General features: G+C 39.3%; 1 protein-coding gene across 1 annotated transcript; it reads right to left on the bottom strand.

The window, feature by feature from the left end:
- Positions 1 to 18,408: 18,408 nt before the first annotated feature.
- Positions 18,409 to 60,704, bottom strand: LOC114067869 (disrupted in schizophrenia 1 protein-like). Its single transcript, XM_027903577.1, has 5 exons — positions 60,646 to 60,704; positions 40,285 to 40,528; positions 34,099 to 34,143; positions 26,103 to 26,220; positions 18,409 to 19,224 (listed from the first exon to the last, which is right to left on the bottom strand). Exons 1-5 carry the CDS (start codon positions 60,672 to 60,674, stop codon positions 19,079 to 19,081), a joined length of 582 nt encoding a protein of 193 aa, XP_027759378.1. The 5' UTR covers positions 60,675 to 60,704; the 3' UTR covers positions 18,409 to 19,078.
- Positions 60,705 to 72,089: the final 11,385 nt, after the last annotated feature.

Genomic DNA, 72,089 nt, shown 5'->3' with positions numbered 1-72,089 from the left:
TACTTGTGATGTACCTTTTGGTCTTGTTGGTTTTGCCTTTTTTTTTTTTGTTTTGGTTTTATGTGTTTATTCTTGCTCACCATGAGCTGCTCTGCAGTCATAAGAACACAAACATCTGCCCAGTGTGATCTCTTGGCCTGCTGGTTCTGTCAAAGGGGGATAAAGCCTCTCTCCTCCTTACCTAGCAGAGTTTTCTACTATGCTGCACCATGAAGTGAGAAGGGTGAGAAGGAAACCCCAAGTTATGCAAGGCCAGGAAGGCCAAGTGTGTGGAGGAAGCATTTAGATAGAAGAGGGGCTTTTAACTGTAGGAGCTGAGACTCTGCATGTGCTAAAGGAGCAGTATGGTTCTCAGGCTTTTCGAGAAAAAGCCATGATAGATTTCCCAGATCCTTAGCTTAATGTTTGGGATTTCCTGTCCAGGCTTCTTCATTTATTTCAGGCTTAAGCAAATGAAAATACCATAAGCCCTACTGGGGTCTTGTAACCACAACCTTGAACAAATTGCGATGCTCTAGAGCATGAACTCCTATTGGTAAAAACTGAACCTGCAGACAGAAGTGGAGGGGTGTGCCACCAGAAGGTGGTATGCCGAACTCTGGCATAAACCCAGCTGAGGCACAGGACCACAACAAGGGTGTCCTAATAAGTGGGTTATCAAGGTGAGCTGGTGTGAGGCCAAGTTTTGGAGGCAACGCTTTCTGCCCATGGCTTTGGAGTCAGAGCCCTGGTCTCCAGAAGGTTGCATGCCGCCAGGGTCTTTCAGCAAGTGAACACTCTGGTTTCAATTTTTTGCCTCTCTTCTCCTGTTCTTCACTAGATCCCTTCCTGCCTTCAAGGCACCTCCCAGTGATGACGGCACATTGATGCACAGAACAGTGTCCCCTTGCCCCTTCTCAAAAGGGAAATCTTATCCATCTGGCTCGCAGTGCCGGATGAGTTAATTCCTTGCTGGAGCATGTTTGTAGGGTGTGCTTGGGTGTTCCTCTGAGCTGGTGGCAAAGGAAACCAAACAGGAGGTGCTAACAAAGGAGGAAGGGCCTGTCTGCAGAAGGAAACTTTGAGAAGTAGGAATTTAAGGGATGAAAAGTCGTCTGTGGTTGACATGCTGTAGCTCACGTCAGTCTCTGGCAGTTCTGGGTTTATATATCTTGCATCCTCTTCCTGTTTACATCAGATTCCTCTGAGCTATGCACCTTGTGCGTGAAAGAATTCAAAAGTGAACACTAAGGATGAAATTCATGCTTTAGACTACTACTTCTTTTAAGAGAAAAATCTTTACACAACTCTGCTTTTGATGGGTTTCCAGTGTGCAATTTCAAGACCATGCTCCTTCATAACTTATGGGTGATGCTCTGCAGTAGTAAAAATGTGTAGTACACTGAAATCATTTACATCCTACCTTGGGTTTGAAATGGTACAGAAAAGTATGTTCAAAATAACATCATTCCTCAGTAGAGACTTAATCATTTGATCTCCTTAGGAAGATGTAATGCTCTGGCTTTTGAAGGGACGTGGGTCCTTTGAAGTTTTGTACCTAGCTTTTCTTGTCGGAAGAGCCAGGTTCAATTTCTCATCTGGACAGTGTATGGAATTTAGCATATAGGTCTTGCCTCAACTTTAGGTTTGAGGATCCATCTTGTACACAGTTATGAAAGACTTTGAAAGTCTGCAGTCATAGGCACTGAGATGATTGGCTGAAAGCATGCCATGAACTTGTAAGGAAAGGCAGCAGATGCTGACCACACAGTCTGTGTGCAGCCAAGGGGGCTGCAGCACACCAAGGGAAATTAAGTTGTTGCAGATGCTCTGTCTGTGACTGAGCCAATGAAGGAGGGGGAAGAGGGTCATATTACCTCTGACCTGCCCCCCTCACCAGCTGCATTTTGTATGTTTGGGACAGATTACAGCTCTGACTTGAAACCTACTACAATTCTGTATGGTAAAGAATTGGGCATCCCCTTTGTCCTTTCAGCTCTGTCTGCCCCTGATATCTGTCTATCTAAAACAGACTACTCAGTGTTTGAGAGCTGAATATAACAGCTGAATGAGGAAGAAGCTTTCTGGAGTCCTTAAGGCTGTATAGCAAGCACCTACTTTGCTAATCTTATATGTCAGCATTTCTGACATCTTTTGATGCCAGCATTTCAAAAAAAAGCTCCAAAGTATCCTTTTCACTGTAACTAGAATAAAAGAGAAAATACAGGAGATGACTCTTGAGCTGACTTTGGAGATGGAACAAAAGCCTGCAATTGAAGTTCTTCTCCAGGTGCCACAAGCAAGTGCAACAATACCTGGGAAATCAATCTGAAAGGTCTCAAAGTCAGATTAAACAGTTGAAGCTTATGGTCTTAAGCTCTGCCGGGGGAGGTTTAGGTTGGATATTAGGAGGATGTTTTTTTACAGAGAAAGTAATAAGACATTGGAATGGGCTGCCCAGAGAGGTAGCAGATTCACCATCCCTGGAGGATTTTAAGATGAGCCTGGATGTGGCACTTAGTGCCATAGTCTAGTAACTATGGCAGTGTTGGATCAAGGGTTGGACTTGATGATCTTGAAAGTATTTCCCAGCCTGGTTAATTCTATGACTGTAAGACACTTGCAGGATTTTGCCATCACTAATTCATTGAGTGTCGTCTGTGAAATAGTTCTTGAAAATAGAGATGTTTCCTGTGTGACGCTGAATGGTCAAAAACAGAACCTTGCACTCCACTTGACTCTGCTTGTTGCCAGCCCTTCTGGGGAATGGCCTTCCTCTGCTCTGTAGTCATTCTCTTCAACCCTTCACCACTGACCTCCTGAGCCCCGATCCAGGCTTATGTTAAATTGAACAAACTTGACTCAAAGTATGTATGTAAGCACCTGACCTGAAGGATTCCCATCTTCACAGGTCATAGCACCTGCAGCTTCCTCAGAAATGGGTGAGAAGCTTCAGCACTCCTCTCCTTGAAAAACCAGCAGAGCCTCTTTGGCTCTTGGAAGACAAACAGAAGGAGACACTAGAGGAGAAATCCACCTATTGTATTCCTCTTGGGATAGAATCTCAGATGATAGTGAAATGTAGCTGAGAAAATACAATCACAGATGTTCACCTCTGTTTGGAAGGGGAGCAGTGTTTTTTCTTTCTCTGTTATTTTATCTGCAGAGTCCAACTTCCACAAATGGAAGATAAGCAAGGGTCTTTACTCCAGCCCCCAGGTCATGCTGTTACATTTGGCAGCCAGGGGTGAAGACAGTAAGGAGCTGCCATGGAGGACAAGGACAGTCCTGCTTTTTCCCATGAAATGCTATTATCTGAGCGAGTTTTTGTATGTGGATTTCTGTTTTTGTCCAGGCACAATGTGGGAGGTGGTAGCAGCCCAGAGTATCAATGTACACACTGAGTCTATAAATGTTACCTGCTGCACTGTGCTATCAGGCAGAAGTGTTAAGCTCATCATCATGGGAAAAACTACACCATTATGGCCTAATACTGAAATGCCAACCTAGCTACCTGGAAAACTGGCATTCAAGACCTGCGTTTCGAAACAGTAAAGTGCTGTCTCCAAGGGGTAAGCAAACATTTTTCTGGTGTTGGAAGACAGAGAATGCAGGTGAGCCCTGAACTTAGAAACGAGCAGCTCTTCAGAGACTATGAATGATTTCTATTTGGTTTGCTCTGAATGGCCAGAGGACAGGTAACTAATAAGCCAGTATTCAGATGTGATCCTTGAAGATAATGCAACATCAGCTGTTTTGGGACCTGGCTGCTCAGTGAAGACAGGCAGGCTGTCTGGTTTCTGTCCCAAATGCAAGTGTTCACATTAGGAATCAAAATCGGAACTGATACTAACTGGCACAGCAGCGGCCACCTGCGTGTGAGGGGAGGGGGAGCAGGCCCTGAGCACATGGGCTGGGAGAGGACTGGCCCCAAGCAGGGGATGCTCTCTGCTGCTGACTGTGCCGAAAGCAGAGAAGTCAGGCTGGCACTGAATTTAATGGTCTTTTAGGCTTGCTGGAGATATGATTCATCGTGTGATAAGTGAAGCTGTGACTCCAGACTGGGGTGGCTAGTAGAGACTGGGAAGGGATAAACTCTCACCAGCTCAGAGCATATCATAGAATCATTACATGTCCTGAATTGGAAGGGACCTACAAGTCCAGCTAGTGGCCCTGCACAGGACAACCATAATATGGTTTGTTGAAGCTAAGAACTTTCTGCCTGTAGAAGAAGTCAGTGGTTCAGAAAAATTTTTTTCCCTGCCGAGTATGCTATGATCCCTGTTCTCAGCTGAGATTTTAGGGCTACTGGCACTTCTGCAGCAGGGCTGCAGCTCTGGTTCAGATGCCAGGGCAGCTCCCCCACATTCGAGCTGTAAGTCTGTGCTAAAGGAACCCTCTGCATTAGATATCCTGACAGGGGATAAGGTCAGTTATTGCTGGCTACCTACTTGTTTTTCAGGTGAAGCACACTGCAAACAAGGTTTCCATTAGCTGGAGGGGAAGGTGGGAATGCTATCTATGTTTATGGATGCAAGAATCCATATGGAGCAGAGGCTTTACAGCTGAGCAAGTAACATTTGTGGTTTACCTATTACCAGTGCATGCATGGCATTTCTACCATATGTGCAACTCTGCCTCTTCTCCTAAAATCCACCTGGGAAAATAAATTAATCATTTCTCATCAGGCTACAGGAATTTTGAAACTCCTCTGAGGGTTCCTTCGACACTCTTCTGAGTATGTCTTAATTTCCTGTAACAGTCCTAATCTGCTTCCCATAGGTACCCATGGGAGCCTTGTTATCGACCTCAACTGGAAAAAGGATTGTTTCTCTCCCTCATTATAACTGCTATTAACTGGCATAGTTCTTGTCTGTCTCCATCACAGGGGCCATTAATGTAATAGGTCAGAGGAATTGAGTTCTGCTGGTGTCCCTACAGCGTAGGGATGGAGCATGTTGGCTGTGCGAGAGAGAGCAGGTCTAGCTCCCCATCTGCTCTGGGAATGCCGAAAGCTGGGGCCGTCAGAAAGGGCATCCATTGCAGCATTTACACCCCCACATGACGTCTGGGAGAGTGATACAGGTGACAGGCTGGAAACTTCCTCTGGCGGCTGCTTTTTAATTGCCTGTTCCTGAAGCAGCCTCTGGGCTGAACTGACACTCAATAACTTGTTACCTGTGTGGCCTCCATAGGATTCCTGAAAGCTGTTGGGCAAGATGCAGAATTGGCCTTGGAGCTTGCCTTCCTCCTCTGCCTTCCCAGAGTAACTAGGCACCAGAGCTGGGGTGAGCTGCCAATTTAATATGCTCTCCCTCTTGCAGTGTCCCAGAGCAGTGATCTTCCTCTCTAGCACTGGGAATACCCAAATATTAGGTCTCAAGTGGAGGAAATGGAAGCAGATTTGGCGGAGAAAATATAAGGGTAGTGTAGTCTCACATGTATTCTAGGAGCAGGTCACAGGTCTGCAGTTAAAATCTGACTGGTGTTACAAGCATCATTGCCTGATGTCTGTCCTGAATGTTTTCTTTTGGTCATACAGACTAAAAGGAATGTGGAGGAACAGATAAAAGTAAGCTTCTGTGATGGGCAACATACAGTCTTCAGTCCTCAGAGGTCAAAAGCATCAGACTTCAGTCTGGGAAAAGGAGGACTTGGTGATGTGCTTTTGGGGAGGAAAAAAAAAGAATCAGAAAATGAGATTAGAGAAGTACTCATAAGTTCTGCACATGGCCGGTATGCAGAGCTTGCTAAGAGCCATAGAGATCTGTAATTACATTTGTATGGATTACAGTAATCCATGAATTTGTAGCCCATGGGACCTGGCCATGTTGGGTCAGAGAAACATAGAATTATCAGGTAGTGCTTTGTGATGTGCTAGTAAATGTCTTGTGGCTTTTTTTTTTTTTTTCTGGACCTCAGTAGGACCTTTCTAGTAAGATGCTGCTGCCCTTCCCCAATCTGGGTTCTGGTTGACAGTGATAATTTGTCTTTTTCAGAGTGTAGCCTCAATTGTACATTTAGGAGGCGACAAAACCTTACCACCCTTTGCACTTGCCTTAAGGGATAGCATAATCAGGGATTTATTTAAAAATAATCCAGGAATTTACTTGAGTGCTCTTATTTTTGTACTGTAGTGTTGGTTATGCAGATGCAAGCAACCTTAAAATTACAGACCACAGTTTACATTGCTCACCTTTGAGATTAATCTCACCCCAGCTTCATCTGTTTGACTTCTAACATTCCTCATTCTCTGGCTTAATGCTGCAGTTTCAGGGTCCCAGTCCCCACAGGGGATGGCTCAACTCAGGTTGCTCACTGGCATTTCACTGTTTGAATCTGAGCTCTCCCTCTCGGGTAATCCCTCTTGGTAATTGTTCGGATATCCCTGACAGTACCCACTTACTTGAGAAAAAAAATTAACTTGCTAATGTCTCTGCTGAGACAGAGGGAACACTTTTATGTGCTCATCCAAGAGTAATATTCTTTAAAGAGGCTGTTGAGGTGTGTGACCACTCAAATATCCACCTGAAACTTGTACTCAAAGGAGGTTGTGTACAAGTTGGAACACCTTACATGTTATTGAATTTAACTGAAAGATAAATTTTAAAATCATCAGCATTAAGGGATCAGGGCATGCGTTAAAGTAACTGACCTCTTCACTAAGCTTTTGAGCATCCTCCATGCCTCCTGAAACTGAGGATGCTGGAGGGGCTAGTGAAGTGAACATCTAACACATCTACTATTGAACAGTTTAATCTTAATGGGGAACAGCAATGGGATAACACTACCAGCTCAATATTTGACTGGACTATGTTTTGTGTTACAGAGTTTGCAATACTAATGTTTTCTGAAGCCAACCTAGTGGAGGTCACGTTCCTGTGGGTGCTGCAACCATAACTTGTTGGACCTTGAATCTATTCAAAGTGTTTTCTTTAAAGATATAAAAAACCAGGCAAGGCAGATGGGTTGTGCTGGGTAATAACCCTGCAGAATCTTTCTGAATAGTCATGTGTTTGTAGGGATCCATACTGGGGGGAAAAAACCACATAAAATGCATCTTCCATCTACTGGGGGCATGAACATAGCAATACAGTGATGGAGGGGCAGCAGGGCTCACAAGTGCCATTTGGGAAGTGTTGGGACAGCAGCAAATTAATTTCTGAACTTCAGTGTCCTTGTGAACTGCTAACCTGTTGTGACTACTTCCTAGCACATAAAGTGCTTTAAAAAAATGTTTCAGCATGTGATGCTGCCATCTGCTATGAGATGGTGGCATCTTCATAGTGGCCTATAGCAGGATTTCTCTCAGCAAACTTCATGTGTTCCTCTGTAAATATGGATGGGCTCTCAGTTCCCTATCCAGGCTCTTTTGTTAAATCAAAAGCCAGGAGCTGATCCAGGGCATGGCCAGCCTTTGTCCCAGACAAAGTGGATGTCTGGGTTGTAAATTGCCATTGATTTTGGTGGCACTGGGATTCAATACCTCTAGTGAGGTGTACGGGAGGAGGGAAGAGACAGATGTACCTATACTGGCTCACATGCCAGACACTCAGCACAGGGGTTCAGACAGATAGCCCCGTCATTTTCAACTTAACCATGTCTGGACCTAATTCAGACTATGTGGACTGATGCATGTTAGAGAAGGATAGCCACTTTTTGGTCCTGGCTTGCTCCAAGATAGTTAGTATTCCCTACTGTAAAACAAAGCCTAGAAGTTGCAGGGGTTTGAAGTTGATAACTCACTTGTCTATCATTGGTTCCTGTGTCACCATAGTTATTATATTGTCTCCTTGTATTGGCTATCTAAATGGCCAGTCCCCTCTTTTCCCCACCAGCCCTTATAAGCTGGGGGACATTTGAATAAACTCTCTTGGTTGCTGGACTCCCTGTGTGCTGCGGGGTGTCTGTCTCCTGGCATAGATGCCTCCGCTGCCTGTCCCTGCCACGAGGGACGGGCAGCGGGGGGTGGGAGTGATCTCAGCCCTGGAAACCTTCACAGAGCGGCCGGGAGAGACCCTCGAGAAACCACACAAACTGCTACAAGAAGTACCTTCCCAAAATAAAATGTTCCCTCTCTCTTAGTCACATAGTGCATCTGCTCTGGGCAGAAGGCAGTGCGTGTTCCTCAATACTATTTTATCATGGGGCAATGTTTATGGTACCAAGCCTTCTAGAGTCTGATGGGCTTCATCTATCTAGCAAGGGCAAAAGAACCCTAGCATGTAAGTTGGCAGGGCTGCTCAAGAGGGCTCTAAGCTAGGTTGAAGGGGGAAGGGGTTGAAACCATGCTCTCCAGAGACGAGCAGCCTAAGGGTGGAAAGCCAGGGTTAGGAGTGATATCAGCAATGCAGCTGGAGTGCATGTACACTGATGTACGCAGTTTGGGAAAAATGCAAGAGGAACTGGAGGTCATCTTGCAGTAGGAAACTAATACTCCATATAACGCAAGGAATGGGGCATACACTGCCTTCTGCACGGTCTTGCTGGTAGCATAGTGATGCTTGGGACTCAGTCTGTGGACTGTTCTGGGAAAGGCATCATATAGGAATACTGCCTCTGTCATGATAGGGCTGCTGAGAAGATGGGTCTGTGACCCTTTGTGACTGTCAATATTTATTAAAGAAATAGCTGAAGACAGATCCTGTTTTGGAAAAATAAATACCTTGCTCTTCCCAGATGATCTGTAGCATTGCTGACTTATTTTTTTATTTCCTTGTTGTAGCTAAAAATGAGGACTGCATCTTTCCGTTTCCTTTTTAAAACTGTTGTAAAGCATCATTACATTAGAAAGACTATCATGCCCTTTATAAAAGGGAATTTGTTTCAGCAAGGGATAAAATGTTCACAAGATGTTTTGGATGAATGGGGAAATAAAAAAAATCTAAAGTAGGATTTTCCTTAATGAATCCAATGATGTCATGGCTGCTATCCTGAAATGCATGAAGGACTCTGAGGTCCTGCAAGCCCTCACTTAAAGGGATCCAGGAAATGAGCTATGCTAAGTTGTGCCCTTTAAAGAAACCTACCTCACATCTCCTGCTTCACTGGATGAAAAGTATCACTCATGGGTAGCCTGTAGAAATTCTGCAGTGTCTGGCCTGAATCTGTTTTCTGTCTTTTGCAAGAAAGTAAATTTCTATCACCCTCTGAAAGCTTCACATCTGTCCATGAGATGAAGGAGCCAGGTTTGTCCTTTACTGCTGCAATGCCTACCTTTTGGTGCAAAGCTTTTGTGTCAAATGTCATCATTCCTGTTATTTTATGAGCACAAAAGAGAGGAACTAAGAGAAGGCTGTCTTATACCAGTTTCAAAGAAGAAAGACACATGAGGAGCCTAAGCAGAGTTCAGATGCTGCAGTGATGTTGTTGCAGATGTCAGAGGTCTTTATCTTGTTACCTTAGGTCAAGCTTTCCTTTAGCAGCTCAGCTGTTACTCCAAAAGGGGCTGTAAACTGTTGTTTGTGCTTAAGTTTTACATCTGGGTCAGTGCTTCTTGTAAAGACGCAATTTGAAAACGAAATGCACTTACTGGTTGCCATTACAAGAATCCTCTGTCAATATCTGTCTAATCTCAGGTTTCTCCAGCATTTTAAGAGCAGAACTTTGGAGCCGTATCAGTGGTGTGCCTCTTGGCTGCATTTTTTTCCTGGTATCACTTTGTGACTCTCCTTGGAGAACTCTACATGATCCTGCACACTTTAATGCTCCCTCCAGCAAAACCTCTTAAAGGATTACTTTGACTTATGATTAAAAGTGGCAGGGAACACTTGGCAGATCTGAAATTCAACTAAGTAGTGCTGTTTACTTTCTGAGCTTTTTTTCCTTCTTATCACAGAATGATTGGATTTGGAAGGGACCTCTGAAGATCTTCGAGTTCCCTCCCCCTGCTAAAGCAAATGCAACTATTGCATATCTTTTAAAGTTGTCAGAATGCATATGACACCTGGAAGGGCAGGTGGGATTTGGTTCAAGACTGTGTTTCTCCTCGGAGACAGTGGGGTGGGAATGTGTATATTAAAGTGCAGGAGAAGCTCTTCTTTCAATGGCTGTTGATATAAATTCTTATGCTCTGTCCTCTGCTAGAGAGGGTGCATCTATGCAAGGGGAAAGCTGAAGAAGCAGGCAAAGTCTCCAGAGGGCATCAGAAGGTGGAAAGAGCAGCTGAAAATTGGTATCAGGGGAGTAGCTGAGGCTGGAGGAAGTAGAGCTGCTCACTGGACTCATCCACATGAGCGGTGCCTGCTGAAACTCATTGCCTCCCAGATGCAGAGCAACATAGTTCCTCCACGTGAGCAGTAGTAAAAGTTGTCGAGCCCTTCTTTTAGCCCCAAATAGCATGGGAGAAGTTGTTCTACCTCTTGATGAGTCTTGATGTGAGCACTGTAACTTCTTGGCCAGTGGCTGGGAGTTGAAGTACCAGGTTCCTGCTGGGGCATCTTGTTCAATCTAGGTGAGAACTATGCTGCATTCAGTGACACACTGAGATTTTCAACAGCATATGATTGAAATCTTGTCACCAAGTTGCAAGGAAAAACATGACCTCTAGTGGGTGCTGTCTTTTGCAGTCCATGTAGTTAAGCAAAGTCTGCCTTTTCCTATGCCACATCCTTCATGGAGGTTGTCTTACAAACTTTATTTCTTCTGCGTGGATTCAAGGTTACGCAAAGCCATGATTAACTGCAGAGGACCATGATATCTTTTCAATTACCCCAAGCCTCACTGAAGCACTGTAGGTGTTTTCAAAATCAAGCTAGTGTTCAAAGTCACGGACTTACATGGAAAAAAGGGTCTGAACATCCTCTGCAAGATGCGCAGTGCAACCTTGCATGGGGGTTCCCACAGACTGGCCAGGAGACCTGGCTGGTGAGTGTTAGGTTCACCAAGAAAAGAGAGGTGTGTGGATTCCAGCCTAGGTTGACTAGAAAGCTCAGCTTGGACAGCCTTGACAGTATGCCATATTTTTATTGTAAGGTTGTTGGTAAAATTTACTGGGGACTCAGGTTTGCATTCTCAAAATCACTGATGTGCTCAAAAGCCCTGAGTAACGGGGACCTCTACCCTTTCATCTGCCTTCAGTGAGCACTGCTAATTATTTGGGCATAGTTTGGAGTTGCCTATAAGGCATGAGAGATTCAACTTTCCTGTTTCTCTAAAGTCTTCCACAACCAATAACTGAGCTGCACAGTAACCAGCCAGGACTGATACGTTAACTCTAGCTGAGACTGGTACAGTGAGGTGCTGAAAGCCCACGCTCACACAGCCCAGCTTTGTTAGGGTCAGACAGAGATCCAGGCTATTCTTGACTCTTGAATTTGCTTTTGCTGCATCTCCAGGCAGATGAGTTTGCTTTGCCCTTGCAAAAATGGGAAAGAAGGTGTGTGAAGGTACCACTGCAGCTGATAACCCACCATGAGAGCCTGGGCCTGTCGTGCCAACTGAGTCCTGTAGCTCTCCCTGTGATTCCGTGATGAGATTTGCTCTTCTGGGAGAACTGCTGGGGCAAGCCTCTGCCTGCCCAAAATGTACCTTTTGCCTCCTACTTCAACCAGTAGAACTAAACTTTCTTGCCTATCTGGTGTTGTTCTGTCAGTGTTTTTGCAAGGATAGGGAGAAGTTTAGTATACAATTTGGATGTGAGGTTAGAGACAAATGGCTCTGCTCTCTGCTTGGCTAGCTTCAACCTCTGAAGAGGCAGATGTGTGCAAGACTTGGCTGAAAAGAGCTTTCTCTGACCTGAGCTCTGGGGATCCTCAATCCTTGATGAGCATGCCTGCCTCCCCTGAGCATCAGGCTTTCAGTAGGCTTTGACCCAAAATCAGGGTAAAGCATCTGGACTCTGTTAATTCCCTCGGATGGATCGTGCGTGCGAGGAGGGGTGCGCGTGCCCACACACATTTGCAGAGTGCAGGGGTGAGGACTGCCACAACCACCCGTGTCTCAGAGCTGATGTGCCAGCCCATGGCAGAGGCAGGATACCGTGCAGGGAGATCAAAGAGGAGAGCTGAAATGAAAAGATGACTAGCAGCAGTGGGGAAAGATTCTTGAATTCCAGTATGAAGTTTCCCCCTTTCTTTCAAATTGGTGCACCATTTAGGACATGCATAAGCCACATGTTAAAGGTGTTAGAGGGATGAATGTGGAACACATGTGTCTGCCTGAGCCTTTACCTCAGGGGTGGACTGACTAGAGGGAAGGATAAGCACTCTGGGATCTCCTGACCACAAGACATCAGATGCTTTGCCTAGGTTTCTCTAGTGGACTGTCCATACACAAGAGTTTGGATTATTTTCTTCTATTGATTCAACTCCTTGAGCTAAATACCACCTTCCATAACAAATGACTGTTAACACCTGGAAGCAAAACAATATCTTTTGCACAAGATAAGCAGACTCTGTTACCAATTTCTGGGGAAAGTGAATAAAGAAATCCCTGAATGATTGTTCTGCTGACCTCAATTATATCTTCTGAGAAGAACTTCCTAAAGCCAAAGAACTAAGGCTACAGAAGAGAAGATATTAACCAGGCTGGTGATTTAGTTCTCTTTAGGGAGACAATATTGCTGGTTGATTTTTTTAGGTTTTGTTGTGGCTTTTTTTTCCCCTGCTCCTCTATAGTAGACCCAATCAATATTACATTTCCAATTCAGAATAAAAAGAAATTCGCACAGCAGAAAGAAGGAAATAATGCTGGTGATGCCTTACTATTCCCATGTTACAACCAAGGGAGTATTACTGTACTAGAAGAGCTGTTCTGTGTTGCAGCCTTGTGTTCACAATGCTAGGGAGAAGTTTTGTGGACAGCTGGGGGTTTGGTACACCTGTAGTGTACTGATTCAAAGAATTAGGGGTACTTGATGAGAAGACAAAGAAGAAACACTTCCCACCAGGATTAATGGAGAGAGACTGGCTTCATTTGCTACAGCTCATTACAGAAAATTAGCAATGACAAATCATGTATGGCTGTGAGGGGCAGGGTGTTCTTTTCACCTCTTTTTTTCTCATTTAACAAAATCAAGTGGCACAACGCTGATCAAATGACAGCACTGCGAGCCAAGACAAGCAGTGCCCGATAGCTGGTGCTGGTTGGGTTTCTTCAGGTTTTCCTTTCTGCAGAGGAGGATGCTCAGCACTGTAAGTAGATGTGCCACTTTTCATGCTGGAGCACAGTCCAAGTGCTGTGGTGCTGCCTCTGCTCCCCAACCACCAAATCTGGTGCCAGGATCACCCTGTTCTGCCTGGTACTACATCATGAAACACGTCCCTAGCCCATTTAAGCTGCCTGCACCTGGGAGGGAAGAAATTTGTCTCATAAGCCTAAGCTCCTCCCTAGTCAGGCTGTGAACCGTTTTGTAATAGCTTCAGTCTTTGTTTCACAGGAAAGATTTACAATAAGGCCTTTCTTAGCATTTGGTTTCACTTGCCCTTTTGAGCTAAGGTCGAGATCACAGAGTAGGTAAATGGGCTTTCCCAACTTGCAGATATCCAGCTGTTCTGTCCTCCAACTCCATCTCTGCAGCTAAACAACAGTTTATAAAAGCATTTCTTCTTTCTTTGCCATTTTTTTTAAGCCATTAAGGAAAATACATATATTTAAGGTAAAGCACTGTGACTATTACTCAGTGCCATACGTATCATGCAGGCTGTACAAACTTGGATTGTGTTGTTTTCTGAATCAAGTGCATTACATCTGGGATGCAGAAGGGCTTTATTCACAATTTCTGGGGAAACAAAAAAAAATGCCATGGTTCCTTTAACTTTGAAAGACAGTTTCCAATGGACAATTACTCTCCATGATAATTTTTTTTTTTTTTTCTCTCTGGTGGAGTTCTGTTAGATGAAAAAGCAATAGGCATTGGAAATCTTTCTCCATGTAAATACTAAAGGACAAGAGCAGGTCACTTTTTGGCCTTTAGTTACCAAGTTATCTGTACTGAACTTTGCTGGTATTCTGTTGTAAGGAAGTTAATTTGTCCTAATCTCCAAGAGGTTATTGTCCCTCTTCTCCTGAAACTTTGCCTGCTTTTATTTTGGGGGGCACAGCAGAGTTGGCAGTGCTCATAGACTTGTCAGTGCTTTGTGCAGATGGCAATGCCATGTTCCTGATCTTCAATGTTGCCAACCTAAGTGAGGGAAATAGCCTGGTCAACTCGTCAGCTGCTGCTCCAGGAACTTATGTTATTGAAATTAGAGGAATAAACTGTGATCCAAGGTCATCAGACAATAGCTAAGAACAAATAGATCTCACTGCTTGACCTTGCTGTATTTGAGTCAGGACAAATAAAACAATCCCGGTACCTCTAAATTTCAGGTTATGGAGGATGCATAAGGAACTTTCTGAAAGCCCACTTTAAAGCAAAAACAATAGGAAAAAAAATTAAGCTAGAAGAGTACAGAAATAGTAAGGCAGATGTATCAGTATAACCCCTCCCAAGCCCCAAGGAGTGGAATGGGTTGGCTCTGGTACCTCTCAGTCCCTCCGACATTGACTCCCAGAACAGTCGTGAAGAAGCTCCTACATGCAGAGCTGTGTCTGGCTCTCAGCTGCTGCCCCTGAGCCTTGCCCTGGGACTGCTGCTTAAAGGAAGCCTGAGAGTGAGCACAAAGCTCTGGGTTTTGGGACTGAGCTGGTAGACTTAAAATCTTGAGTCTACTTGACAAGAAAACACAGTGGTCCTTCCTTTGGTGTTTCAAAGTCTCATTGTCAGAGAAGTAGAGGTTTTCTTCTTATAAACTGGACTGTTACTGTGGAAAGGTCTCCTAATTTTCCATTTCTCCAGTGAGATCTATCATGCATCTCCTAGCTGTGACTGACTAGTTTAATATTCTCTTTCTTTTGCCACTTATTATTCCTGTACAGCTGCTTATTATTACAAACTATTTGTTCAACTTTGCAGGCGATTATAAGAACAAATAGCCTAGTGATGTATTGACATTGTGTATGTCTTTGACAATACCCCAACACCCCCTTCCCAAAGACACTGCTCTTCCAGACGAGAAAACAAGGACAGTGTGACTAACTGACATGTATTTGCAGAACTCAAACATTTCCTTACTCACTCAGCCCCAGATGTTCTTTTCCCAGGCCTCATATTCAAAACTTCATTAGAAATTTGAAAGAAATGCTTTACTGTGGCTGCTGGCTTGGCTGCTTTTCAGGTTTAGGCAGAATTTCTTATATTCACAGGCCCTTTTTCCTTTGATTTTTTTTTTCTTTTTTTTTTTTTTTTTTTTTTTTTTTTTTTTTTTTTTTTTTTTTTTTTTTTTTTTTTTTTTTTTTTTTTTTTTTTTTTGTATACTTCTCCAGAAACTTGTATTATCATCTTTAGCAGTGCAGGAAAATATCCACATGAGCATAATATTTTAGAGCTTCTTTGTAGCGTGTTAATCTCTGAGACTAACTAAAAAAAAAACCTCTTGGTCCCAGTCTCATTTTTAATAGGATAGTAAACTAAGAGGATACATGAGGATTATTCTAATCTCACCCTCGAGCTCTCTCCAGCACTACTGCCTATCTGGGACCCATTATTGAACTGCCTTTTCCAGTGCTCTAGAAAAGAGGCACTTATCTTGATTTAACAAGTAATGATAGCAAAAGCCTGAGCTGTCATGCTTTAGAAAGAATGGATTAGCTAATTGATTGTGAAGAAAAGAAACATTAGGTTGGAGCTAAACACCCTTTGGGGTGCTGTCCTTTCCTTGCTTTCTTCTTTAGTCCCTTGAGAATATGTTTCTACACTGGGGAGGGGGGAGGAGGCGGTTTGTGTGTGTGTATTCAACACAAACAACTCTTACAAAGCACATGCAAGACACTGCTAACCATGAGTTGTTTCGTCATTTTGCAGCTTTCCTGGAGCAGTCCATTCTATGTGCTTTGGAAGAGCAATGGAGCTGGTAAAGGGGCTGGAGCACAAGTCTTACCAGAAGTAGCTGAGGGAACTGTGTTTGTTTAGTCTGGAGAAAAGGAGGCTCAGGGGGTAGCTATCACTTGTGTTACAACTACCTGAAAGGACATTGTAGGAAGTTGGGAGTCAGTCTCTTCTCCCATGTAATAAGTATGTGTGTGAGGGCATGACTTTGACCTCGGATATCGCTGTAGCCAATGCAGAGTCGTACGTCCCTTCCCTCAACCCTTAACCATGGATAAGGAACTGAGGGAGGGCAGACAGGATTCAGTTGCACAGCAAGACAGAGTAAAGCTGAGACTCAAGTGCAGGTCTTATCTGTATGTATAGTTTACTGCCTGATATTTCCTTCTCCCTCTCATACTGAAAACAGCTACATTTTTGCAGTCAGACTCTAGTGTTGAATGTCTTTAGACTATTTCCAAAAGGCATTACAGACTCCCCCAAGCAGATAAATTACTGCTGTCAACAGCATAATAATAGTCACACACATGGTTTCTTTCTCCTTTCCTCTCCTCCACTCCCCATGATAAAATTTCTAAAATATTGTACACTGGACAGAAGGTGAACAGACACTGGGTTAGTTAAAAACATACTTCTCTTTATTTGAAAGTTTTCTATCCACATATAAAAGGCAGTTGATACATTGCATAGTATACTTTTTTTTTAAGTATGCTTATTATCAAATGTGTCTGAGAAAAGGGATGGTTACCGGCTCTAACTTCCCACAACAAACAGTGAAGTTAATGGAATAATAAATTAAAGTAGTAGTAGTCAACATTACATATAAAACAAATGTTAACAGATACAAATATAACACGAATGATGACTGATCCAGTTTCCCTTCTCAGGAGTTCAGTGTCTTATTAGAGTGGTTATACCTAAGCGGAGTTTTTATTAAAATGCAGTGGTGCTCTGAAGCTTCAAAACACAAAAGCCACACGGGTTTTTTTAATTGAATGGGAATGTCTTCAAGAAACCTTGCTAGTGGGAATGAGGGTGCTGTTTTCCTACCCCTGTGATTGTTGTTTAACATCCCTGTTGCTGAGCCCTTGCTCCTGCAAGGAGGCAGACTTCACGCTCCAGCTGTGGCTGATCCTGGCTCTAAGGCACTTCTAGGGCCTACCACCTATTTACATTGTAGGCACTAAATTAGTCAAAGGACAAAACTCCGCATACTCTGCAGTGTGTGAGGGAGGAGTGTCATGGAATCTTAGTGTACTGGCCATCATCTCTGGGACTGTCCTCATTGTCCTATATAAATGCTCATTGCTGGAAACTCAGTACCTGTGCCTTCTGTGGTATTAACCCACAAGGAACTTCTGTGGGTCTTAAAGAAACAGTTTTAAGAGCTCTGTCTTGTCAGTGTGCTCTCTTTCCTGTTAGCTGAACTCATGTGGGTTTCCATGAGTGCTTTCTGGCAGCTGGGGTTTCCCACTGAGCTGGTCCTGTGCACGGGCTGATTGTCAGGGTGCTGCAGGCTGCCACCCGTGCTTGTTGGGCTGCCTTGAGCTGGAGACAAACACCTTGCTCGTCTGTTCAGGGTTGCTTCAGAAAGTGTCAAAGCTACTAGGGGGAGGTAGGTGTTGAACAGGGACTTAGAGGAAGAAACGTGTCAGGGCAGCAGCAGAGCAGCAAGAGACCTCCATTTGAAACAGGAGGGGAACCCAGTAGCAGAGTCCACGCAAGCTGAAGATCCAAGAGTCTTTACAGCAACGTGGATGCTGGCCCATTTACTACACAAGAAGTCAGGTCTGAATTACAGGGTTGTAATTAGACCCAGAGGATCCTATGACCAGAGAAACCACCCGAGCTCTGCTCCCCTGGTTTGACAACTGTATGCTCCTGCAGGCAATTATAATCCTGTTGTATGTCTCAGCTGCCTGGCACTTTTTTTCTTCATTCCTTATGTACGTAACATTGAGGTAGAAGTTTCAACTAATATTTAAGCACACACAAGAATGCACACAATCTTACTGGGCAAGTAGTACAGTGACCTTCGGAATCCGCTAAAAACCTTCACAATGTGACTATAAAATGAGTAATTGAAGTAGCAGAGAAAAGGAATTCTAAACGTGTCAGAAAAACAGTATCAAAAAAAGTACAGCACTAAGTTGCAAGACATTTTCTTCATCTATTGGATTTAAAACAATTCATTGGTGGTTTTTTTTTTTTTTTAAATTTTCCCTCTGGAACGAAGGACAGAAACAGAATTTTTTATGACACTGAAATATACTGGTATCAAAGTAAGGGTATACAATGAATTTTTTAAGGCATTAACTATTTTGAACAATGATCTAAATAGAGGTAATTTATAATGGTTGGCTTCAGTTGAGCATTGCTTTTATTTCCTATAAAAATACACGTTTAAAAATGTATATATAGAAGTGTCTTGCAAAAAAATCTCCATTCCTTCTTACATTTATAAGGAAGATCAAAGTAATAGTAGTAACCTTTACAAGGAGACTTAAATGTCTTATTGTTAATATAATATTTAAATGTAAGGAACACATATCAACATAGGCTTTTTTTTTTGCTTTACAACCCCTGTTAATACTAAAGCAAGTTTATACCTAAATAAAACTAGTTAAACTACTGCTATAGGGGCTGCTGTTAGTTACCTCCACTGTACTTAATACCACAGAGTAAATGAGATCCAAATTTCAGTTGAAAGAACTTGGTTAGCTTGAATTTCATCCTATTGATTTAATTATTGGCAGGAATGTGAAAATACATTCAGTGTAAGAAAGCTGTTTAAAGCCAAAGAGAAAAAAAAGTTCTTATTATTCTTACAGCTATTTTCCAAGAAATACTAGCTGTTCCAGCTTTAATGCTGCATTTTTAAATCAGGAAAAAAAAATCCATGGGAGAGATACTGTTTATGAGTCTTCAAGGAGAACATTTCACTGACATTAAAGGCAACTTTGCAGACTCACTTGAAATGTATCAATTTGTAATCTACACATTTACAGGAGCTGCTCTGCTCTGAAAGCTGTTTCCCAATCTGTGCCAAAACATGTGAGGCTGCCTAGCGTACTTCTGATGATAGACCTTCAGGCTCTATTTCTCCATAATTGATTTAGTTATTAGTTATGCAGAGGAGAGAAGAGATCCCTGAGGCTTAGTAAAACAGTATTCAGTTACTAAAAGCAGCCCTTTGTGAATTAATGTTATCCTACCAGCACTTTCTGCTCATTATTCCTTCAAGTCTTGTTTTCCTGGACACCAGCTGTCACAGAGGAAGTCTCCAGCCTTTTCTTCTGCCTCCTTGGCTGACTGAAGTTGCACAAGCACGGTCTGGAGTGTCTCCTTCACTACCTGGATCTCCCTCTGCAGAGACTGTGCAAGCTTTATTAAGGAATAATCTATAGGTGATTGGCAGTCCCTGTTCTCTTTCCAAGTTATTAAGTAAATTCTTGTTCTGCTGCTCTCGACAGATGGCCATGGCTATCTAATTGTAGCTTCAGCTTCTTCCAAATTGTTTGGATTAAACATTAATACATTTCTCACACTTGCTTTCAAAAGAAAAATCCAGGCAAGCTCAAGTTCTCAAATAGCATTATTTAGCACTTTAAAAAAGGGAGGGGATGGGGGATACTGTTTTCATGGGAAGGAAGGAGATAAAGAAATTTTACCATGGAGACAGCAGCACAAGCTGTGAGCTCGATGAGCTGTGAGCTGGGTGATTTTTAAGACAGAGACACAGACCTGGGTGGATCAGACCCCAGGTGAAGGTAACAGGGCAGTGGGAACAGTCTGAAACGTAAGCCAAGTGACTGCAGCTTGTGTGGCATTAGTGAGCTTAGCAGCGTGTGCTATGCGAGGCAGGGTGGGAATCTAGGTAAGAAGCAAAATGAGCTTATAGCAGAGAAAGTGTTTCTGCTCCACTTACTTACCTCCAGAAACCTTTAATGTTAACTCAATTATCAATATAATTGTGGTGCAGAACACACAAATATAAAGCTATATGAGATTCCACAGGCAATCCTTTGAACAAGTTGAAAAGCAGAGAGGGCAGTACCAAACTTGTACTGTTGTGCATTAGAAGGAAGAAGGCCACTTGAAAAGTATGAAATAATACAGTATAAAATGCTTAATTTGGTTAAGAAAGAGCTTTCTACATTTTATTTGCCTCTGTCTAGTTCAGGTTTCCTGTAATGCATTCAGGAAGAAACTGATGGCTAATGGCTCAATCTCTGAAAAATACCTTCTACTTCTCTCTTTCCCAGCTCCGCAATGACAGAGGGAAGATGTCAGGTGCTGGCAACTAGAATACAAGGGGTACATCCGTGAACAGACTGGCAGATGACACGAATGGAGATAGTAGCAACTGCTGACATGCACAAGCGTTTAAGTGGCTGGGCTTCCTAAGCAGCACAGGTTTTGTTCTATGACTAGCCTCTCCTGGGAACAAGCAGTTTGTATTATCAATATATTGGCCTTTCTGCTGATAATCTTACATCATCAAGGCTATTCATTGTTGAGAGTGCAAGGACTGGGTGTAGCTCAATGAGACGAGCCTTATTATCTCTTCCATAGCTTACACCATGTGGAGAGGGAAGCAAGCAGAGGCAAATTAGAGCCTACTGAAATGCTAAACCAATGACCAAGTCTCTGTGAACAAGGCCTAGAGTCCATCCTTACCACACTGAGGCCTTCTGTACAGGTATGGCTAAAGGGCAAGGACTCCAAAAGACTGAAATAATTTCATGGCACACTGCTGGAAAGGAAACTATTTCAGAACCTCACTTCAAGGGAAGTGAAACAGGATGACTGAAACAACTCGGTTTCAAAAATACAATGCACAGAAAAGATAATGCACAAGGACAGTCTTTATCCTTTACAGAGCTCATACACTATGAAATGTTGTTTTACTTGACCCTTGATGTCAATACAGTGTCAAGAAAAAAAGACAGCCTCAGGTTATGAGACTGTAAAAAGTAAGACACTCCTTTTGAAAAATTGCAACTAGAGTAGACTGGGGTAAAGTTACAAAAATCACTTCTATTTCAGGAAGTCATTACTATGCCTTTAAAAAGTGTTTTGGCTACTTTTGATTCTTTTACCAATTCCTCAAAATTTTATCTTTGTGCATTTACATGCATTTACTATGATGTTTTGCTCTTACTATTTGTGCATACCTCTAATTTCTAGGTAGTTCTGCTAATCTAAAGGTTTTCTGTCTCTGATTACAAATAACAGCAGTACACACAAAGCTTCTCCCATCCAAGAATCTCAAAGCAGCATACAAGGACAAATTAATTATGTGTTGCATCTTCTCTGAAGTAAGAGTTATTATCCTCTTATAAGTGGTCCTGGACTCTCCACCTCTCTGCAACTTAATCATGAGGCTCTGCTGAAAATCTAACTGGGAAAACAGAAATTCTTCAGCTTAAGAACACCGTGAAGTCTCTGAAGTTTAATTACTTCTAATGTGTAGCCTCTGACTACATGCTGATACTTGTAATATCCCAAGCAATTAAAAAATTCTTTTCAGGTTGAGAGAAAAAGCAAAATTGAAATGTTTCACTGTCAGTGGATGAAAATCTTGAAGGATGGAAAAAAACGATGAAGACAAGGAAAGAAACTCCTAACCAACAGAAGCTGGAGCAATAAAAAAGATGACTGGATACTGGATAACTACAGCAAGAACCAATAACCTCATAAATAATACCACAATTATCTGTAGACAAGTAACTGTCAAACAAGCCTTTATGGCTATGCAAAATACATGGCATATGGCTAAGCATGGAATCTCCATCCATATACAAAGTTTATATCTGGATAAACAGCTTCCCCCATTTTAAAACTTCAAATAACAGTTTTGCATGGGTCCATATGCAAAGGTGTTCTTAAAGCTTAAATCCTCTGCCCAGTGCTGCAATTATTGAGCCAATATCCAAGGAAGGAGTAAAACCAAGTTTCAACTAGGAATATATTCTGGTTCTGCTGTCTTCTTGTGAAAAACTGACAAAATCTCTCCCCTTTCTCATAAGCAGTAAATTAAAGTACTTGGGTACAACTTCACACAGACACAACCCATTTCAACAACACTGCAGCTCTAAACATTGTCTTCCACTAAGCTTTTCACCTACTTGACTTCTTCTCTTTGAAAAACTTGAGCACCATGAGAGAATCCATGATTTACAAGGAGATAAAAAGCAGATCTAAATACTTTAGAGACTTAATTTTTTGAAAAAATGGGCTCATCAAGGCAGCTCCTGCTCTCTCAGCACAGATGTGTAGAGAGACAAAAGGTAGATATTATGAATCAATTGCATTCCTATAGGAAAGATTAGCACCTAAGAGTATATGTTGTAAGACAAAAGACCTTAGAAGGATAATCAAGGACTACTGCTGAGATGAGGTAAGGGCCTATGGGATTTTGGAGAAAAACAGCAATTTTTGGACATCTGAAGAAGAAATTGTCTTGAAGAACAGAAATAACTGAGGAGGTTTTGTGGATTTTTAAAATTGGTTAATTGGTTTTGTTTCCAACAGCTAAAAGTTTCAGTGTCTGGAGACAGAAACTCTGCTAGATGTACCAGCACCTAACTGCACGTGTCTTTTCTAACCCCAGGCACCACTACATATGAAGTGGCCAGCCAGCTGGAAAGTTGCTCTGCAGAAAAGGACCTTAAGATCATGGGGGACAGAGCCTCCCAGGCTGGATTAAGAAAATGCTGCCAGCAGGTGTAGGGAGCTGATACTTTCACTATACTCAGCACCAGTGAGGTCCCACCTGGATGCTGTGGGCTCCCCAGTAAAAGACTGAGATGGATTCTCAATGTGACTCACCATGGGAAGGGCTCACCCTTTTGTCATCTAAAATAAGATCAAAGAGGGTATCATTGCCACCTCTCAGTCTTGTGGGATACCAAAATCTCTTACAAGTTCACCTAGGTTGAGATTCCTCAGTGAGGTACAGACAAGGCTAAATTCTACACTCCCGATTCTGTTGAAAACCTACTCTCTGGTGTAAAACAAGGCTTGTTATGAGTGCCTGCCATATGACACAGGTGAAAGGTTAGCAGAGTGACCTGCAGTGCTTAACGAACATTTAGGCACAAAATTCCATTTTCAAAACAGCCGATTAAAATGTCTGTTTTAGGGCAAGGAATGAAGATTGGTTTTATAATAATACTCCAGTCAGGTTTTCTTCCAATGAAGCCTTTTCCCGAGGACAAACTATTACATGCATTCAAATTGTCTATCAAAATGTAACTGCTAATTAAGAAGAAAAATGACTGTGAAATTGCAATATAGGCTCCATTTAATTTTAGTGGGAATTCCAGGCCTTTACTGTCAGTAGAGTAACACCTCTAATCAGCTCTGCAGACACCAGAATAAGTCACCTCTCATCCTTTGGTTTTTCCAATTAATGATGCGGACTGTTTTCATACACTCACTAATGATTAACCATAATTGAATGTTTTGTGGGTTTATTTGGTTATACTAAGTAGAATTTAGCAGATCTGTCATAGTGCTGCAGAGATCTCCAACAACCCTCCCCCCTGCCATTGTTTGATGCTTTTTATACAAAAGCACAGTTTAATGTTTGCTGTGAACAATTTCAATAATAAATTAGAATCGCCAGTGGGTCTGTGCCTATACTCAGGACCAAGAAATATCACTAGATTTCTTCTTTGTTCAGTTCATGTTGGCAATTATGACAAGCAGCATGGTTGATTTACGTGTGCTATGCCATCAAAACACGGAATGAAAAACAATGACATCTGGGTTTTTTCTTCTAATACAAACTTAATAATTAATCAAAGCTATGACACACACTAAACATGGGCAAATGGCTCAAGAGTATCATGAATTTATTTTTCTCAGTGGAGTCTCTGAAAGTCTTTTAATAATCAGACCACAGGACTAATTTACATCTGTGCAGCCCACAGATAGATTTTTGACCTAATAGTTTGCTACATTCATGTGTAAGGAAGTCTTTTGGGGGGATGATGGGGAGGGTGAAAATAACCAGTGAACAAGAGTTTGAAAAACTTATCCTGCTTTCGTTACAGTTTCAGATATTTAAGCTCGTGCTCTCAGAGTTCTACAGATTTTTAATGAAGACTGCATCATTTTCCACTACTGTGATAGGAAATTATTTAAAACCAAATAAACTACCATGCAAACAACAGATGTATCTATTAAGCATCCATATTTTATTGAGGCTAATTGTTTTATCTTATCTCAGTACTAGGTCCTGAAATATATTCAAGTTACCAATGAGTGAAAGTTTATTTTATAGGCACTGAGCAGTTTTTATTTAAATAACCCCACAACAATCTACAGGTCTATAGCACTGTGGTAGCTATTTTTCTCTTTCCTTTTTGAAGGATAGCACAGTGGTTACATGTACCAGATGGTAACATTTTATGCACATTGATCTGGGCTACTTCTGAAATAGCAACTGAATGTTAATGAGGGGTAGCTGAATCGCTAAACTGCTTCTTTGTATGTCCCTATGTATTAAACATGGTTTCTTATTTTGTGACTGATGGTCATACTAGGACCAGGATATCACACAGTGTGCATTTCTGTATTTAGATAACGTGAGCTGAATTTCACTGATAGAGGAAATCAGATCTCTATCAGACAACCATGGCTTAAAACAAGACTAATCTATAACACTTCCGAAAATTCCAATGATTAATTTTTAACTATTGCAGTTTGAACAGCTATGAAGAAATAGGCATACTACATAAAAAGTACAAATACTACTATTTTACCTACTTGCAGTGTATTATCTTCTGGAAGCAAAAATGCAGTTTTCCAGCTTATTTTACCTTACCTAGTAAACTATACCTATGATCAGACCTGGCTTTTCAGAAGGTTATTAATTTAAATCCCCTGCAAAGAACTCGTAACTCCAACCCTTAATACTGTTCTTCTATTAGGGCCAATAAGAAAAGCTCATTTAAGAGTAAATATACATAAGGGAAGAGGGAATTAGATGCTGTACACACAACCAAGCATGTGCACTGTAAATATAATTAAAAGAATGTCGAATCTTTCTATATATTGTCTGTATATTGAAATGCTTAGAAAAGAAAGATTTGAAGGAGTAACAAATTACTGACTGGATTTTGTCCCCTCTGATGCAACTTTGCCCCAGCTCCATTCTCCCCTCCACATGCCCCTAAAGTTTATCCTTCTGATATCTTTAAACAAATCAAGCTTTTAACGTAGGAATTTTGCAATGACTTGCCAAATTACTTAAAACACAGTGGTATTTCCACACACTATTCTTTCTCCTTTCTTTAAACTATCCCCACCTTAGCTTAGTAGGAGCTGAATCCTTTCTAGTACCATCATCACCTTAACTCACCTTCAGGTTTCTGCAAGGGCTCCTTTGCTAATCTCTCCAACCTGAATTTATTAATCTTTCATCATTATTCCCTTGACTGACACCTTTCCTTCACAAAAAAACTTACCAGTTAAGTATTCTCATCTTTTCTGGCCACACTGGTTCTTATTCTCTTTACCCTTTCTCAGAAGAACAAGGTCTCTTTCATGATACGTTTTTCCTATGAAAGTTACAAATTAAATAAAAAAAAAAAATCCCTGCTCTTAAATTTTGAAATTTTAAAAAATTCCCAATGAATGCCTCATAAAGGTTAACAATCTTAAAAAAAAATACTGAGAGATGAAGCACAGAGAGAGATAAGGGTGCATAAGACAACATCTCATCTGGTTATTTCCACTGCAGTATTAGAGGCAGATTAAATTGTGTAGGATGCCACACGATACATCTGTTACCCACTTTTTTAAAAATTAAAAACCCCCAAACTATATGTGACAACATATACAATTTGAGTCAATAATGTAATATTTAATTTAGTTAAATCATGTCAGGAAATGCAGGTGCATGAACACTTGTATCCATGCAGCCTTTGGCACATCATGTTTTTACTTATATGAGCATTACAAACAAAAGGATTTTAACAGTAAAATAAAGGCTTTTCATTGCCTAATCTCAATTTACAAAGAACTAATTTCTATTTCAGTCAATTAAAGATGGCTCAGACCACAGTGAAAATGCACTGTAGGAAACAAAAATGCCCATTTCAGCAAAACAATTAATTCTTCTGTTCTTAATGTATCAAATCCACAATAAGAACTAGCATTCCATATGAATCTGAAAGGCAAGTATTTCATGTACATACTTACATAGATTGATACATATCTATAGCTATAGCAAAAAGGATATGAATAACTCCTTCATCAACTCTGCAGGTGGAACTTTGCAATTGATCTTCCAGATGCACCAATTTCTCACTTATTGCTTCACATTTTTCTCCCAGCTCTGCAGAAAATATGAAGAACTCCTACAGAAAGTTGAAAAAGAAAAAAAAAAAAAAAAGGCATGTTTGCTGGTTGCACTTTTCTACATCAAATTTGCATCAAATAAAGAGAAAATACAATATTAGTGTGGGGATATGATGCTTTGCCTAACATTACCTAAAAGCAAATTCCCATTAAAGAGACAAAAAGCTGTTACTTTATAATAAATTGGTGATTTATATGAAATGGAATGAGTTTGTGGTCTCAGTCTACTTCCCAGCAAAAACAAGTCATGATCTCACTTTCAGTAGATGATTAAAGGGGTATAAAGACCAAACTGCTCTCCATCTTCCCCTGTTGACTCACCACAGCAGAGGAGGTCTCATGCTGACCGCACCATTTATGTTTCCAAATTTCAAGTTGTTCGTGTAAATATGATTTACACTTTTAGGTCACTTAAATATTTCAAGCAGCATCACTTTTTGTATCCCTTATAAACACAAAATGTACTTACATTTTTGAAGAAAAATTTGGCTAGAATACTTAGGGACTTTGTTCAACTGATCAAAGAAAATGCATCGAAGTCTTGGAGATTACAAGATGAAACCATGTTTTTTTACTGATTTATCATCAAATAAAATTTTCAAAAATAATGGTTCTCTATTTAGAATTTATATGGACAAATACTTCTTCCATTTTACACCAGTTTCAAAGTCCTTCCCTTAAGTTTTTTTCAGATACACTGCACAAGAATAATTTCTTTTACATTTTTCAGTTAATAATACTTTGAGAAATGACCTGAGTAAGCAGCAAATATGAAGAGGGGAAAAAAAATTAAATCAATCTGTGCAGCTCTGAGACAAGCCTTTCCTTTCCCTCCCATACCACCATAGTGCTGCCTTACAGTGAATGACAGGGGTTATTTGTAAGCAAAAGATTATGGTGCCAAAATGGAGTTCTGCTGGAGCCATGTTGAAAAAAAAATTGAGTAATTTATCAGCTGGAATCCAGAAAACTCGATTTTCTCTGAACCCAGTCCATGCACTCATCCATATGAGTGCATATATGACCATGGGGCCATATACAATTTACAGAAAGTTTTTCCTCTGCTAAAGAAAAAAAAGAAAATGTACTTGGGGTCCTTTGCAATGATTTGTTGCTGTAAGAGCAACCACCAGTGGTTGTTTAAGAAAAATCAAGTCTTCAGTTAAAGGGCTTCCAAATAAATAGTACCAATACTTGTTGGAACGCTGCCCATTGTGAAACAATCTGAGTTTTGGTAAACACGTTTACCAGACCTCATTTCTGTGCTATCCTTTTGCTTCGCATCACACAGTGCACAGGAGGAGTCAAATGTGAGAAGAGTTGTGCTTGCTGGGGCATCCTCTGTTACGGCACAGAGCTTTGACCCTCCTGCTTCCTGAGGGCCTCTGCCAGACATGGCTATCCAGCACATCGTACAGGTATGCAACCACCTGCAGCTCAAACCCTGGACGGGTGTGCTTGTTAGGAGAGGTGATGTTGCAAACACCAGCAGTTTGGACACAGAAGAGCACAACGCCCAAGTCCCTGTCTCTCTGCACAAGACCTGACATCTCCAGAAACATTACCAAATGTGAGAATCTACAGCAGCACTTCATAGAACTTACAGATGTGAAAACGGCCCACTGTTTTTAAAATGAGAACAGGGGAGGAGAAAGAAAACATTCTCCTTGCATATACAAGGAATGTCCTTATCTCACGATCAGGGACAGAAGATGAGGATAAATTTTCCATCCAGCAGCTACATTATTACTCAGTATACCAGCAGGACTCCATGTGCTGTTATGGAGCGAGATAACCCAGGGAATTTCTATCAACAGAAAGCTCTTAGTGAATCATTCTGTGACATGGACACAAGAATAGATGACAGTTGTCTAAAAGACCTTAGGTCTTAGGCTAAAAATGCCAGTAAACTGAAAAAAACTGAGTACTTTGAAACCACATCTAAAACTATGACCATGGATAGAGAATGATCCACCTTTGAAGACTGATTTTTCTCTAACAGTAATTACATGTAAGAAAATCAGGTCTTCACATAACTGCCATTTCTAACAGCAGCCTAATTTCTCTTTAACACAGCCATAATAGTGTAGGGATAAACTACTTCTGCATCTACATAACCCAGCAGCCTTTTTAGCTGAAATGAAAAGTTCCTCCAGTACTTTAGACCAGCATCACCTCACAGGAACTTAGTCGCACATGTTATGTGAAAAATGCAGGAGAATCATCACATAAATTACGATTTTCCAGAACTTAGAAATCTATATGAAAATGGAAAAAATATACACTGCTCTCAAAAATACACAATAATAATTCTAAGTATTCAAACAAGTCCACAGTTTCTGCCCCCAAGACTTTGTTTGAAAAAAGTTTGATAACCCAGAGAAGTAGATAGAAAAGATTTCTCTTAGTGCCTTTTATGCCTGGTAGCATCACTGGTAACATTATTATTTGACATTTGTCTGTGTAGGCAGGGAAACCACAGTCAGTGACATACAACTATTCAGAACAGCTCCCGGTTGGAAAGTGGCACTTTACACTGATCAACAATATCTCTGAGAGGGGAGTGGACTCTGCCTCAAGCTGAACATATTAATAAAATACAACTCATCCAGGCTTGTAGGTTATGTCAGTGCTACAAGCTTCTGTAGGTCTTAAGATTTCTTTGGTTATTTTTGCACTAGCAGCACTTTTAGGAAGCAGCTAGGAGAGATTGCAGGAGTCAGGAAAGAGCTGAGATGCAATATTGCTTTATGGATTTTTCTGTAAACAGGGAATGTAGCTGGTTGGGATTTTTTTTCCTCTAAATCCTCAAGCAAGTGAAAACAGCACAAATACAGATGTGAATTATTTTTTTAAGGTGAAATTCTTCTGCCTTTTCACACAAAGTAGAAATTCCCATGCTTTCCCAGAGATGTGAGAGTCTGATGCAAAAACCAGTAAGAACAGACAATGTTCCAGATGATGCATGGCTGGAACATCAGCATATTGCCTTAAGAGCAGAGGGAATGGCTTCTGGTTTAGTCTTCTGCATTTCATTTTACTCTTTTACAAGTTGTTTTAGTCACCTATGAGCAACAGCTCCTCAACAGCATTACTCAAGGAGAATGTTTGATCAGCTTTTCCAGTGCAAATACCTTCTGTGCTCTTGAATCTACTTCAGTTTTATACAGGAGAATCAGTATTGTAGTAGCTAGATTAATCTAATTCTATTATGGATTAGAGTCTATATTAGAATCTTGGGTCGTTGTGCTGAAAAGCAGGATTCACAGATAGATCCTTTAAATTCATTCTTCCTACAGAGGAACTTCTGTAAAAAGGCGTTGCCTTACTTCCAAGTAGCAATTCCAATAAGATACAAGCCTTAGGAGACCTGCAGAGTCAATGCCAGATTTATTTCACCTGCACTAAATTTTCTCTCCTATAACAGTTAAAATAATTCAAAATAACACAAATAACAACTACAAAATTTGCCCTTGCAGACAAATACTTCTCATTATGGCACAAGGTTTAGAACAGTGACCTACTGTTGGCAGAAGTGCTGCATGTTTACCCTTGGCCCTTGCAGAAGTTAATGGCAATTGTCAGCACTTGAAACTCCAAAACATCAGGCCAGGGTATCTCTTAAATAATTTCTAGAAACAAAACACAACCATCCATGTGTTTGCCCTGCTTGACCAGATGCTTCAGTCACATGTAGGCTAAGTGCACATGCCCCCAGATAAGGAGCTACACAGTCATGAGGTGTCCAAAGTGCAGGTGGAGGACGCATTCGTTCCTGCTCTGCATCCCAGATTTCCTGCCCCATATGCATTGTTCTGGGCAGAACAATTGCAGATGTGGAAGGCAACGTGGCCTCGGAGAAGAGGTCTAATCTCTGAGTTTGAAAATAATGCATGTTACTTATGACCAACATCATCATGGTAAGGTTGACCAGGAAGCAACCAGGGAACAATAAAGCCCGTTCTGTGACTTGCAGTGTGACCGAGCCTACTGTGACTGTCCTCAGCTGGTGTCTGTATACATGGCTCTTAGCAGCTGACAAGGAATTTTGTAGTTCTGGTGGCAGGGTACTGGCTCCAGGGCTAAACTGCCCTTGCCATGAGCAAGTCTTCCTCCTGAAAACTACTCTTGCTACAAACCAAGATGGTTACATTTCCTTTTACCCTTAAAAAGCACACACCGATAACTACTAGTTGTCCTATTTATCATTATGATTTATGTGGTTGAAGATTTTGCCTTTCAACCAGATTAGGATTTCTAAAACTTTTATTTCTCTTCCTTTCCTTCTTTTCTTCACTGTGTTCCTGCCTTCTACAGAGTGAGGTGTCCAAACCAGTGCCACAGTCCTCTCGAGGCTTTGGCATTCTCAGCTAAGCACAGTAATTATTTCTGTCTTACAACTGACATTCCCATTAATGAGGCTGCAAGTGACATTTGCCCTTTCTTCCAGCTCAATGAAGGTAATGAATCCCACTATATTTGCAGTCCACTATAACCCCAGATTCTTCTTCTGCAGTATTGTCACCTTAGCAGCTATTTACCATCGGTATACATAAATCAGACTCTTTTTCTCCGTCTTGTGTAATTTGCACCTGTCTTTTAACATATCCCTTTTTATTGATTTCAGGCTATTCTTTCAATCTATCAAGAGCATTTGGAATTCTAATCCTAATTGAAATTATGTTGACTGGCACATAAACTCCTGGCCTACCTCCTTTCTAAAGGCAAATACCACATCTGCCTTTTACCGATCCCCTGGGACTTCAAGCTTCCTCTAGGAGTTTTCAAAGAAGCTTGTTAATGGTTTGGAGATTGTTTTTCTTGGCTCCTATGCACTCAGAAAAAATTTCATCAGTCTAGCCTGACTTGAGTACATCTCATTTGCCTTAGGATCCTTTACTGTGTTTGCCTCTTGATACCTGGCAGCAAATACCAAGAGCACTACATATTTGGACATAGTTTATCATTTTTAGAAAGACCAAAAGTAATAAAAAAATAAAGAAGAAAAATTAATTCTGATCTCATTTCTTTTCTCATTCACCCTTCTTATTAGAAGACACACATGCTTTTTTTCACCTATCTCTTACACACAACCTAAACTCCTTGACATTTCACATCTTCTATTTACAGTAACTTAGTGTGCTTAGTGGTCTTGCTGCCTTCACTCTTACATGCTAAGTACTCTTTTAGAGTCATTCTTAGGAACATTTTTGTCCTTCCTTTTCAACACTCATTTGAGCTGCTGAAAAGCTGCTCACATAGATATGTAGTCTGTGACTCTGCTTGCTCTTTTTTACACCAAAATAAGATGGTGCTGTACTGTAAACCGGATGTCTTCAGGACAGTACCAAAGAAAATCTGCTGATTCCTCCTTCTACAGAGCTTGTCCCATGTAAACTAACTTGTTGCTTCTTCCCTGATTTTGTTTAGGTGAGTTTTTCTTTCATGGAGGTAGCTATCCACCTTTTCTTAGAAAAGGGATCAAGGTTGTTTCCCAGTTACTCTTGCTCTTGTCACCTTCCACTTACAGACCGCCAGCTCATTCCATCAGCCTGTTTATGTATATTTAGGAGACTTCAGCACTACAACACACTCCTCACTATCTCATATGCAACAATTCAGGCATAAAGCTTTCCAGACAGCTGTTTTGCAACTGTGGCCTACCTCCCTCCCACAATCACACACTTTTCCCACATTTCCTCTGCTCGCACTGATCCCCTTCCCTCTGCCACAGGGATACAACAACATATGGTAGTGTGAAATGACTCATCAGAATTACAGTGCAATACTGGCAATTGTTCCCTTCATTTATCTTCCATTACAGCTATGGAGGAGTGTCCTTGGAAAAGCATCTATGCAGGAATAGCGTTTTTCACTGCCTTCCAGCATCCTGCTGTAGGCTGACAGCAGTCTTCCCATTCTCATCCCTAGTAGACTGAAGATCTTCCCCAACTGCAGATTTCCTAAAACGAGAGCACACTACTGCACTGGCTTATTTAATTAAACTGGGACAATTCCAGTTCCTGCTGTGGGAGGATAAGGCTATTTAATGACTTACCAATAAAAATTCACAGTGGGTCAGGACTTCGAAAAAGAAACAAAAGCACCAAACTGTTTTCCAGTATCAACACCCTGCTGTGCAAGGAGTCAGCACAGCTGGGGATCATTTAGAGGTGGTTCCTAGTATACACTCCCATCTCTGCTCCTGAGTCACTAGGATGAAACAATCTGGAATGACTAACTGGGTGCTCTCCTGCAGACAGTGGGGAGACTGACAAGAAAGGATTAGGGGAACAGAGGATCAAAGGAACATTTAGGCAAAGCCTTGACATAGTACAGGATGCTGACAATTTCACAGAGCTTTTATAGAGCTGTCTACGAGTCAACATCAATCTATCTCTGGCAGCGTGGTAGAGCCTTTCTAGCATATTTCCACTTCCTTTATTTGTATCATTGCTTTCTATTATCTTTATACACTATCTTCCCCCCTCAAAACTTCAAAAGAGCAAAGTTACTCCACTTCTGAGGACTCTAAGATATTAAGCTCTTGGAGAATACTTCCACAGTGGCAGCCCTGTGAGCTCTGGTGCCCTCAGTATTTTGCCCTGATGGAAGTAAGGCTTTTTGCTACCTTTATCCTGTGGAACCGCCTCCCCTATTTCATGTCATCTGTGGACACAAGCACCTGAACAGTTTTGCTTTAATTCATAGCAAAGTTCATTGATCAGAAAGGCCATTTGCATTTTCTGCAAAGTTCACCTTCCTTCGCAAGGCTTCCTTGTTTTCATTTATGCTGAACTCACACACAGCCAAACAGTCTGTCCTAGGCGTGCTCTGATGTCACATTCTCCCCGAACACAAGGTCAACAATCTGAATTTGGTCTTGCAATATCTTGTATCTTTCCTACAGAATTCCAGTCGAACTAGTCTTTGGACTCACTGGTGGGAATCTAAAGAAATGCCTCATCTGAATAGTTATCCTAAACTGCAGTATTTGTGTATTTAATATTTGCTTGGCTGATCACTTGTCACTTGTATTTGACAGGTGGCATGTATGCTATTATGGAAGGTGAACTGGGGGTTACTTGTTCGTGTTATTTATTTGCTGGTTGGACACAATGCTTGGATATTAAATTTCCTTTTTAAGTAAGTTGCAACCCAAGGTATACTGACGTAAAAATGGGCCAAACTAAAACAGTACAGCTATTAGAACCAGTATAACTCTTCTTACATATATATTACCGAAACTCTTAGTTTGTAAGTAGGTGGATTTTTGTATGTAAGCAGATTTTTCTCATAGGAAATGCATCTCATGCTACTTAATTATCCTAGCCTTCTTAAAGACATGGACTAGGATGTGACATATTTTTGTTTATAAAAATAATGTAAAATTACAAACATCCAGTATTTTTATTTAGATGAAATTCCTATTACCCTGTATTCTGCCACAGTCTGTATGCTTTTATACTTCAAAAGTAAATTGAAAGGTATTTTTAAATGGTACACAAGAAAACAGGCTAAGCATTAAGACAGTGCTACAGTAAGGCTGGCTAAATATTATTGATCCTACTTTTCCCAAACATATTCTGTTTGTTGGTATGTGTTAAAAATATTAGTACAGGATTTAACTAAAAACTCCCTGAAATACTCAGAAACTTTGCTGAGAAACTTGGCTGTTATTTTCAATGGGGAAAAAAAAAAAAAAAAAAGGAATGGGACCACTCTCGTTGTGATTGTGTTGCTTTCCTACGTGTTCACACACTCTCTAGCAATTTTTACCCCAAGGTAACTCTATAAAACAAGTGTCATTAATTCTAATTGAGACAAAGGAAAGTCTGTACAATCCCACCACTTTATATTGCCTAGGAAACACTTACCTCAGATAAATGACCCTCTGTTCCAAATGAAAAGTCTTCCATAACCTATTAGAGATAAATTATTAAGTATGTAGTAGATACATGCTATATAAACAGTACAATTTCAATATAACTTATAAAAACCATATAGCACAATAAAATTTATATAAGCTGAACAACTGGATCGATTTGCTCCACATGCATGAAAGATTTAAACTGCATTTGTAATGGAGCAGTGGCAGACACCCAATCTTTAAAACTGTATTTGAATACATTTTATTAAAGTCTGTCTTTGGCTTCTCAGTTAAAATGCGCATGGAATACTGCCTCTAAAACAGAAGAACTAACTATAGACTGAAACAAACTTTTCTGTGAAGCTTTTGAAGATCTGTATACCATTCAAGAGTCTACAGAAGTATTTCTGGCATAAACCCTGTACATGATTTTGCTCAGGAGAAATGAGAGACTCCAGTGATGTTTTCTATTGGTAACATGTGCTAACTATAGTCAGTTCCTCTTTTATTTCATCTGTGAAGTCTGTAAGAAATCAGCCATTGGTTGGCCGAGGAACGAAGAAATTTGATGTTAACATTACTGGAAAATCATTAAAACTTATCACATATTACAGTATTGATAATCTTTATATAAACTGAGATAAGTGTATTGCTTTGGTAGGGCGGTACTTGGTATCAGAGGTAGGTATACAAATACATTAAAAAGTGCAAAATCATTAATCTGCCATAAATTCATCATTGTTACTGGATACTATTTTCAGTAATCAATCTGAAAAAAAGGTAGCTCAGATTTCTTTTACCTGTAATATTAATCTTCTGATTATATTTTTACTGCAAAATACACGTAAGCTTTAAGCCTACTGCAATGCTACAACCCCCTAGCTAAAGAGGTTTTCACTACACCACAGTATCAGATGCAGCTGAGGGGCATCGTGCTGCACAACTACGCACGTGAGTGTACAACGATGATCTGACCGCTGTGTACAAGCCAGCTGCCTGCTGTTACTGAAATCCTTTCCAGCTTGGATCAATACAAAAAACACAGAAATGCTGACTTTCAGTAATGCTTAATGCTGACATTTAAAACTAAGATTAAATTTTAAGTTTCCAAGCTATTTTCAAAGCTTCACAAATACAGAATTTAATTAAAACTCAAATGAATGCACAGTTTGTTTAGTTTTTGAAAGGCTTTGTCCTTTACGTATTGCACATTTACCTCCTGGACCACAAGCTATCTCAGTGCATAGCAATGAGTTACAGCCTGCTCACAAAGGCTTTCTTGACGCTTGCTATCACTAAATTCCGAAAAACGTTGTATTATGTCCCGTGATAGCTTCTTTTTAATGAGAAACACCACAGTAAATATTATTATTTTTTCATAGTTTTTCAAGGTATCACTTAGAACACTTAGTACATTTTAAAAAGTCAATTACATGAAGGCTTTACAATTATAGAACATCTTTCCAACACCAGCGTGATCTTCAAAAGACCCCAAAGCATCATCCCAGATGTCAAAAATTAAGTATGCAGAGATGAAGAAAAGATAGCAGCCCTCACCCTTATCCCTGTTCTCTACTCTTTTATGATGAAAAAGGGAGAAGCAATCTACAAAGAATTCTCTGGGGAAACTACCAAAAATGCTGACTTACAAAAGGTAAAACTACTAAATTTTGGATTTTACCTTGTAACTTTAATCACCTCAATTTTCTTGAAATCTAGTAGGTGTTTCTTTCCTTCATAGTGATTAAGAGGGAGCACTGCACAGCATGCCAGAGAGCAGAAGAAGAAGAAAAAAGGATAGGTCAGGAACTCAAGCCTGCAGGTGCACACATACCCATGTTCATCAAGTTACTTGCTGTTAGGAAGGTCCCAGCACACACTCATCTCTCAGTTTATTAGTTATCATTGGAGTTTCTGCTGTTATAAAAAGCTTTTGCTTACATGTACGTTATCAACAAGCAAAAAATAAAGCAAGTTATCATAAGGAGAGGAACAAGCAGGCATTGTTTGAAGAAAAATGAAATGTTACTGTATATTTTAGAAATCGCAGAGATATGTATCTATGTAGTAATGATCATAGCAATTTCTACCTCACTCACATATCACCCAGGCAAAATAATTTGCAGTTTAGAAGTATGGAACATTTCTGGGATGAACACTTGAACCTATCTTTAATTCCTCAGAGACTTAGGAGAAAAAATAGTCACAAAAAGACAAACTACAACTGCAATGATAGGGTACCTAATTTCATCAATATAGCTACCAGCTGGAAAGTATATTCTTATATGAAAATTCAATAATCTGTATCAAATAAATTAGACAAGCTGACTTTCGCATGACTGAGGGTAGTAATATTGTCTACAACTTTACTTCAGAATTTTTTTAATACTATAGTCTAATGAGTGGTCTGTAACTGAGAGAAATACATCTTATTTTTTAAGTAACTCAGGGTGTTTCACAGGATGATTTTTGCTGACCCCACTTTATTTAGTTCTGACCGAGACATTAGTAATGATGCTTCAACAAGCTGAGCTGTAAAAGCATGTGATTGTCTTCCCTGGTTAACAGTCAGTGTTATAAAGGAACCCTAATTTACGGAATTATTTTGGGATGCCAGTCTACCACATAAAAACTGGGAAAAAAACCCCAGCAGTCTTAGAAAACACAGTTATGAAAACTATAAAATAACTGTTGACAGTTAATAAACCTGTGCTCATATGACAGTAAAATATGTAACTCTCAAAGAATTTATACGTTACATATTTTTAAACCAGAACATGTAATATTTTCTGATCTAGTGGGGATATTTAATTAAAAATGATACATGGCCCTTCTGCAAAGCAGTGTCTGAGGATCTAAGGACAGGGTTCTTTCGATTCATCTATCTTGCTTTTCTTATAATTGTTATGTCCCTTACTTGGTTTTTTGCTTTCTAATGAAACATATACAGTAAGATAGAGTTATATGCAAGAACACTGTTTATAGTACACATTAACAAAACCAATATCCACCCAACACTAATGTTTAGCTAGATATGACACAGTAAATAACTGGAGAGCTTCATTTATAGCATTTCACTGTAAAGTATATCAATCACTTGGGAATGAAATGTGCCTTCCAAGGCATATATGTATGTATGCTATCACTATAGCCTTTCCTATGGTGTTTTGAAATAGGAAATTCAGTACCCTTTAAATACAAAGAACACCACTTTTTCCTTCTACTTCAGTGACCAACGGTGCTCTCTCGAAATTCCCCAATGGGGAACAGAGGTTGTGACACAGCTGAAGAGATTAGTCATTTCTCCTAGTTTTGGCCAGGACAGGGTTAATTTTTTACAGTGGCCAGGAAGAGAGCATGATCAGACCCTAATTACTGGTCATCCAACACCATCTCAGGGCTGGAGTAAGGGACTTGCTCTCTCGTTTTCTGGGGGAGGGGAAGACAGGTGTGGTGCGGAAGAGCGAGTTGGCATTTTGTTGTTTTTAACGTATAAATTGTTTCTTTGTCTTATACCTTTTGTTATTGATATTGTTGCTGTTACTGTTCCTTATCTCAACCTCTAATTTTCACCTTTTTGGACCTCCAATTCTCAACCTCACCCCCAGAACAGGAAGGGTGAGGAGTTAGGGGGGAAAGGAGCTAGTGAGCAGCTTCCAGTTTGAGGGAGTCTCATTTGGGGCGGGGCACTAAAGTGGGGAGTGCCACTCCTAAACCATGACATTATTCTAGAAACATGGCAACCAAAGCAAGCTGCTCCTCTCACAGAGACACCAGAGGCTTGTTAAATAATATCAAACCAAGTATTTTGACAAATTCAAGCTTCTCTATTAGATATTCTCACTTGCTTATAAATGGCTATAAAAAGGTTCCCTACTAATGGACAATGGTAAGATTTTCCATAAAATTCCTACGTAATGGCTAATTTTAGAGAATAAGCACCACACCACTGTTTTTTGTGAGTTTTTTTGGCCACAAATACTAAATTGATTTTTAAATAAAATAATACACTATCACATAATGGAGCACTCAAATGTTTCAGAAGTGGTTTGTTTTTCAACTAAGTCCATTTACAAATCAAGGCATATTCTCTTTTGTACTTCAACACAATCAAAACTGTAAGTTAGAATGATTTGTGTCAGAGTTTTTTGTTTGCTTTTATATTCTGCCTTGTGATGAACTAATAAGAGACGTTAGGGATGTTATTCTGCTATAGCTCTTCTCTAAATGTTTAGATGCTGCCTGTCAATCCTACTGACATCCAATCAGTTTTACAACCTAAAGCATTCTTTTATGGGTAAAACTTCAATGCCCCACAACAAAGAAAAAAATCTGAGCTTCTAAAAGTATAACAGCAGGCAGCCCAGACCTAATTCCAGAGCCAGAATACAGTCGGTATGTTGGAGGGGTTTATGGTTGCAATGGGTTGCAGTCATTACTGATGCATAACTTTGCCTCAATGGTCAAAGCTGCAGGCAGCACCAAACCTGTAGAAAGCTGACTAAGTCATGATAAAACAGAGCTCTGTTGCTCAACTCCATCTAAAAGCTGGACAGCACATGACCAGTCTCATATCAGCAAAACTGCTTCATTTTTTTTCTTTCATCAGCCATAGGAGTGCTGTGGAAACAGATGAAGGAGTACCTCCACAAAGCCTTCCCTGAAGGACATTTTTACACATCAGCTTCTGAATGATTTTGGCACATTCTCAAAATGGAGTTTATTCAGGATACTGTGATAGGCCAGATCCCAGGCAAAGACATTTATACCACAAAGTTTAAGCAGTTAGATGAAGAGCTGAAGTTAGTCTGTAGTCTTCCTAAGTTCCCTCCGTGGCTGATAGAGGCGGGGAGGAAAAAAGAGAAAGGCAAGTTCAAAAGGAGGAGTTTACTGGAAACATACACTTTCCTCTTCCATTTGAGATGTGGGGAACCTGTGCCTTGACTCCTGCACATCTCTCCAGAACCAGAGGTCACCTAACTTCAGCCACCCAGATGTCTCTCTAGGACAGCAAGGTTGATTTTCAGGGAAAGGATCTGGACTTGCAGGGGTGAAACAGGTGATAATCTACAGTACAGATCTCAAGAGGGCTACAGAAACAGTCACAATTCCCTAAACCCTCCAGACCTTCTAAGGTGCACTTTTGAAAAGAGAGTGCAATATTCCATAACCAACAGAACTCCTCATATTACGTCAGCAGACTCATCAGAAATATGATAAGGGAGGGGTACAGGTGGAATCAAAGCCACAGCTGACCATTTCTAATAAAAACATTGTCTATGTGGAGTCAGTCAGTAAACCATTTTCCTTGGGAAAAGACTGAAAGAACTACTGAAGCCCAATATAAAAACAGAATTTTACTAACAAGAGGAGATTTTACAGTAAGGTAAGCATCTGCTTTCCACTAAGTCTCAGCCAGGATGAACGCAAAATTAGGCATCACATTTCAAAGCAACGCATAGTTCAATGGCTCTTAACATCAAATGCAATTAGGCACACTTTAGATTTTTGTCAACTAAATTCCATGGTAATAAAACTAACGGCTCCTGTCGGGGGGTCTTTTTGTCACAGTGGTGCTGTTGGGTTGATGAAGCTTTTTTAACAGCTTGTTTACCTTGGCAATAAGTTAAAGGACTATTAGACAGTTGTACATTTTTCAGGCAGGGATGGCATTCCACATCAGAACATGAAAACTTAAAAGAAATTTGTCAAACCTTTTAAGCTCATGATTTTTTTCCTCCTTTTAGTATTTGTTGGATGCTGTAAGCCTATTAGCATCTGAGCTCTGAAGCCTTTGACCATTTCACTAAGGGAGGAAAAAATTTACTCTCTCCTCCAGATCCAAGCTAAGAAGTCAGCAGAACCAACTCCAAGTGAAACTTGTCAGTGATACGAGGAATACTGGATAATTTCAGTTAAATACTTAATAGTTTTTCCTTTATATCCTGATGTACATTCTATATTTATTGCCTGAATAATTTCTACAGTTTAAAAAGACTGATGGTAAAAGGAAAAAGGGTTGAAGGGTTTCTGAGAAGCTAATAAGCTATTTTATTTATGTCTCAGATAGGAGGCCAGATGTTAAGTTCATACTTAACCTGCCCTGCTGACCCGTCACCAAAATTCAACTCTTCCTCTCAAAAGGAAAACCAGTAGTATCACTTGAAATGCAGTGGTAAACTATTTCAGATACCTTTTTCAGCTCACTGTGTCTGTGGCAGGAAACAGTACCCCACTCTGCGCCCTTTAGAAAGTGACCTTCCTTTCTTTTTTCAGAGTCAGGTGGGCCATCAGCAGTTATCTCCATCTCCTGCATTTGGTTCTCTTCTTCCTCAAAAACACAGCAACTGGTTTCTTTCAGCTGAAACCCTTGGATCAACAGCTGACATGCCTCCAAGTCAGCTTCCCACACTCTTTGGAGCAGCTGGCTCCCGCAGCTGAAATGAAAGCCAAAAGAAAATAAAACTGCAGTTCAGGGAAAATAGTTGCTATTTCAAGTAACATTTGGGCTAACTGCTTATTATTAGACAGAAAAATAAAAACAAAAACAAACAAACAAAAAACCCAACAGTGCCTCAAATACCCCCACACGGATAACGAATGCTATATAAAACTGAAAAGCAGTAAAATTATTGCCTTATTACAAAGCCAATGACATAAAACCACCTTTGTGCTAAGATGTTGTTTCCAACAGTATGGCATACACTGGTTCCATGTGACTTTCTCCTGTTTGGGCACAGGTCCAGGAGTCTTGTGATCATAACCTGAGCTTCCTTCATGCTACCAGATATATTTTCAATCCATTATCATCTCTCAGACATGTCAGTGTACATTACAAATACTGCTCCAAGAGTTATATTCACCTGAAGTAAATGGGAATTCTACGCATAGATAGTTTTTCAGAACAAGACACTGAATACTAACATCACACTGTTTGTAAGTGATGTGGTCACATCTCCATTTAATACCTGTTGTCTCTACGGAACCAGAAGATTTAGGTTGCCTACTAAAATATAGCAGATCAGTGGCAGAGCCTGGGATGGGACTCAGAAGCAATAACTCCCATGGCAATACACACTGCCAGACAGATACAAATGCTAATATCTAATAACATTTCCAATAATATTTTTTCACAATTCTTTTTCAAATTATATAATTTACTATATATATATAATTGTGAGCAATTTTAAATCACTAAAAGAGGAAAAATAACCATTTGATTTTAACTTTTCAGACTAAATTAAATACCAGCTTATCTTCTATGTGAAGGAAGCATAAAGGAGATGCACTGCTCACAATAAATTCAATAATCTAACAAAGGTAAGTTTTGAACTCCACAAATTCTACATGATACCAAGCTGTAAAAATCACACAGCAATATACAGAGAATGAGAGCAAAATTAAGAGTCAGAAGCTGAGCTATTTGATCTGTGCTTAGAGTCAGCATATATGTTTATTGAAAGCATAATGGAGCATGGGGTCCACAAATTATCTCCCCCAAGGAGTTCAGAATATCACTAATCAGAATGGGAAAAATTCTTCACCGGATTACATGTCTGTGCTCCATCCAGGTAGCATTTCACTTAGCAGGACAGAAAAATAAAATACCCCCCACTGTTTCTTTACTTGTCAGTCACAATATCATGGTTACAAAATCAAAATATTTCCCTGCAGACATACATAAGCCTATTTACTTGCTTTTTGAAAATGCTTGTTTGCATCTTTATATGGATTATTATGAAAGGTTAAAAAAATACTCTAGAGACCTAAATCACAATTTCCAGTGGATAGTTTGTTTTGGCTATTTAATTTAATGAAGAGCACTATTGACAAAATTAGGGCAGAGATGTGATGTATGCCATATTCAGAGTGGAGAAGATGAACAGCATATGTAAAAGTACAGCATAATGATGCCTAGGCTGCTCTTATTCAGCCACAACTCAGCTCACTGGTCAGTGTGGTTTTGACTGTATCTAAGTTTTACACACATTTTAGTAATCGGCAATTACTGAACACAAGGCTAACAGATTGCTTTTATTTGAAGGCCCTCTTTGTTTTATCATGGTATCTGTAAAATTGTGATTTATCTCGAGCTAAGATGCTAAGATGTTATGCTGAACTTTTCAACTGAAATCAGTGAATGCACATACACTTGGATACTCCAAACATATCTAAGCCAACCTATCAAGCTCCATCTTTTAGTCTGTATTTTGGAATTCAGTGCCTTGAAGTATTTTTCAAACACACTTTTTGAATGAAAATTACTTGAAAGTTGCAAATAGCTGACACAGACACACATACCAAATGATTATTAAAAATTGTGCTGACCCCAGCACGCAAAAAACTTTAGCTTTTACATCAGGTGTAAAATTAAACTCAATTGAATTCCAAAGTTTGGTTTATTCATGTTCAATTCATGCTAAAAGTACATTTGCAGTCTCCATGAAGCCTCCATTGTGGCTGTACTGAACACAGTGAGATTTTTCAGGTATGCAACTTTTCAAAATGATGGATCAAGTCTGGATCAGATTTTATATTATTCCTTTACTTACAAATATTTTATGATATATCAGCCTCTAGGTTTTATGCACCTGTTTCTCAGGACAACCTTTAAGTTTCAAACAAGCAAGAGCTAGGATACAGATGAAGACATTCAAAGGAACACAGTGAACATGGCATGTTATTTACAATGCAATAGTTTAATTAGTTACACAAGCAACTAATTATTCTAATTGGTGTCAAGAATACTTAGGTATCACAGCGGTATCACATTTTAAGGATTTGGATGAGGCCAATGAAACATGTCATCAGATATACAAGATCTCCATCCCTCCATAAAGGACTCACATAAGAAAGACAAGAGATGCCAGTAGAAGAACACAATGGGCAAGTGATTGACACCAATGTGGTTTAACATCTGCAGACAAAATGTCAGTCTTTTGATACTAAAAGAAAAAAAAAAAAGTAAAAGATTGTGAGCAGTCCTGATATTGGAGGCTACGAATTAGACTTGATGGGACAGAACAGAGGGAGTCAATGGAGAAAAACAAAGTGAAATGAACAAAAGACAGAAATGCTGACTTTGAATGAATGAGAGCAGGGCAAGGGGCAAGACTGCTTTTGTCAAGTCACGGCCAGGGAAATGGATGTCAAAGTAAGTGAGATGCAAGACTCAACATGAGTAATTTTTTAGCTGCATGGATAGCTGCGACAGGTCTTATCTCAAGGATACTGTGCAGAGAGAATGTACAAGAGCAGGCCTAAGCTGACTTGAAGAATGGCTAAAACATCCACAGTAACAAAAAATACACAGCAGAAAGAATTCTGTATTAAGTCAAGTTGATGATGATGAAAGAGCTGTCAAAGAACAGAGCTGTTTATGGACAGGAGGAAATTAATATGGAACAGAGAGATTTATCCTTGAGTTTTCTTCATAAAGTGGCAATTGACATTGTAATTGCCCCCTGCTTTCACCAAGTCCCACGCAGTTTTCTAAGAAGAGCCATAAGAGACCTGAGGGTAAAAGGAAACTAGGGGATATCTTCAATCTACTTATGATGTTGGGTGAAATTCATGTCTAGAGACATATCCAGCAAGGATTCTCTCTTTCTTGAAGTCCAAAGAACATTGCTCCTCTGTCTTTTTCACAAGATTCTGGGAGATATCAGTGGGGGCTCTCTCTATGGCTCTCAGCACAACATTATTCTAAAGCTATTTATAGTGCAAACTGGAACTAAAAGAACATGACTTTTCTATTGAGGGCTCTGTATATATACAAAAGGCACATTCAGTTCCTGAACATTATAGTCTAAATGAAAACATGCCCATATAAAAATAGTCAAAAGATTTTATATTAAACCCTAAGGAAAAAAAAAAGACCAAACCAAAACAGAATAAAGTCTCCCAAAACATCCTCAAAAGCAAATTGGAATCAACACAGGAAGATGTCACTACTCGTAAATCTCATCACCTACAGTTTTCAGGAATGTCCCTTAGTGAGTGAATTGTTAAAAGTGGTTTGTAACACTGTGAGGTCAGCACTGTGTGTTGATAAGATGATGTTGCTTATTTTAAGGGAAATCCGCGTAAGAACGCACACATTGAAAGCCAGGAGAGTGAGATTGAAGCTAAAAGGTTATATAGTAAGACATCTATTTAGAAAATGCATAATCAAAAACTGACTTAAGAGGTGAGATTAGCCATCACTAAGAAGGGATACCCTAGACAACCTCCTTCTAACAGGTGAGCCACAATAAGTGTGAATTCAGGAAACCATGTACTTACCTTTTCCCAGTACATGGCACATATATTTACTCTACATTCACTGACCCTAAAGGCAGTTTTCTCCAACAAACAAACAAACAAACAAAATGCAAATGAAGTGCAACAAAAATAGTCAGGCAAAAGAACAGGGATTTTCATTATGACAATTAAAATGATTGGAAAGTTTTGAGGCTTGGAGAAAATCACAATATGAATCAAAAGACTTTGTTCTATATTCCCATTCTTTATTGAACTATTGTACACACTAAAGAAAGTTTCTCTATATTTTAGTCACTCACTTCTATTTATATTTTTCACCAGAGGGAAGGAATGAGCTCTTCTTACTAAACATTTAGTTATGTCTTTGTTGCCTTTCTTAAGGCAATAGCCACACAGTGAACAAGAAAGGCAAGCAAAAGAAAGTATTCAGTAATAATAAGCTCTCAGCTTGTTATGATGAACTTAAAAAAGAGAAGAAGGTGTAGGAAAAGGACAAAGAAAACCTGGACTCTGCACAAACAGCAAAACATTTTTTTCTCTTGGCCAGCACGCTAGAAAGTCACCTTTCCTAAACATCGGAAATCAACACTTTTTTTTTTTTTTCCTTCTTGTGAGTCTCTCTAATCCTATAAACACCTTCAATATAACCTCAATTTCACAATTCAATTCCTTGGATTGTGGCTTTCCTCTCCATTCTCCTCGGGAGCCGAAAATCTCATGAATTGACTTCATATCATTCCAATCACATGATTGTCCCCCAGTGAGGGAGACATTTTTCCTACTCCCTTATTTCAAAGCTCACTGATAACACTCGTTTGCTGCTCAGCACTATTGTCGCACTTCTCCAGAAGAAGACAAAACTTGCTCCCAGAAGCATATTCCACATATTCCCTGTCAGATGACAACCCACTCCATCATCTACCTTGAAGACTAGCTAAAACTCCCAGGCAAAGTCTGAAGCTAGCAGTACTTTTCTCTGGCATAAGCAATTTGCTCCTCTGACCTTGCCTTCATCCTTATAAAACATACAATATCCAGAAAACAACAAGTAGCTGACCCTCTTAAAATGTGATGTTTTGCCTAGTAGAGAATATTCTGAACCAGAATCACTAAAAATCAAGAAAGCAATCCTCACAATCCCCATCTAGCTTCTAGACTTTCACATCTTCAACACCTGAAAAATTTGCTCTGGGCTGACTTTTCTAATATCTATTTTTTTAGGTACAAACAAGTTCTCTGCATAACAGTCCCATTCAAAAGACATCCAGTGCACCGAGACAGGACATGACAGTGCAGCACAGAGGTGTGGACACAACTTTCATGCAGTTGGAAGAATGGGTGATAGCAATGGCTCTGCTTTCTACAGCATCCCACAGGTAGAGGCAAATGTGCAGGAAGGGGTAGATTTGAGGAAAAAGATGAGCTGAGCCCCAAAACCAGCCCTCAGTGTAGTGGTTATGGCATCTACATCTCCTCAGGCATATAGCAGCACAGGGTACATCTGGAGGTGCAGCAGACAGAGTTCCTGGAGCCAGGTATCCTGTGTCTTTATTTAGTGATCCAAACTCTACAGTATTGCTACAGAACCCCCACCATAGTCTTTTAAGTTATGTTGGGATTAGGAGCTCCCACTCGTTGGCTTTGTGAGCCAGAAGAGCAACAGTTCAGTTACCTCCTTGCTCACATCTGCCAAAATTCAAACAAGTCCTAGTGTAGAACTACAAACACATTCAGACACCTGGTCACCTGAGATATTTACCAGTATGGTCACTCAGCCCAGTACAAAAAACACCTAAAAAATGGAACTGAAGTGCAACAACATGTATGTTGGAAAGAAAAATGCCATGCTGAAACACAGCCACTCAAACACTGCGCAGTCTCCTTCAGACTACTGCTGCCTGCTACACAGACCTTGCTTGTATCACATCTCTCCTTGCCCATATTTGGACTTTCACTCCAGGAAAGGTGTACTTTTACAGGTCCTGTCCTCAGGGACAAACCTTACAGGTCTTTACACTCCTTTCAGTTGAAAGCTTAACCCTTTTCTTCACTGCCTTTATTTTCTCCCCATTTCTGTTCTGTTGCCCAGCAGGTAACACTGCCATTTTATTCCTTGTGGAAGCTCCAGGTAGCGTCTTTAAAGACATTTTATACATATGCATAATGAGGCTACACCACCAACTCTATAAATTGTATAATTAAGAAAAAAAGGGTAAACACATTCTATTATGATGGATTCTAGGATTCCTAAGGAATTTTCTCAGACCTGGCAAGAGCTATTAACCCTTCCAACTCAGCACATTATGTGATTATGTGAATCTGAACGGCCTTTATATGTTTTAAAAGATTAATTCCCCTCAAGACATTCAGAATTTTTCACAGAAAGATGCTAATAATAACAAATAAGAAATCTTTAATGTAAAAATACATGGCCCCTCACAGTGATCTCAGTAAACAGAAAAGCATAAATATCTGACAGTATTTTCTGCCAAACGTTTTTTTAAAAAATTAAGTTTATCAGCTACACTCATTATCCACATTTTTTCCACTCAGTATAACATTACTTACTGCATCCACCATACTGAAAGATCAGCATCCAAACTGAAACCTAAAAGCAGTCTGCTAAGAATTATGACATCTTTCTCTTGCCCCTAAAAAACCCCTTATACAACATCTTAAGGACAGAACTACCACCTTGTATTTTACATGAAATGTACATATTTTATGTCTGCTTTTTCTTTCCTGAAAGGCCTGTTCAACACAAAGAGGAAGAACAATTTTTCTAGCAAAAACCAACATTTGATTAGTGTTATTAAAAAAACAAGATACCACACAATACCGAACAATATTTTTGTTGTTTTCTCTTCAGTCCTCAAGCCATTTATTTTACCTGGAACTTTAATCATGGCCTGTCATCTTTCTAACAATATTCAATGTCATTGTGTTATACTTAAATTATCTCCACTGGAAACACAAAATGATAGACTGCTGCAGCTGATGGTTTTCACTTTGATTCTTAACACAGGGTGGATACAAGAATGGGATCAACATGTCAAACACAGGAAATGCAGTAATTTACAAGGGAAGAAGGAAGGCATCTTGTAGTGAGAATTTACTATTCAATTTTGTCCCTGTATTTACTGTACAGTTGATTTTTACTATACTACTTAATCTATAATATAAAATTTACTACCTGCTTTCAGGGCTATTTATTTCTCTTTAACAAAAGGAATGGTCCTCTGCCCCTAACTGCAGTGAAACATTTATGACAAATAATCTATTCTAAGAGTAAAAAACTTAACTTTGATAGATGAGGAGAAAGCTACCTGGGAATTCCTCTTATTAAGCAGTCCACAAAAAGCCAGCTTGTCAACCCTAGTTTGTCCCCCACCTCGTTCATAATCTGATAAAGCACCTTCAAATTTGGTACTAACTCTGGTAACTCAGTCTGCATCCTGCTTGCCTTTGGCTCCTGCAATAACAGAAAAGCTCCACATAGTCACTAATTTTGGCTGGATCGAAATAGCTCTGAAATTAGATTTTTTTTTTCTGCACTATTTTATCCCAAATCAGATTTAAAGGAGAGGCATGAATTGGGCCACAGTTTTGGAAAACATGCATCTCAGGATCTACATATTCATCTAAGCTCTGTTCAGCTGAGCTGCTACACTTTCTCGATACTTTTTCTCAATACTTTCTGAAGTTTGAACTCCACAAAGGATTCAACTTCTAGTGAATTCTTCTGAAACTGAAGTAATTCAGTGTCTTTCAAAGTCAAAACCAGTTCCAACCCAAGAAAATAATTTGTTTCCAAAGGAATGCCACAGGAAGAAAGCACAGCATTTGCACTGAGGTCACATTCTCAGCTGCCACACATGCACACTACTGCAATAGCAGCAAAGGCTATTTATACCAAGAGAAGAACACGATATTGCAAAGCAATTAGAATAATGAGCCTGATCTCTTATTGCTTATTACAGTCTCTGGCCACAAGTGTTAGGAAGCACAGCGAAGGAATTTACAATTCCCCTATTATTTCTATTCGCCTCTGTTTTATGATATAAAATTAAACAGTTTCTAATATATTTTTCTCTCTCTGAGATGATGAGAGATTTAGACTTTCAGTGTCAAGTGAATTTGGGAATGTGAATCTCTCTTTGTACTACTGACTGAACAGAAATTAAGCATACATAACAATTAAAAACAACAGGGCAAAAAATTGCCCTTTTAGAAGAGATACAGTTGGGACAGATATATTGTCATCATGTGAGAATGTACTTTGAAATTCAACTTTTTTAACCAGGAAGACACACCTGGAAAAATGAGAGTGTTGGCCAAATACTGATGTCAATACTGTGCTTACAGAGTTCGTCTGAAATATCCAAGGGCACCTCTGCTGTAGTCATGCAGGGTCCTCTAAGTTCAGGAGCCAAATCCTGTTGTGGATCAAAAAGAGCAAGGAAGGAAGGGCAAGGTCTACAGATCTTGCCTGGTTGGACCTGTTGGCTACACTGAATCCTGCATGGCTGCAGACAGCGTATTTAAAATTGCTGGGTCCTGTGTGTCTACCCAGACTGGCACAGTACACTCCCAGCAGTAAATACATTAAGTAATGAGAGTTTACAAATGCTAGGAGGAAAGACTGTCCCAGTAGCATGGAAGATAAGGCCATCCTTCATCTTCATCCTACATCATGCTATGCAGATGGCAATACTTTATTTCTTTTCTACTTCTTTAATGATCATGATGTTTCTATCTAATTGGTCAGCCAGGGCTTTGTGCAAAGTATTATTCAAAGACAGGACAGAAGAATTTAGCAGCACTGCTGGACAGCAGGCAGGTGATTGTCAGGCATCCATCTTCATCTCCCTTGATTGCTCTATGCCCATTACTACTGTTGATGGCAATCCTGCTCAAGAGAGATGACAAAGCCTCTGAAAAATACACAAATTGAGTTTGAATCTTGTCTTCGGGGACACATTCAGTAGCAGTAGAAAAATACACATAATTTTCTTGCCAAGTTCAGAAGGGAGCAGCTCTTTCTCACTACACATATTCACCTACAAGCAACCACCAAGAGGACCTGGTAAGAGAACAGAAGCTTAATACCGTGGATCAGAAATGGCAAACAGTTTTGCGCATCTCTCCCTCCCCTCACACATCTTCACAGATAAGACAGATTGAGGTTTGCATGAAATCAGCTTACAGAGAAGCCAACGGCAGGGCAGAGCTGGGCAAGGCACAGGTGATGCTGAAGGGCAAAGAGAAGTACTTTGAAAAGTTTACAGTCATTTTTCTCGGTAAGACTGGGAAAAGTCCCATGAAATTACTGGAAACAGTCTGCTGTGTAAGTGGATATGTTTTCATCAGCTTCTCAGTCCCCAGTTTTTAGACTGCCTCTCACCTGACGCTATGCTCTTACACTCCTGAACACCTGCCTGCTCATGGGAAGCAGTGAATTAACTCCTTGTTTTGCTCTGCTTGCATACACAGCTTTTACTTTCCCTATTAAACTGTCTCCTATCTCAAACCATGAGTTTTCTCACTTTTACCCTTCCGATTTTCTCCCCAATCCCACTGGTGGGGAAGTGAGCGAGTGGCTGTGTGGGGCTTGGTGACTGGCTGGGGTTACATCACAAGGCTGTGACATGAATTAATTCCAGCCATGTTGCACTCCATAGCTTTACAGGCATGACTGACCAGCACCAGAACAATGCAGTGTAAGAAAAAGACATACAGAAAAAAAACAAAATCCTAACAAAACACACAACTACTAGCCAGCTGCAGAGGCTGTGAACTTTCATCACGTTTCCTTTTTAAACAAGGGCAGTACTTAATGTTTTTAGAAGGCTCAGCCTTCTCCTCTGATGATTTTTGCTATGCTAAGAATAAAATGAATGGAAGACAAAGAGCCTGGAGGGAAGGAGGGGGGGTGGGCAAGCTTTTCCCTGAATAAGCAGCAAAATCCTCTGTCACCTTTTCTTTGACAATGCTGCACACTAACTACTGAAGTTAATTCAGTAACTTGGAAAAAGCCCTGGATGAAATCTGAATTAATATGGACAGAGAGTAAGTAAAAGCTGTTCAACCATGTGCTTTGCTTTTTCTAAAGCTCTGAGGCACTGGAAAGTGGCCTCCAACCTGACCTTTTTTTTTTTTTTTCTTTTTTCCCCTCTAAAATGATCTAGTTTCAATGCTGACAATAGCTAAAAAGAACAGAGCTTTCTGTTACTTTTCATAAAACTGTACACTCATGTGCCACAGTTCCCTTACCTCCCAATTAAAAATCAGTATTTGTGACCCAGCACCTCCAAACAGGCAAAAAGCCAAAAAAAGGGAAAGACAAAAAAACCCCTAACAATAGCAATTTCTAAGTTTGTAATTCTTACGCCCTTCTTCACTTCTTACTATCCCATATATAAGCCAAACAGTCATTAAAAAATGTACAGTGCACAAAATATACCACATACACATTGGTGCAGTACAAGGACTTAAAGTGTAAAAGTAAATTTTGCATTGTCCCCTCCTCCACTATGTTTCCCACACTACTGTTGGACCAAAAAGCCTTCCTATCTCATCCTCCCTTTCTGCAAAAATCTCCCTCTACACTTTAAACCAGTGGATGTTCCCCCAAGAATTTAAACAAATTTCTCCTTCCTTTGTATCAAGAATTCATTTTATCACTGCAGATTCTCAACATTTTTGCCACTGCCACAAAAGACATGGTGTGTTTGATCAATGCTGTTATATTGTGGAGGCCACAAAGGAAAGCAGCAGAACTTTTTTTTCTTTTGGTTGGTTTTTGTTTCATTTTAATGGATTTTTTTAGAGTATTTTCTCACTTGGTGGAAGAAGCAGATTGCATTCTTTGCCCTCCTCCATTTTTACTGCTTGTGCAATGTACATTTCATGGGTATAAATATTAGTTCGGCCAGTGCTGAAAATACAAGTTACAGGCTGGGAATCAAGAGTTCTATCCTGGCATGAGACATAAATTTATCAAAGGATCTCCACATGCACCAAAGGATCTAGTACATGGCACCAGATAACACTGAATATAAAATGCACATTACGCTGTAGAAACATGACTACAAACTCTAATCTCCTGCACTTCTAGAGATGATTTTCTTTTCTACCTCCTGTGGGCATTAGATACACTTTCCACAACCAGAAACAAAAGGAATAGTTCTCCTCTAGACTCAATCTAGGCTAATCCATTTCTGTAAAGCAATACCATCAAATTTCTTCTGACATTATTTACATTTACTAAAAGCTTCTAAGACACTACTCTGTCAGGACACTGCAAACATTTCCAAGTAAGTGACCGTGAAGACAATAAGAATATTTAATGAGAATTTGCACTGTGGTTTGAAAAGTAACCTGATGTTTTCTAAAGGTGAGAACAGGTTTTCTGCCAATCAAATATTTTATTGTATTTCTACTATCCAACATCCCCTATCTCCATGATACACAAAGGAGATATGCAAAAAGAGGTGTCCTATAAAGTTGGAAAAAAACCACAAAGGTTAGAATAAAACACACAAAACAGAAATGAGACAAGTCCAATGAAGGGAGACAGAGGAGACACAATAAAGGGAAGAGCAGGAAGAGAATCAGAAAGCTCCTTTTCTCATATTGCTGACTTCAAGACAAAGTAATTAATGAACAGCAAATGAGAAGGCACACAAACATTTAAAGCAGAGGGGGAAAACAGAGCAAGAAAGAAGTCTTAAGTTTTTCTTCTCTGTTAACTGAATTCATCACTGTGAAAATGAAGTTTTCAGAACTATTAAAAAAAAGGGATGTATCTCTCAAATAAGTCTGGGTCAATACAGCAACCAAAAAAATCACCTGTAATTTAATAACTCACACACTTAGCAGTTTGCTTTTCATTATTCACAGCTCCTTTTATTCACGAGTATTTGGGACAAGTTACCTTCCCTTACTACAATACCAACAGATCAATGGAATCTTGCCAAAATTTCCCCTCCTCCACAGAAATCTCTTTAAAATGCTTTTATTCACAAGTTCCTATGTTCTTGTTACCAGTTACATGGCTGAAGTGATAATCCTTCAATTCATAGTACCATAACCTTTCCACAGCAAGGTGGAGTTGCTGTTTTCAGGCTGGAAAAGAGTATCAGGAAAACATGAGCCTCTAAGAAAAAAATAATCCTATTTTCATAACATCATCTCTCACATAGACTGAAAAATAAGGTTACTGAAACAATGCAAATGTCCTCACAACAAGGAGGACTGATTCTCCAAAGTAAAGTGTTTGATCATTCCCATGAGGGTTTGGTGACACTGCACTGTTTTTTTCAACGTTACCGAAACCCAACAAGTTATTTGGTGGTGCTGGTGTTTGAAAGCTTTTTGAGTACCCAATCAGTATGATAAAACCACTTATTATGTTTTTGGTTTTTTTTACTCTAAAGAACAGCAAACCGCGGTTTAAGAAGAATGCCTTCAGATGTCAGAGAAGTGCACGAAGATTTCTTCCAAATTTACAAATCTGGCAAGTTATGTACCATATTCACTTTCAGCAGCAAAAGCTTCTAACTATGTTTCCAATTTTCAGTACTTAAGTGAATCACACCAGGCCTAGTCCTGCAGTGCTTTCTTGCAAGGGCAGGCAACACAAATGATTTCACTGCCATCCAAGGGCATTTTTCCAGGGAGATAAGGACCATTCATAAATAACAGCTCAAAGTCATGAGCAAACAACACATTTTGGGAAACTACCCCTATATAATCGATGTTACATTATAAAACATAAATATCCCATACAGACAGGAACAGTAGAGAAAGAGTTATGCATCTGCAAGGAGACATAGTTTTTTCTATGTGCTCTAAGACAACTAAGACCATCAGCAGTGTGAAATATTGTCCTTTCAGTGTGCAGTGTCCCTATTAAGCATTCCTAGCCAGCTTAGAACACAAAAAAATTTCTGAAACTTAGTATATAAAGGAGACTTGAGATATGTGGTATGTAAGCTAAAAGAATAAATAATAAGAGAATAGCTTTTAAGACTGTTTATTTTCATATAAACTGGAATGTGATATTGTGGCATTTAATCCTGACTCATCCTCTTAGGGCATGGGACTCTCAGAACACCAGATGTCTTGTCTGATGGGACAGATCTCAGTGAAGATGACATCTTCAAATGCACTAAAAACACTGCCTGCACGAGAACACCTTGTTTCTGATAGAGAATGCATGCATGCCCTAGCAGTCTGAGCAGCCAGGTTGCAGCCACATTTCTTCTGAATTAATCAAATAACATTTGACTGAAACCCTTAAAAATACAAACTTAGAGATGAGCTCAGGTAGAACAGACAGGTAGAACACGGCTCTATTTCTGCTTCTTCAGTAGATGCACGTTGTCCTAACCACACACAGTCATCTTCACACCTCAGTGAACAACGAACCATGAAGATGAACACAACTATCAGAGTAAGATTCCATGTCCTTTTCCATACTGTGTATCCATGACTCAGAGAAAAGGCACCCAAAAAAAAAAAAAAAAAAAAAAAAAAAAAAAAAAAAAAAAAAAAAAAAAAAAAAAAAAAAAAAAAAAAAAAAAAAAAAAAAAAAAAAAAAAAAAAAAAAAAAAAAAAAAGAGAGAAGCCAACACAAAGAGTGAAAAACAGTCAATTAAAGAAGAAAGGTTTTCACACATTTGCAAAGCTACCAGGTGCTTTATCATTCAATAATGTACAGTCATTGCAGTATTGCATCTTACTACACTTATCTGTTTCCTCTTTCTTGCAGAATAGCACAGAAAATAGCTCAGTAAAATACCTTTGTGTAATTGTCACCAGTTATTTTGGAATGATATTATTCCTCCAAAATAATTTCATGATTCCTATCTGGGAATTAGGAAAAGGCACTTAAAAGCCCTGTTTTTGTGATGAATGGAAGTCACAGCATAATCTTTTGAGGCCCAGAGAACAGTACAATCACATTAAATTCCCTCAGCTCAAGAAATGTCATCTTTACATCAGCTGGTATAAAAAAATTGTTTCCAACCTGAGGCAGTTATGATAAGGGATTTAGAAATCATCACCATGTGGGCCATGAGATATAAAGGAATGCATCAATGCATATAAAGTGTCTGCTGCTCACAATTTCAGAGCTAATGTTCTCACAGCTGTGTATGACTTAAGACCAGCTGGGAAGAAGAAAGGGACTAAGTGAGTCACTAGTATTTTGTCTAACCTGCATTTAACACGCCACCGGCAGAACTGCTGGTAAGCAAAATAAAATCAGATCATTATCCAGCCAGGGATGGGGCTTACGGTCCCTTGGAAGCACAATAGAAAACACACAGTCTTGGGGAGAGGCAGGCAAAGATGGCATTTCAGTCCTGTCTGTGCACTCCTGAGGTCTTACCAGCAGCTGAAACAGCCCTCAGTGAAACTGAGGTGGGTCATGGGTTACACAAAATTGCCAAGGGCCATCTGGCACTCCCAAGCACACCTGCGCTGCTGCATGTACAAGAGGCAAAAGCTTTCAGAAAGTCTTACTCAGCAGCCTTAGCAGTTCTCCTATGACAGGCATCAGGGTTTCTATAACATGACATACAGGGCACTAACAGCTCAAGATGAAATCTTACCCTTACAGAAGATAAGTGTCTGTAGATGGCCAAAAAGGGGCTTTGTCATGAAAATGCTCAGTATTTGCAAGCTTGTGCTTGTAGGCTCGGCTACCCCAGGCTGCTCTTCAACAGCACAGTGTCAGACTTCAAACAGAACTCTGAGTGGGTGCAGGAGGCTAACAAGCTCCAGCTGGATGCAGGGACCTCACCTCACTGCAGAAAATCATTGCAGTCTTGAGAAAGGTTTAAATCCCTAATTGCTTAATTAACAAAGAAGTCAGCTCCTTCTGGGGTTTCTTCTGCCTCAGGGTGCAGTTCTCCATGACAGGTCTTGCTCTTGCATTCTGAGTACCTGTAGAAGGACAGACGATAGTCCCAAGATCTTTGGTCTCTCCTGATGTTCTATTTGTTCTCTGTGTTTTTCCCCCAAGATGTATTTTCAGTTATCAGATGCTCCTTCACAATATATCATATTTAACAATAATTGCTTAGGCCATGGGTCAGGTATAATGTTTCATGTTAGCATACAATGTCACTCAGGAAATATTTGGTATGCCAAATAAAACCAGTTCTTAGGGCAAATATCAAATAATTTACAGCATACAAAAAAAATATCTTCAGGTGACACTCTCTTCTAACAATTTCACCATGTTTATTCCATCTGCTTAAGAGGGCAATCTTTCACAGATTATCAGTTTCTAATAAATTTCACAGAGGCATTGAATTCCAAATATGTTTCTGTGGATATATAGCAGGTGGACACTTGAAAATAAAAGCATTGTTATTTCAACCTAAATCTCATTAAGCTCATTTGCGCCATTAATTTAACCTTAGTTGTCTTCAGTATAGAAAAATCTAAGACTTCTTTCTCTCTACTATTACAAGAAGAGCACAGCAGTGTCTCCAAAGGCAAGACTGAGCTGAAACAACCAGTCATTTTAGTGTATGTTTCAGCAATGTAACTGAATTCCTGTTTTTGCACAGCACTTTATAAGATAACCACATTTACTGTAGAACATTTACCAGCTTCTGCAAGGGCAAGGGTCTGAGAGATTTTTAAAAATTTTTATCTTGTTCTACACATTTGTTTTCATTTCTCGAGCTATTGCACACAGTTCTTACACAGATCAATCTTTCTATGCACACACATTCTCACAACCCCCTCTGCAATGGAAGGGAATCAAACTAAAGCTAGGACAGAGATTTAATGAGATACAGGGCGCACGTAATATGTGACAGATGCACAATGGCTCGTGTCACATGACCTACATTGAGATACATAAGAGCTAGCAAATAACTCCGAAGATGATGACTTTTCATGCAGAAATACATATCAAAGGTTTTTTCTTCATTTAAAAGGCAGGCAATTTTATTTGTATCTTCAAAAACAAATGAATACTTTGAAACCCCAAGTCTGGACTTGGATTCCAACATCTAAACAAACATATCTGCATTGATTTAAAAGGTGTTTATTGGTACCCCACACGTTTTTCAATATCTGACCACTTTTATCTAAGTTTTGATTTAGGAGACAGCATTTAATCACATAATCCCAACCCAAATCTCCTTTTACAGCTTTATAGCACTCTTTCCTAGGCACAATTCACGACTCGCAATCATTTACATGACTTAACCTCACTTATGGCAGAACTTCATGGTTCCTGAAAGAGTTGGACGGTTGAAGCTCACTTTACTCATGGTAATGATATAAAGCACCAGCAGAGCCTTCACTTGGTGTGGAAAGAAGCAAGATAAAAAAAATACACTTTCTGTGACAGAAAAAGGGTCCCACAAGAAGATACTCCACTGAATTTTTATGAGCTAGATCAGACTACTACGGTAGACTTCTCCTGTACGATCCCTCTTAAATAGCTCAAGTGATGGGCTGAAGTTATCTAAGCAAAACTTCTTGCCCTTCAGATATTCATACAGACAGGTGTCTCTGCTGAACACACTTTCATTACCCTAATTCTGACTACTTTTGCACATCTCCAGTTTACTAACAAAAGGTCAATGATTTGCAAGGTCTACCTTGGAAGTGATGGCAATGGTATTTACATTCTCAAAAGAGCAGCTAGTGATTTAATGTATAAATATGAGGAGTGGCTTGATATATATTAGTGACTGGGAAAGAGACAGCCAGCAGCATTAATTACAAAACATACTATTTATTTATTTTTTTCATCAAGGATACTGTCCTCAACAACAGTCAATTCACTGCTCAGAATATAACCTGTATTTTAAAACGAAAAAACAATGTCAAGTAACCTCTGTACTTAGTGGGGATTTTGCCTTCTTTGGGGCAAAACTATTAGATACTGAATATGTTTCGGGGGTTTTTTGTCAACGCATATTTTCCCTTTTTTTTCCTTTAGGTGCAAGGCTATCAGAAGAGTAGTACTCCTGATCAAACATATTCTATTAAGCTATTTGATAACATGCACTTTGTAGGCTGCAGTCAAAAGTATTGCCTTTGTTTTAAAAACCAACCAACCAAAAAAAAAAAAAAAAAAAAAAAAAAAAAAAAAAAAAAAAAAAAAAACAAACGAAAAAACAACCCCCCAACCAAAATAAACAAAAGAGAAAAGAGGTGGTGGGGGGAATTAACTGATAAAATTGATTTTTTTTAAACTCAAATCTTCATTAAAGCTGTTTTGGTCTGAGTTTTCTTCACTAATTTTCTTCTGTTGCAAATGTGGTGAAAAATTACATTTCTAAGAGTTCTACTTTACTCTGAAGCTCTATTTTAAATTGAAGGGTTCTGAATCCAGGCTGTTTCTATTTGAAACATTACCTAGCAAAATGATATGTCTCATCTGGAGAAAAGCTTTAGAGGCTTATTTGAATTCATGCTACCCAGACTTGATCCTCTTTTGGTTTCAAGAGCATCCCCAAAGGTGCATCCACGAGCCAGATGCAAATTCTACCGATGTCTAAAATGCAAACTTAAAACTTATACCTTAAACTTTCCTTAGGGACTCTTTCTTTAGTTTACGATATATATGAAGGAGTAATCTGAGCAGATATAGAGAGGCCAGAAAAAGATAAAGACCCTCAAGTTACTTCTCTAAATGAGAGTGGGGGGAGACAAGGGGTGGGGAAGCCTCTTGGGCTCTTGTTTAGTTTTTGGGTTTTTTTTAATTCAAGCTATAAAGCAGGTGTAGTTAATTACTTAAAGACCCAGAAACCCTTAAAAAACAAATATCTAAATCACCTTATTAGCATAAATATATTTATTTTTCAAGACATAGTATCTTAGAGACTTCTTTGTGATAAAAACATTACAGATTTTCTCTTTCCACCAATATTAAAATAAATTTGTAGCCCTTAATTACTTAAGATGAACTATTTTTAGACTAATACCATTTGCACATATTGAAAAACACGTTCAGAACTGAATCTTCACCATCTGGAACCTTGGCCAGCACTGTGTTGAGCTTTTTGGGGGAGTATTTTGTTGGGTTTATTTGCTAAGTTTTAGAGGGGTTTTGCTAGGGGCGGGGGAAGTGTTTGGTTGGTTGTTTTGTTGTTGTTGTTGGTTTGGGGGGGGGGGTTCATTAGTTGCTTTTTTTTCTTTTTTTTATTCTTAAATTTGGAAGGAGAATCTTGGCAACAACCCAGTAGTCTGTTAGAGAAGCTGGTGGCAAGCTCTGAAGAGCATGTTCAGTGCAGCAGTATAGATACATTTGCATCCTCAGAATAGTCTGGAAAGAACATTTACCTCAACAGCAAAACTTTGAAGCCTGTAGCACAGCTGCAATAGAGAACTTGGACTAAAACAAGCCCAGGTCTACACGGTACAGAGAAAGTCAAACCTTCCCTACAAAAGCAACAAAATACATTACAATACTCGCCAGCTCTTAAATTTGCTAAGACTAGATCAACTACTGTTTTAAACCACTGTTTGGATGCATTAAAAAATGCCTCCAAAATGTAAAGCAGTGCCAAAAAGAGGGTTTAGCTTTTAATCCTTTCCCTGAAATGATACTCGCCACAGAAGCAGGATGAATACCAGTAGTTCAGCATGTAAATTTCTCCCACAAAAAGAAGAGAAGAAAAAAGCATGGTGCAAGCTCATTATCAATACCTTTCAAGACACAAAAAAAGGTGCTGCAATTTAAGAAACTGATGCAGAAAAGTCAAAATAGACAACTCAAAAATATACAACTGTATATATATATATATATAAATATATATATACACAACATAACTAAAGCTAAAAAAACACACAACTGCAAATTCTACCTGATAAGCCCCTAGAAAGAGAAAAAAAATATACAGATTGTCCAAGTATTTAACACTTAAATAGAAATTTACTTCCTCCTGGGAGCCTGATATGTCAATTAAATCCATACAGCCTAGAAGCATCAAAAGATTTCACAGAATTTACTGAATTGGAAGGGACCCACAATGTTCATCAAGTCCACCCCTTAGGCCTGCACAGGACCATCCCCAAGAGTTACACCATGTACCTGAGAGTATTGTCCAAACTAAATAAAGAATATTGTTTTCCAAAAGACAATGCACCTAAAGTCCTTAAGACTTGCCTTAAACTTATGGATTGGAGTATATGGAGTATAAATCTTATTCAGGCAGTCCACAGACACACAGCTTGATCCTCCATCATTTTTTGTTCTGTTCTGAATTACTTTCAAGTTTAAGAGTTGAGCCAAATAAATACTTCTATATTCAAAAGTATGAGTGAGCAAAAAAAAATAAATATATATATAACCCTCTCTTTTAAGAAAAAAAACAGTGAGGGCAACAACTTATTAATTATACCCACTTAGCAGTGGAAATGGAAGTGGTGCTAATTTGGTGAGTTGCATTTTATTAAGTCTCAAACTCCAATGACTACGTATGAAAGCCTTTTTCAATACAAATATAGTTGTTTATAAAGTTTATAAAGTTTATAAAGTTGTTGACAAAGTTTACCAACACAGAAAATTCCATTAGAACAGCACTGTAATATTTGCTAATTGTATTTCAAGGAAGAACCTTAAGTTGGAGGGGGTCACGTAGAGCCCCCTTCACACAGCAAGAGAAGGAAATATAAATGTTAGCATTCATTTTTTAAAAACCCCAAAGCCATAAAAATATGTAAATTCTGTATTGGGATGCAGTTCTTAAAATATCCCTATTGTTGTCTTGGTTTCTATTTGCTTTCTACAATACCCCAAATTGGCATTTTTTCAAAACTGTCAGACAGAGTGTCTTTACTTGTTCAAGATGCCCAGAGTTCTGGTTAGGGACTTATTGGCCCTGCTCAGAATTGGGTTTTGCATAGTAACAAAGGGGTGATTTTTCAACCAGCTGTCACATCCCTAAAACTTTGGGGTTTCTGGGTGCTTATGTGGTCACACCTCTGGTTACAGGACCTGCAGGTCCAGTTGGAATGAGACACAATAACCCCACGCATGGTGCCCATTCTCTGGCTGTACCACCGCTGTCCCAGGGCAGTCCTGTACACTGGAGAACAGTGATTCTTTCTTTTACCTGCACCCATTGCCAGGCTAGCAGCAAAGCTGCTGAACATGATCATGAACAGAGGTCTTAACACATCTGGAATTTCCTACTTTGAACTATTTTTGGTAGTATTCTAATGCAAATTCCCCAACACTTTATGCATATCAATGCTGCATTAACAAGCATTTTTAAGATTTCAAAGTTTTCCATTAGATCATCCTTACCTATGTAGTTTATCCTCTAGAATCTCCATGTACTTCTCAGCATTTTCTTTTACATTGGACACTACAAAATAAAGGTCAAAGTTAGGTAATGAGTTTTGTGGAGGCTTTTTTTTTTAACCAACTCAACTCTTACCCATATATTTTACATATATCAGTTAGGAATAAGAATTCCATTATTCTTTTTCACATTCAAATTACAGTGTGGGTGTCTTCTCCCTTTTTTCTTGAAAGTCTATTGTATCTGTATTACAATAATATATCTAGTAATGAACGCATTAACCTCTTGGTTGACCCAGAAAAATGGTAAGACTAACAAAGGCATAGGTGCTAGAAGTTTCCTCTTAACAAAAAAAAAAAAAAAAAATCATCTCCACAAAAAAAGAAACAGCACCCACGCAGCTAGGTCCTCCTCTTTAGCTTCAGAAGAAGGCACCAAGCCTAATAAATTCATAATAGTCCTTTAAAATGTTATGAATCTTCATATGTTATCAAACTTTTTCTGATAAAACCAAAAAGGTATAGAATGGAAAGAAATACCACTCAAGACCATTATGAAATTAGGGTTGAATTTTTTAGTGGTCTGGTATTTTGGGGGGTTTTGTGTATTTGTTTGTAATTTAATTTTTAATTTAATTTATTTTTTGTGTATTTGCTCAGATCTAGATATTGTCTGTATGAGTCCCTACAACTTCTTCACCCAGAAGAAACTCCAATAGATCATAACACACAATAATAAGGCCATTCTTCTGGATGACCATTGGTATTTATTAATGGTACAAATGGGGAAAAGGTAAACATCCTCCAGGAAAATGGAGGCTTTGAGATAATAACCATTTTCACATTATGATAACTTTTTTCCCCCCTCCCTAACAGCTGCTTGCCAACTTCAAGTTTAGTAGGACTATAAATCAGACGATCTCTTTTAAAGTCTTAAATTATTGTACATCAATTAAATATGTATTTTATACGAAAATGTATCCAATGGAGCATCACTGTTTTTATGGGCAAAACTTGTGACATGGATCAGGTACCCTGTGAATTTACGCACTCATCTCTCCTATCTTCCCCACAATACAATGCCATTGAGCACAGCTTACATGTATCAAGTGCTTCACGTATTTCTCACTTTTCCCTTTTGTGTTTGTTTATTGGGGCTTTTTTCTTGAAAAAGGAGAATGTCACACACACCAAAGCTGAACCTGAAAACTCAGCATTAATCAAATCGTCTGTGCTAAAGTTTAGTTCACACACACACACACACACACACACACACACACACACACACACAGGAGTTCACTGAGGTCATACCATTAGCAGCAGGTATGAGGGTCAATGTAATATTGACTATCTGCCGAAGGTGGTGTTCACCTTGTCATGCAGCAGTCACACATCACTGAAGCAGCTCTGCATCCCAGTAGCAAGTATTTTGCCTAGTTGATTTACTTTTTGGTTGTTTTGTTGTTGTGTTTATTTTATGAGTTTATTGGATTAGCAAACAAAAAAAATCAAAAAATCCCCCAAACCTGAAACAAACAAAAAACCCAAACTCACCACAACCCCAGTACTCTGGAAGTAGGATTCTGCAATATTATACATTGTACACAGACACCTGCATTAGCTTATATATTCACAGATCCAACTGACAATTAGAAGAGTGCTGATAGATGTTATGCAAAAGGTTCTATAAGGATTTCTAATGGCACTGGAGACTACTTCCCCTAGCTTGTAGCAGTTCTGTAACAACTATAGGCCTTAGAAGTTCAGTTTCCTTACCATGGTCTTATTCCTACACTTCCTGTGGAACTGCAGAGAGTCTGCAAAACTGCAAGTCTTCCTTTAATGACAGACTTTAATGACCACCACTTTTTCCAAACTCCCTATCCATCAATCCCCAAATGCGCTGACCTGAGGCCCAGTGCATGCTTTGACAGCAAATAGCTTCAAGGTGTAGAGGTGTCGTACTTCCCCTTCTCTTGCCATTGTCACAGCGTCCTTCAACATGAGCCATTACAACTCAGGGGCTTATTCTTTTCAATAATAAAAGCCAGCAGATATTATTAGGTTTTGGAGAGCGATGAGAAGAGGTGGAGAATCTGTTTCACACTCACTTTGTTTCTAACCGATATAGTGACTTCTTATGTTACATGAAAGATAAACCTTGCTTTCAATTTCTCCTGCTGTGCTTGTCACTTTTTAATTGGGTTTGATCTGATGGAGTAATTCGCACTTTCACAGTTCAGTCCTGCCCCTACATGCAATTTTACAATGCCCTTGAAGCACACAGCTTAATATATCAGCATTATTCAATGACAAAAAGTAATGGACAAGAATATACCACTAGTAAAAAGTAGGTCAGTAAAAAGCTAACACTCATTTGGAAATCACCTCACATCACTAAACCCTACTCTCTCCTGTCAAACATTTTAACTACATTAAAAGAAATGCAAACTTTGCCGCTGAAAGAGAGAGCTCCCCAGACTATCTTTGTCTCCTTGCTTTCTTCTGCATGTAATTGGAAAACCTGTGACCTGGAGATTTTCTTGGAAGGAAAACCTCAGCTTAAAAATCCGATTAAGGTTACTTCCCTTGCAATAAACTGCAAACAGGGCTGCAACAAATACAGAAATACTTTCAGCCTTTTAGATAATCCATTGAAAGCAAGCAACAAATTAGCAGATTTTTTCGTTCTAATTTAATGAATTTATTCAACACTTAGAAGCAAAAAAATGCATACAGGAAGCTGCGTATGCCTTCAATCTGGCCAAGAAAGTACTAGATGACAGAGGGGAAAAAAAAAAAAAAGAAATAATAATTTATGAGCTTCTTTTCTGCATGCCAAATGGTTTATTTTTACATTTAAGTGAATGGGATTGCCTTTTTCATCAGTTCTCTGGGGATTTACATGCTTAGCTCATATTGGCCTTGAGGGGAGTTATTAAAATAAAGAAATATAAATACTCTATTAAAATAAAGAAGTATAAATACTCACAGAAGAACAGACACCGGGGAATTTGCAAAGGCTAAAAATAAACTTTTCTTGTGAAGTCTTAACTGAAGAAAAGTGAGTCAGCACTTCTTTCTCTGATTTTATAAATTTTTCTTCCTTCTTACAGCAGCAAAGTCCAATCTTGGAATCAGTCCTGGTCAAACAGAGTTGAGGAGAAGCAGTGAACTCCTATGGTGGCCTTTTAGTTGTAATAGAGCATAAATCTGCCATTTTAGAAGCTGCATAAATATCTTTCAAGAATTAACCTACATAGCGTTCTTTTAAAATAACGTCATGTCATTTCTCATCTGAAAGCAGCCCCAATGGGGTAATGCTATTTCTATTACTTACAAAGATTATTCAAGGCTGCATATGAAAGTGTATCATCACTTTTATTCTTTGGTCCTCAAAAACTGAGCTTAAAAAGACCTACGGGCCATAATATATGCTTTGGATTCTATTATCCATATTTTCTAAATTAAAGTATCTGACTAGAGACACCTTGAACACAGTGTTCATATGGGCATTCCAGATGTGGATGCTTGGCAACTCAGAAGAATAAGGCTTTAAACTTGAATTAGGGGCCTAAAAAAAATGGTAGTCAATATCAGAGTAGTTTTTTACGTGCTACCCCACAGGTCTGTAGTTCTCTTCTAGAGAAGTGATCCACTGAGTCCCAGAAATACAAAGTCCAAAGTTAATCTTTTGCCTTCCACCCTAAAAGTTATTATTTTTTCTTTTTCTTTTTTTTTTTTTCTTTTTTTTTTTTTTTTAATGTGTGGACAGGGCGGATGCATAATGTGAACACACATTTTCACACAAAATTTAAGGTTGGAAGAGCTGCAATGGCTGCTGGAAGATCAAGACCCAACTGCCAGACATTACCTGCCAGCACAATGAACCTGAAGCCTACAAAATTAGTCTCTCCAATTCACAAGCATTACGTTCCTTCTCAAATACTTTATTAGTCAGGTAGAGCAAAACTCCCACTGGCTTCAATGTTATTTTTGCCTGACTTAAGGTCTAGGATGAGATTTGTCTTTTAGGATTTATATAAAAATAAAAGTAACTGCATGGACAGGCATTGATCCACCTGGGGCAAAGTCTGAGGGCAGAATTAGGTGTGAACAAGGCTGACATGTTGCTTGTCCTGTCACTATTCTATTTTCTAAACGTAGAAATTGTTATTAATGCTAAGAGAAAAGCAAAAGCAGAAAATGATTCCATGAAAATTATTCTAATCTTTTCTGTCATAGAAGATGTACTACATTAATGTGTGAAGTTGGGCTCTGAAAAACTGAAGAATGGCTTCAATACATTTAAAGGTTATCTTGAAAAGACAGTCAAGCTTTGGAGATGACATCTCAGTTGCTCAACTACATGTCAAGATGATTTATCCAGCCCCAGTAAGAAGATTTTGGATTACAGAAGGGTAAGGAATTTTGCATCCTGCAGACAGACAGGGGAAAAACCCAAAGAACAAGTTCTGCGTGAAGAACAATGGCTTCCCTCCAGTGCATTGTTCCCGAAGAACTCTAGAAAGAACTAAAAAGGCCAGGATCAAAGAGAGGAAAATAAGTGATCTGATAAAAAAGTGCAAATACTCAGAAAAGGGGAATGAAATTCTGTGCTGGTTCAGTGACTGTTTTTCAGTAATGAAGTATATACTGAAATACGTAGTTATTACCTGTTTCTTCCAGGAATTGTGGTTTGTTCTAAGAAATGTGCTAATCCTCAAAATATCACTGCAAAACAGCACAAAATTTGCCTGAGGAAATTACTGCCATCAGAGATGAGGTGACCAAAATTTAGGAGTCCAAATGGACTGGCTATTTCATAAACAGAAACACTACACAAAAGTGATCTGGAAGGACTAAAATCCAAACATCAAAGAAATCAAAGCCAGGCATTTAAAGATGCAGCCCACTCTTACTTGATGGAGTTGAAAATACCCACTGGCTAGTCAGAGATGATTCCATAACTCAATCACAAGGTTCTTCCCTCCTGAAAATAGCTGGCCTAGAGAATAGGATACTGTCATACCACACAAATGGAAAGCTGTGTTTTGTGGTGTCATGCCACTGGCAGGCAGGCCAAGAACAGTAGTTCTTCTGGGACTGAGATGTGTGAATGCAGCAGGGCTGTACCATGTGGCACTGCTAGATGGTCTCAGTCCCTCTGCACGGGAAGGAGTCTGCAGCAACTGCTGGGTGATTCAGAAGTGTTGATCTTATCACAATCCCATGCCACAAGAGAACAAGGGGCTTTCAGGGATCTATTATCAAATGACACTCCACTGCTTTCAGAGCTCTCAGAAGGATGCAGTTATGTTGTATCTTATCCATCTGAAAATTTCCATCACCATCACTTGCCTCTTCACCGCTAGATAGTCAACTGCTCTGATACTGTAGAGCAACTCTTCTGATGTATAGAAACAAAGAATTAAAGGTTTTATCTGGAGCATCACTGTCTTAAAATACTTTGCTCACTCTTCCATTTAAAATCTTGTGGTATACTTCCAATTCACATCCTCTAACTTTGGAAAAATATGGGAAGTAATAAAAATATATGAAGACTAATAGAGAAATACAAAATTGGCAGAACACAGGACAGCAGAGCGTTTTCCCACTGCACTGAAACAGGAAAAGACTAAAAGTACAGTGTGAACAACTCGTCTTCCTCAGGAAATTCCCTTTGGAGCTGTGGATACAGAAGGTCTACTGTTAAATTTCTCTCAAACACGTTGGTACATCCTGAACAGGAAGAAGCATAGTCTAACCTCTAGACATGCTGGGAGTGGGTGGGTACTGCAAAACCAGGAGAACCAGTTTTCTCTCTTTAGGAGATCCCATAAAGGCCAAGTACTAGCTCACTTAGAGAAATGATAGTATTTTACACATAGCAGAAGTAGGCAAAGAACACGCTCCATCTGCTTGTGTCTCTGCCTATAAGGCTCTCAGTGTATTTACAGATGGTTTCTTTGTAGGCCTTGGTGCAACAATGAATTTTGAGCCTGCAATGAGACAAGTGATACCTTGCCTTTTATGTAAAAAAAATTACAGCTAAACATAGATAGTATATAGAAAATACTGATTTTAACAGAGATACCACATTCTGCTCTCAAGTTGGATGTCAGGGAGGATATAAGGGTATGGAAAATCTCAGCATGAACAGAAGTTTGACAAAGAAATAAAACCCAGAAAATAGATCTCACAAAGAGAAATGACAGGAGGTGCCAGCAGCTCTGCCTATAACAACTGACAATTCTGTCTCTCTGTGAAAAGCATAAAAGATTTGCAGAGGTGACAGGGAGCAGGGGGAAACCACCCCGCATAAAAAGGCACATCTGAGAAACAGACATTCCCAGAATTTGCTTCCTGAACCTTCTTTGTTGTATGCAGTACTTTTCATTCAAAGAGACAGGTCACCCTTCAAGTTCTGTGATGATTAAATTGCCTAAATTCAGAGAATTACCATACTTTCACATGAGTTCTGAGCTTCTTTCAGATTTCTGTAAAAACTGTCAAGCCTGACACAGGGGGTCCTTCCAAGCTACACGTGGGAGACAGCAGGCAGAAGGAGGAAAATTACTTTCAGTAAACAATCTACCTTTTAAAAATAACAGCTGAAATTCTATCAGTTGTTTTATTATGCAGTATCAAAGCAAGCATACCGATTCTAAAGTAAACGGGCGGTAGGTGAGATGTTGGCTCAGCAGGCCCCAGAGCACACATTGCAAAAAGACCTGCCTCGATACTTTAAGACTACATAAAGTGTAGGGAGGATTACAAAGCAAATAGCACAGGACCACCCACCTGCCCAGCCTCAGGCCTGGAAGCAGCCTCCTGGCCTCCCAATTTCTTCCCTTCATGTACCACCTCTGCAGTAACCACAGGCTAGGTGCAGATCCCCCATCACAGGTTCGGTTGTTTTTCCACAAATGATTCAAAAGCTACAGATGATTATCGAGTGCACGAAATGGAGTTTTAAACTGGCTTCAGAAAACCATGGAGAAGGCCATTCCTGCCCCTTCATGTGTTTTGTACTAGATGGCAACATTCTCACTACAGGAAAATCAGAACTCAAACCCAAACTCCCCCTCTGCTTTACACTGCTGACATAAACAAGCCAACTTGCCCCCAAAAGGTTTCTTCATTACAGACAGGTTTTACTTTATTTAAAAGAAGTAAAGACATGGATCCATGCAAAATTTCTAACTCCAGAGTGACTGCATGGTACCACTTCTGGGAGAATGCTGGGGATCTGCACTGACTATAACCTCAGGGAACGGATAGTCTTGAATTCTCCTTTGGGAAAGGTGAGGGTTGAGTTACACTCTCCCATCCCAGCACATGGATAGGACCATCCTGTTTTGCTTGCTTCTCTACAGCAACCCAAATAATTGTTTACATTTTTCACACAATAACTTATTAACCTACCTTAGCATTGAAAGTATCACATCTTTCCTAAAAACTAAAAGGAAAGTTTCCTTCCGCTTTCCATTCCCATTTCCCTTGCATTCTTCACTAAGCAAGTGGGGATAAATGAAGGGGAAGGTAGAGGGAGAGAGAGCAATCTGCTTACATTTTCTTTACATTTTCTCTTACCTGGTTTTTCACTCTGCCAGTTCACTACCTATTACTTCAATCCTCTGCTAACCATCTGTTCAGACATCACCCTCCCCCCCCCCAAAAAAAAAAAAAAAAAAAAAGAAGTTCTTTTTTCCTTTCTCCTCACAAAGCAAAGCCTGAATATCAAGGAGAGCCATGTGGCCAGCTTGCCCTCTGCAGATTGTCAGCAGTCACAAGACATCATCTGGAAGTCATTACACAACTGAACAAGGCAACCAGACTCAACATGTGCACAGGCACCAGAAGAGTTCAGACTTGTTACTCGAATTGCCACAAGTTTTTCCTGGAAGTAAGATTTATTTTAACACTGTTAGATAAGATAAAAAGACCCAGAATGAGCCCTTTATATAGCTATCCAAGACAAACAACATAGAACAATTAGGCTTTATGGAAGAGCTAAGCTCCATGACAATGACTGACAACACCTAATGCTTACGTTATAAAGAGCAGGAACAGGTCAAAAGTTTTTGTCTGAGGAGAAAAACTATAAAAAAGTGAAATAACAGTTCAATTTTTAGCTTAAGAAGATACTTTACGACTAATATGGATGATACATAGACACCTGGACATATGTCACAGCCATTTAAGATCATCAAGGCTTTTAAAATTACAGTAGCTGGTTTCAGTTATCCCACAGTGGCTGTTCTGCTGAACTTTCAAGCATTCAGTATTACATCTAATGCTTTGGTACCTAAACTGCAACCAAAAAACTATATTAAATTACTGGTCCACTCTGGTTTTTTAAATTTAAGATCACAAAGGAAAGATGGTCAAAGATTTCCTTGAATCACTCTAGCCCCTCCTGAATTTCTTTTTTTTCCAAAAGGGCTCTGCAGAACTCCATTTTAGTCTTAATACTGCTAATTATTTTTTCCCCAGCTCAACATGCTGATTAGTTAGGCCATACAAATTGGCAAGAATCCAGGCACCTAGAGGACTTAACAGTCCTCAGTCAGAGGATAAAATATATTTCTTACTTCAACAAATACAACTATTTAATACAGATGATGCTTGTACTCAAAAATTCTTTACAGAACAAAAACACAGCACTGTAGTACAGTCAAAAAAAAAAAAAAAAAGGTAGGAATTTGTTCCCAAATGCTGCCTTACAATCTGGTTACTAGAAGAGGTTAAAGGGAGAGCAAAGCACAAGCGTAAGACCTTTGAAAAGCAACAACAACAAAAAAGAAAGTGTTAAAAAAGGCCAGTATTATCACTGACAAATGAAAATCACAAACACTTCATAGTAGAACAAATTGCTGCTCAGACATCAAGCCTTCAGATTATTTTAAAGAAAGCAAAGCTAATCTCAAAGGTATATAGTGAAGGTTAGAAGTAACACAAATTGCAATAGTGATGAGAAAGAATATTCAGCATGGCAAGCTATTTTTTAACAACCTTGAAATGACATCAAATAAAGCAGGGACTTCCTGTACCAAGGCTCACAAACGATACCTTGCGTTTTTTTACTGCTGTACTCTCCAAGGATCTAGAACAGGTCTTCAAACTTCAGAGAAGCAGCAATTTCTTTTTTGAAGAATAGCTGACAATGAGACCACGATACAGAGAAGCAAAGTGCCCCACATACACTGAAGTTTTCAGAAACCCTTTGTAAACTACTTGACCGCTGTTGGCTATATCAGGCATCCTTTCTGCAATGCATTTACAGGGCTTCAAAACATGAAAAATGTGAAGCTCTCCCTCTGTTCAGAGAGGCTGAACAGAGGCTGTTCCGTAGCTATTTCAGGGACAAGGAATAAAGCAGACAGCTTTAATATATCACTTTCCCTAATCCTTAATATCTTTTCCCTGGCTGCTTCCTTCTCATCCTCCTCCTAGCATTATGCAACCTGCACACAACTGCTTATGAGTTTCATTAAACCAATCAATTATATTTGGCTATACTTGACGTATCAGTGTAAACATGATGCTTTTGGCCATGAACATGCAGTGATGCCTTAAAAGCCTCTCTGCTACTTACATACAAAGCCATGGCAGAGATTTACACAATATAATTGGGAGAGTTACTGCAGCTGACCAAAACAGATGTACCTACAAGAATGTATGTGCACTAAGTGCTTCTACTAATCCTGAGCACCCCAAAAGGGCAGAGTCACGGACACAAGGGCACACTGTTGAGTGGGCAGATGTTTTTTGAACTGCTTTCAAGACAGGATCATTAATTTAATTGGCTGACTTAAAAATGTTGCTTACACTATAAATTCTTTGTTAGTTTTCTTATTAACTTCCTAGTGCAAAACTCTACTACACTAGAGCTCTTGAAAGTGACAACTTTAATTTCTCTAACTTAAGGTGGTCACAATGAAGGCATAAGATTTCCCACAGGATGATAAAGTACATTTTATAAATGAGTTGTACACACCACTTTACACTCTGCAATAAACAAGGGATTCCAATGACATTCCAGTGGAAGACAAAACCTACTACACCGCAAATTACCATGTAATTCTCATCTGCGCTATTCTCTATTTCCTATCTTTTTTTCCTTGACACCCTCTTCTGTCACCACAGCCAGGCATAAATCTGCATCTTCCTCTTATCTGAATAAACTGTAAAATATTTGAGCTCCCTGTAACCTTCTTTTTTTTTAAAAAAAAAAAAAAGACTCAATTCATATTTTCCTTAGATAATGAAAATGCAGGCTTATTACTAGTTCAAAATCTCTCTCTAGGTTGAAGCAGAAGGTTTCACCATTAATAGAAAATCTTTTATTTGAATTAAACCTTAAAACCTCTGTTTATGTAATGTCCATAAAAGAAGGAAATTAAATACCTTGCCCTTCATATCAAGTCTCAGCACTGCTATATTATAAGTAGGATGAGTGAACTCAATTCTTCAAAGCAGTACAATGCTTTAATGCAGTGGCCTTTAAAAAAAAATTCCCTTAAAATAACAATTTTTGTTGGAGTTGACACTTCTTCTTCACTTTTAACTATGATTTTCTTTTATATACATTTTGTCTGCCATATGACCCAAGCTGTCTTCCTACCCAGCTCCTAAGTCTATGCTGTTTGTGTCTTGTTTTTTCCTCCATTCTTCCTTTTAGTTTTCACTCTTCTGCCTTTCAAATTCCTCTTTCACTTAAGGTGTAAATCATTCAATATCACAGGGAACCTTACTTCTGGTTTTGCTCTCTATATCAAACTTGCAGTGTTTAATCTACTTCCAGAAAATAAAGTTTTAAAGTACAATCTCATAAGGACTCCTGAGACAGCAGTTTGTGGGTATTCTATTGGTCATTCTGGTGATGTTGAAATAAATTCCCAATGGCTTTTACAGTAGCTTAATTGAACCTTTTCTAATACCGAATGTTCTTTATGTAGGATTTCACATGCTTAGTTCATCTAATCTTCATGATCTAAATTAGTTTTCAAGTGTCACCTGGAAAGTTTTCATTTCTTAAGTTCTGAAGACATGAGGCAGAAGTCCAATTCTGGTAAAAATCTAGGTCCAGTTCTTCAAAACATCCCAAAACTTGCAGCAAGAACAGTATTATGAGGCTATTCCAAAATGTACAGAATTAGGATTTCATGCCCTTTCTCTTAACCATCTCTTCTCACTAAGGTGCAAGAGCAGCAACAACTCTTTCTTCTTCTGGACACTCTCAGAACAAACTAATCAGCCCTACAGACAGCATCCATGTACTTTGTACCATTCCTTCGTACAAAAGGTGGACAGGCAGATGGAATTGTCCACCAGATGGACCACAACAAGGGCTGTGACATCTAATGACTGAAATTTTCCACCAGTCCCGCAGCCTGTACATAAAGACGTTGACTTGGATTTCCTGTTCCGGTATCCAGTCT

The sequence above is a fragment of the Empidonax traillii genome, unplaced genomic scaffold, assembly GCF_003031625.1.
Source record: "Empidonax traillii isolate 1590-97213 ecotype Southwest subspecies unplaced genomic scaffold, ASM303162v1 scaffold983:size218742, whole genome shotgun sequence".
In the NCBI taxonomy this organism is placed as follows: Eukaryota; Metazoa; Chordata; class Aves; order Passeriformes; family Tyrannidae; genus Empidonax; species Empidonax traillii.
Note: the sequence above shows the minus strand (reverse complement) of the source record. Positions and strands in the feature narration are given on the sequence as shown.

Coding starts and splice junctions, on each gene's coding strand:
- LOC114067869 (XM_027903577.1), bottom strand. CDS start 60,674: ATGGAGATTCTAGAGGATAAACTACATAG. Junction 34,144..40,284: donor GACACAGTGAGCTGAAAAAG/GTATCTGAAATA, acceptor TATCTCTAATAG/GTTATGGAAGACTTTTCATT. Junction 19,225..26,102: donor AGTTGATGAAGGAGTTATTC/ATATCCTTTTTG, acceptor TAAAGCTTGCAC/AGTCTCTGCAGAGGGAGATC.